We start from the raw sequence: 72,089 nt of genomic DNA, 5'->3' as shown, positions 1-72,089 counted from the left end.
GCCCACAGTATGGCTCTACGAGCGGGCCCGTACGGCCCATCTTCATCAACAAGACATTCAAAACCCTCGCGAGGGGCCAAGCCTCGTGAGGCGGACGACACAAGACCTCCTCAGGAGCGGCCTCACCAGGGTAGCTCGTGAGGGGCGGAGAATTCAAGGCCAGGCAAACCTCACGAGGTTCTAGTGACGTGAGCCATGACGACCAAGGCCAGGCGGGCGCCAGGCCGACGCCAGCACGCGTAGCTTCCTTGTTTCCTATTTGGTGCTAAGGGGCAAGCACAGGCGTGGAGTACCGAGGCATCGAGCAAAGGTTTCCATATCAGTGCAACGAGACCAAGACCAGCATGACGGCAAGACGGAGGTCACCATGGAGCCCAAGGCGGCGTCACCACCAGAGCCTTTTGTAGATGAAGACCACTTTTGTCAGGATAAGTTGTACTAGTTGCCCCCTTTCAAATTTGCCGTTGTTGGCTCCCTTCCTGCTCAATATTTGGGGAGAGGACCAGGGCCACAATAAATAGGACTAGCCACCACCGTAGCTAGGGGGACCGAACGGTAGCTTAGGGGTGAGATCGAGAGAGACCCGGACAACCACAAGCTCACCAAGCACAAGAACACCTCTCCTCAGGAGGTTGTTCTTCCCCCCTGTACTGTTCATCCGCAGCCCGAGAGGCAATCCACCACCACCACAATGGAGTAGGGTATTACACCACAACGGTGGCCTGAACCATTATAAATCTTGTGTCCTTTGTGTTGTGAGTTCGCCGAGTTAGTTCGTAAGATCATAGCTGAGTTAGGACGTGGATCGATAGGGGGAGATCTTCGTGCGCACTCCAGAGTTCGAGCCTTGAGGGTTTTGCCGGAACCCGTGATCCGACAAGGTTGCATCTCCCTACTGCTCCGCTCCGCGTCGCCTTTGTGTTGCTCCGCGGCCGTCATTGTGCTGTGCAGGCCTGAACTCTAAAGTGTTCATGTGCTGCACTAAGTTGGAGCTGCCACCGGCCAGCTGGTATTTCCTTTCTCTCAACAAGGTAGAAGTATTTTCAGTCCAGCAGCTTGTGGTGGATTGGATCTTCTTGCTATGTGGTAACTCGGTGTAGGGAGAATTGAACTGTGTGTGAAGAGTTGGAGTTGTTCAGTGTTTCCAGGAATACACTAATTGTTCAGTGGTCATGGGAGATACCAGTAGGGATTCTGGTATTGAGAAATTGTGTGAAAGTATGCAGCGTATGATTTCACAGCTGATGGAGAAGGCACAAACAAAGACAAGCAGTACTTCTAAAAATTTGAAGACCCTGGAACCCAATCCTGTGAGGTTAACTGGTCCGGGTGAATTTTTTAGCTGGTCTTGGAACGCCATGTTGATTCTAGAGTCACACGGACTTCAGAAATTTTTGAAGGACGATGAGAAAAAGACAACAGATATCACACAAGAGCAGTGGGATCAGAATCAAAAGCGAGTTATGGTATGGCTATTGGGGTCGATGGAGAAGACAGTGAGGGAACAAGTTGGAGGGTTTCAGTCTGTAGCTGAGGTGTGGACAAGCATTGAGAAACAGTTTTCAGGGAAATCGAACAAGATGCAAGTTGGTAGAATTTTCCATGAATTGAGGCAGATCAAGCAAGAGCAGAAGACAGTGACTGAATTTGCGGGAGAAATAAAAAAACTCTATAGGGACCTGGAGTATTTTAGACCATTTAAGGCTCATGATACCAGGGATGTACCCCTCCTCCGAGAGTGGTTTGAACCATTGTTGGTTCAGACTTTTCTTGATGGTCCGAACCCTGAGTTCAATCTCCGTTCCCAGCTCATACAAGCCACACCAGATTGGCCTACATTGGATCAGGCCATCTCCAGTATACTTGAGGAAGAAACACGGTTGGCCAATCAGATCACAACTTCACAAACAAATGTTGATAGCAGAGCTGCACTATCTTCGGTTAAGCAAATTCAGCCTCCTAGTACTTCAAGATACGAGCAAGCAAATGCTACTAGATTTGACTACACGAGGAAGCCTAAGATGGTGTGTTACCACTGTAAAAAAACCAGGCACTTAAAGAAGAGTTGTTTTGATATAGTTGGGTACCCTCCTGGATGGCTACCGAAACAATTTAACAGATTCACTAGTGGCGGTAGTAATGCAATAAGGCCAGATCGAGCTCATCTTGCTTTATTTGGGGGAGAACGGTCCGCTGTAACAACCCAAGCACTTGAAGAATTTAAAGGCAAACTTATGGCGAATACTTCAGAAGGCCCTGCTGAAGCTACATCTGATCCTTATTCTATGAATGGTACAAAGAATTTTTTAACATCTTGGATAATTGATTCAGGGGCCACAAATCACATGACAAGCTCATCTAAGAACTTTTCATCATATACCCCTTGTTCTAGAAGGGATAGGGTACGCATAGCTAATAGATCCTTAGCTCCGATAATGGGTTATGGGAACGTTAATTGTACTCCATCTCTAGCCTTAAGCCCAGTCTTGCATGTCCCTAATTTGTCAGTGGACCTCTTGTCAGTTAGTTCAATTACAAACTCACATAATTGCAAGGCATCCTTCGACCCTCACTCATGTACATTTCAGGATCTGAAGACAAGAAGAAATATTGGGACTGGAATTGAGCACGATGGCCTCTACTACCTTACCAATGCCCCGTCTCCATCTCCATATGCCCTCAGTGTGATGAATAGCTTGACCACTGATGAATTTCTACTAATGCATTATAGACTAGGGCATCTGTCATTCCAAGCCCTTGGTCGTATGTTTCCATCTCAAGTTAAAAATTATTGTAAGGAAAAGCTTTTGTGTGATGTGTGTGAACTGGCTAAACACACTAGTACCAATTATCCCAGCAGGAATGAGAGAAGTAAGATAATTTTGATGTGGTGCATTCGGATGTATGGGGTCCATCAGTTGTAACTTCCCTCATGGGGGATAGATATTATGTGACCTTCATTGATGGTTTTAATAGGTCCACATGGCTGTACCTCCTAAAGCATAAATTTGAAGTTCTGTCTGCATTCAAAGATTTTTTTAATATGGTGCGTAACCAGTTTGGCATGAATGTGCAAATATTATGCTCTGATTATGGTACCGAATATATCTATGGTAAATTTAGTAATTTCTTGTCTTCTTATGGTATTATACATCAAACAACTTGTGTGAATACTGCAGAACAAAATGGGGTGGCCGAGAGAAAGAATAGACATCTATTGGAAGTTGCTTGAGCTCTCATTTTTATGATGAATGTGCCAAAATTCCTTTGGGAAGAAGCGGTCAAAACCGCTGCCTATCTAATAAACCGTATGCCTTCTAGAGTTCTGGACCATAAGACTCCTATTGAATGTTTGCATGGCTCTAACTCATTTATTGTGCCACCAAAATATTTGGATGTACCTGTTTTGTTCATGATTACAGGAGTTCAGCGGGAAAACTTGACCCAGGAGCCGTCAAATGTATCTTTGTGGGCTATTCTCCCACAAAAAAAGGGATATCGGTGTTGGTCGCCTACTGAAAGGAAATTCTTTGTGAGTATGGATGTTACCTTTCACGAAAAAGAACCATTCTATTCCTTAAAAAGGAATGGCAATGATACAGGCAGCAAGGGGGAGAACATCATAGGAGAGAGCAATGATAGGGGAACTGTAATAATACCTATCGGGGATATCATACGCTCAGAAGATGAAATCGAGGGGGACAAAAGTGTGAATACAAATGTGGAAGGTGATAATACATTAATATCTGAAGCGTACGAAAATCTTTCAGGTCATGAGATGGAAACAGAATATGGGGAAGGTGTACCTCAGGAAGTTGATGAAGAAGTTGTGAATCAATCACAAGTACTAGAGGAGGCACCAACGAGTGAAGAAATGGCCCATGATGAGGGTGACGTTGAAGGTATTGAAACCCATATACCATCCTCTAGTACTCAAATAAATGATGAACTGATTACCTTACAAAAGGAAAAAAGAAAAGTAGATGTACCTGCGCGTCTGAAGGACTGTGTTGGATATAAACATGATCTTGCAAAATTTGTTTCGTATGACAGATGTACTTCCTCTTTCAGGAGCTTCATTGCATCCTTGGATTCTACATCAGTACCTAAAGATTGGAAGTATGCAATGAATGATCCTAAATGGAAGGCAAATTTTTTGGAGGAAATGTATGCTCTAGAAAATAATAATACATGGCAATTGGTAGAATGGCCGAAGGGCAAGGAACCAGTTGGATGCAAATGGGTTTATACCATTAAGTGTAACCCTGAAGGTAAAATATAAAGGTATAAAGCTCAGTTGGTGGCCAGAGGCTACACACAGACTCGTGGTGTTGATTATGAGGAAACATTTGCCCCTGTAGAAAAAATGAATACAGTAAGAACTTTGATATCTTGTGCAGCTAATCTTGGATGGAATTTTTTTCAGATGGATGTAACAAATGCATTCTTACATGGAGACTTTCGGGAGGAAATTTATATGCATATACCACCAGGTTTCAAAATGGTACAAACTGAAGGAAAGGTCTTGAAACTCTGTCGTTCACTATATGGCCTAAAACAATCTCCTTGTGCGTGGTTCGGTCGGTTTAGAAAAGCTAGGTTGAAATTGGGTTTCAGCCAGAGCAATGCCGACCATACTTTATTTTATAGAAGATGTGGTGGAAAACTGATGATATTAATTGTCTATATTGATGATATTTTTATTACAGGAGATGATGATCAAGGTATTGAAAAAATGAAGCAACATTTGAGGAACGACTTCGAAGTCAAGGATCTAGGAGAAATGAGGTACTTTCTTGGAATTAAAGTCTCTCGAAGCTCAAGGGGTAACTATCTGTCTCAAAGAAAATATGTGCTAGATCTGTTGTCAAAAACGGGTATGTCTGGGTGTCATCCAGCATTAACACCAATTGAACAAAACCATCGATTGACTAGTGAGTCAGGGGAACCTGTTGACCGGGAGCAATATCATAGACTTGTTGAGCGTTTGATCTATTTATCACATAGTCGTCTTGATATAGCTTTTGTTGTAAGCGTGGTGAGCCAGTTTATGCATAATCCTAAAACTCACCACATCGATGCAGTAAATCGAATCATTCGGTATTTAAAGGGGTGCCCAGGTCGAGGTTTATTGTATAAGTCAAGTGGAAATTTACAAGTAGAATGTTATAACGATGCTGATTGGGCCGGTTCATTAGATGATAGAAGGTCTACATCAGGATAATGTACATTTGTTGGAGGAAACATAGTTACTTGGCGTAGTAAGAAACAAAATGTTGTTGCAAGGTCCACTGCAGAAGCAGAACTCAGAGCTATGGCTCGTGGGGTATGTGAAGTCTTATGGATAAAAATCATACTGATGGAGTTGGGTTAATTCCAGGCAAGACCATTGATGATGTATTGTGATAATAATGTTGCGCTAGATATAGCACATAACCTGGTTCAACATGGTAGAACAAAGCACATAGAAATTGGCCGACACTTTATCAAAGAGAAACTTGACCAAGGGATAATATGTATGCATTATGGGAGCTCTTCAAACCAACTAGCCGATATTCTGACCAAAGGTCTCGCTGAAAAAGTGTTTTCTAGCTTATGTAGCAAGATGGGCTTATATGATGTGTTTGCCCCATCTTGAGGGGGGTGTTGAGTTTAGTTGTAAAATTGTAATTTGTAGGATTATGTACTAACGTGTAAATTATAAATGTCAGGAGGACATGAGTGTAAAGAAGGAAGATAGAGATAAGGAAAGGAATGAATGGAGCTCCAGAAGCAGCTCCATTTTCTCTGTACTAGCCTGATGTGTGAACTCCTCCCACAAATCCTCTCTCAAATCCCTACTTGATTTAGACCAAAATTCATTTCTTTCTTGAGGGATTCAACAACAAACTTCGGGGGAGTTGATTGCGCCGGGAAGTCCCGGGTTGTGGTTGTCGGGTTCGACCTGCGCCTCGAGGTCAACGACGAACGTGGATGGCTCCGGCGGCAGCTTCTCCATACTTGGAGATGATGTGGAACACGGAAGGTGTCGGTTACTCTTTCTTTGGCCGGAGCTCCTCATGTTCTCTTGTCACACGTTGTCCTCTGTCCCGGGCAGTCCTGGCGCCGGTGAAGTAGAGCTAGTATAGCGCGTAGCTAAAGCCCCCGTGATAGCGATTCTTTGCCCTTCTACTTCGGATCAGCGTATAGATGGACTTTGTGGACTGTACCGTGCAAAAAATAGAACCTTTGATCCCATGGAATGGCTTTAAGAGTTTTTCGGTATGGCGTACCAAGACTGGGAACGGCTTTGCATTATGAGCGAACAGTGAGAATTTCATCCCTAAGCATATTCTCGAAGGTGTCATGTGCACCTAGATGTAGTGTGCTTCATAGTGTAGATAGTCCCTTCCAGTGGCAGAGCTAGCATAGAACAGCAGGGGGCAGAGCAGAAATATGATTGTTTGGGGGCCCAAATGACTTTTTTCAATCATAGCCCCTAGAAAAAAATCGGGGGGGGGGGGGCACAGCCCCCCAGAAATGCACATATTCTATAATTTCTACATTGAGGTAGTCTATTTTTCCAGCAACCAGACCTTCCATTGCGCCGTTTTAATTCAACCATCAACAACATTTACAAACCTTCCATTGCACCGTTTTAATTCAACCATCAACAACATTTACAGCTTGGCTATGGACGTATAATTTCCCTCGCTCCTCCCACTCATTCGCTTGTTTCTCCCCTCCTCCTCCACTTTCTTATCCTCCCATAGCCCTCCCTCTCCCACCACTCTTGCCGGATTTGCCACAACTTTGATATAATTTACACTTTTTCTTCGGTACAACCATCCTAAACACATCAATGAAGGAGACTAATACGGAGCATTTATTTATTTTTGAAGATAGGCTGGAGATTGGAACTCTAACCCTCAATTAATTACCCATTAAGAGGCGCTAGAATGATGGCCAACCAGCTACGCCATGTGGTGCATGCTGGTTGATCACGGTGAGAAGGTTTTTTTTTAGAGTTTTTAAAATGATAGGGAGACTTTTTTTGAGAGAAGTTTTTCTAGGCTTTTTTTTCTTTTCTTTTAAGATGGTTGTGATGTCCACGTGACGCGAGAATATTTTTTAAATTTTTTGACATGATGGTGAGGTGCGCATAGGTTCCTCTGAAGCGGCCCGCAATGGCGGGCCCCAATGTATACTACAAGTTCTACTAACCAACCAGCCAGGATAGTTGTTGTGCCCATTTGCATATTTTTCGCTTCTTACGTACAAAATATATTTTGTGTTTTCTTAAAACCGGGTTTTGTTCTGTTTTATTCTGTATTTTTTCTTTTTCCTTATTTTTTCTGTTTTCCCATATGCATGAACTTTTTAAAATAAAAAAAATCCTGAATTTTATCTTAAATTGTGAATCTTTCTTTTTCAAACTTTTTTGCAGCTTGTTTTAGTGAACTTTTGTTTTTGCAAATCTGCGAAAAAAATCAAATTTGTTAACATTTTTTTTCAAAATCAATGACTTTTTTTCAAATCTGCGATAGCGTTTTCTAGTTGTGCCCCGGCCTAAATATTCAGTTTCTACAATTCATTTTTTAAATTTACATTCGAATAACAAAGCTGGAAACTGAAAAATATATCAAATCAAAAAACTCACTAACCGTTAATTCGGTTAACCGGATGATTTGGTTCGGTGTACAATTTGTATCACAAAGCATCTAATCTCTCTTCCCCCCCTCTGATTTTAAGTGGGGGGTGGGGGATGCTTTGAGATTTGTGAATGTCACGTGTCATCCATCAGGATGGGTCTCGCGTGAGACCTGGTCTCATAAAATTCTTTTCCCTGGTCCTTGCATGGTTGTGGTCGGCTTGGCACATGTGAAAAGATTCGCCGCTGTCAAAAAATATTCCAAATTTAAAGTTTCTCTCAACCTCAAAATAGAACAATTTCTGAAAGTGCGCACTTTTTTCAAAAATGGTAACTTTTTCTAAATTGAAAATATTTTTATATACATGAACAGTTTTTGAAATTCCAAATAGTATTACAAAGTGGGAACGTTTTTAAAAATCTGAAGAAAAAAATCAATTTGCGAAACATTTTATGGAAATGCGAACAATTTTTGACATTTGCAACAGTCTGCTAAAAAACTATTTTTAAAATTTTGAACAATACTTGAAAACAAATTCGGAAAAAAGGAGAAGAAAAAAACAGGAAAGAAAATAAAAATCAATAAAGAAACAAACAGGGGAAAATTGCATTTTCAAAATTCTCGTGGGTACTGGTTTTTATCACGCGCATTTTCCTAATACACCAAAGAACGTCATCAGCTTGTCTGGCAAACAGTGGGCAGTAATTTGTGCTAGGTGCCAGGTTTGAACCCTCTTAATTGGGGCCTTTTGGGGATTTTTAATTGTTCGCAACGTGCGGCGTATAGAAACCCACTCCACATAAGTGGGTATGATTTGTAAAAAGTCTATATTACCCTTTATACATTTTATGAGGGGGTTCTACCGAAGCGGGACTCTTTAATGTCATTAGCAAAAGCATTGTCAACAATTATTGTGAAAACTTTATCAAGCCCCCAATCTACCAAGCATCTCTCCAAGTCCTTCCCAATGCCCTCCCCCCTATGGCCGTCTACTAAGGAAAAAACCTATTATCTTCTTGTGTAGCTTCCAATCACTATCAATGAAATGTCCTTCCCAATGCCTTCCCAACTCTTTCACATGATTTCTCAAAAAAAATCAGCTTCTGTTTCTGCACATTGAACATGCTAACAACTTCCCTGGTAGTTGTTCTCAAGGTTGTCAGAATCGCGATTCTATCATACGATTCTACGACTTTACGATCCAAACTAACCTCTCCGATTCTACGATTTTGGTCTCTAGAATCTATGTTTCTATGATCATAGTGAAGATCTATGATTTGCGATCCTACCATCGGAGCTCCGATTGGATTCAGGATCACGATTCTAACAACCTTGGTTGTTCTCCTAGACAGCACATTAAAACGTGGGCATGTCTTGGACATAAACTTTCTAAACCCTTCTTTCTCAGAAAATGCAAAAGGGAGCTCATTTGTAATAATCATTTCAGCAAAAGCATCCCTAAGCATTTCAGGATCAAACCTCCAAACAGTAAGTGTGCACTTGCTACCATCCCCGTTATTTCGTGTAGCTTGCAACGTAGGCTGCTTACCATCTGTGTTACTATTAGGATTCTTCTTGCATATTTTTAAACGAGAATTTAGTGCAGACGTGCCATTGATTTTTTATTCACATTTAAGCTCATGTTTAAAGTAGTTGCACTTGCCCCTCCTCAAAACATTCTTCTTGCAATAAGTATATGAGTTATTTATGACTATTGTGAGTCCATGGATTACACGCACTTTCACCTTTTCGCAATTTGCTAGCCTCTTCAGTACCATGCATTGCCCTCTCACCTTCAGATGTGGTGCAAACTCCGTTGGTGCATCCAAAACCCGTGATATGATACGCTCTATCACACATAAGCCTCCTTATACCTTCCTCAAAACATGCATCATATCTACCTATTATGGCATTTCCATATGTTGGGAAACGTAGCATGCAGTTTCAAAAATTTCCTATGCTCACGCAAGATCTATCTAGGAGATGCATAGCAACGAGAGGGGGAGAGTGTGTCCACGTACCCTCGTAGACTGAAAGCGGAAGCGTTTGATAACGCGGTTGATGTAGTCGAATTTCTTCTAGATCCGACCAATCAAGCACCGAACGTACGGCACCTCCGAGTTCTGCACACGTTCAGCTCGATGACGTCCCTCGTCCTCTTGATCCAGCAAAGGTGTCGAGGAAGAAGATGAGTCCCGTCAGCACGACAACGTGGTGACGGTGATGGTGAAGTGATCCGCGCAGGGCTTTGCCTAAGCACTACGAAGATATGACCGGAGGCGTAAACTGTGGAGGGGGGAGCTGCACACGACTAACAATTGTTGGTGTGTGTTCTAGGCGCCCCCTCCCCACATATGTATAGGTGGGAGGAGGAGGGAACAACATAGGAGGAATACTACTTGGGGGGCTATCCCAATTCGCCCCCCCCCCATATTTGCCGGAAGGGAAAAGGAAGAGAGGGAAGAGGAAAGGAAGGGGAGGCCGACTCCCCCCTTTCCTTCTCCCACTTGGCCAGCGGCCTAGGAGGGGTGTGACAGCCCCTTGTGGGCTAGTGTGCCCCTTCCCCTTTGGCCCATGTGGCACATTAACCTCCCGGGGTGTCCGGTAACCCCTCTGGTACTCCGATAAATACTCGATACACTCCGGAACACTTTCGGTGTCCGAATACTATCGTCCTATATATTAATCTTTACCTCTCGACCATTTCGAGACTCCTCGTCATGTCCATGATCTCATCCGGGACTCTGAACAACATTCGGTCACCAAATCACATAACTCATATAATACTAAATCGTCATCGAACGTTAAGCATGCGGACCCTACGGGTTCGAGAACTATGTAGACATGACCGAGACACCTCTGCGGTCAATAACCAATAGCAGAACCTGGATGCTCATATTGGCTCCTACATATTCTACGAAGATCTTTATCGGCCGAACTGTAATGACAATATACGTTATTCCCTTTGTCATCGGTATGTTACTTGCCTGAGATTCGATCGTCGGTATCTTCATACCTAGTTCAATGTCGTTACCAGCAAGTCTCTTTACTCGTTCTGTAATACACCATCATGTATCTAACTCATTAGTTACTTTGCTTGCAAGGCTTCTTATGATGTGTATTACCGAGAGGGCCCAGAGATACCTCTCCGATACTCAAAGTGACAAATCCTAATCTCGATCTATGCCAACCAAACAAACACATTCGGAGATACCTGTAGAGCATCTTTATAATCACCCAATTACATTGTGACGTTTGATATCACACAAGGTATTCCTCCGGTATCCAGGAGTTGCATAATCTTGTAGTCGAAGGAATATGTATTTGACATGAAGAAAGCAATAGCAATAAAACTGAATGATAAATATGATAAGCTAACGGATGGGTCACGTCCATCACATCATTCTCCTAATGATGTGATCTCGTTATCAAATGACAACTCATGTCCATGGTTAGGAAACCTTAACCATCTTTGATCAACGAGCTAGTCAAGTAGAGGCTCAATAGGGACACAGTGTTTGTCTATGTATTCACACATGTATTTAGGTTTCCAATCAATACAATTCTAGCATGAATAATAAACTTTTATCATGAATAAGGAAATGTAAAATAACAACTTTATTGTTGCCTCTAGGGCATATTTCCTTCACCATAGTCATTCCGAGATATATTGCCATGCAACTTCCACCGTTCCATTTTATTATGACACACATTATCATTGTCATATTGCTTTGCATGATCATATAGCTAACATAGTATTTGTGGCTCAACCACCGTTCATCATTTTTTATACATGTTACGCTAGATCATTGTACATCCCAGTACATCGCCAGAGGCATTCACATAGAGTCATATTTTGTTCTACTATCAAGTTGTAATTTCCTTTCGAGTTGTAAGTAATAGAAGTGTGATGATCATCATATTCATTATTAGAGCATTGTCCCAAGTTAGGATATATATATATATATATATATAAAAGAAAGAGACCAAAAAGAGCCCACAAAAAAAGAGGCCAACAAAAAAATGAGAGAAAAGAGAGAAGGGGCAATGTTACTATCCTTTCCATACTTGTGCTCCAAAGTAGCACCATGTTGTTCATATAGAAAGTATCCCATGCTTTCTTTTTCATATAACTAGTGGGAATATTTTTCATTATAGAACTTGGCTTGTATATTCCAACGATGGGTTTCCTCGAATGTCCTAGGTCTTCATGAGCAAGCAAGTTGGATGCACGCCCACTTAGTTTCATTTTTGAGCTTTTGTACACTTATAGCTCGTAGTGCATCCGTTGCATGACAATCCCTACTCCTTGCATTGACATCAATTGATGGGAATCTCCATAGCCCGTTGATTAGCCTCGTCAATGTGAGATTTTCTTCTTTTTTGTCTTCTCTATATTACCTCCATCACCATACTCTATTCCACCCATAGTGCTATATCCATGGCTTGCGCTCATGTATTGCGTAAGAGTTGAAAAGGCTGAAGTGCGTTAAAAAGTATGAACCAATTGCCTGGCTTGTCATTGGGGTTGTGCATGATAAATAATTTGTGTTAAGAAGATGGAGCATGACAAGACTATATGATTTTGTAGGGATAACTTTCTTTAGCATTGATGTTTCGAAAAAGCATGATTGTTTGTTAGTATGCCTTATTATTATTGTTTTTATGTCAAACTATATACTATTGCTTTGAATCATTTGGATCTTAAATATTCATGCCCCAAAATAGAGATTACATGGTGAACATGATAGGTAGCATTCCACATCAAAAAAAATATGTTTTTATCATTTACCTATTCGAGGACGAGCAAGAATTAAGCTTGGAGATGCTTGATGCGTCTTCAATGTATCTATAATTTTTTATTGTTCCATGCTATTATAGTATCAATCTTGGATGTTTTATATGCAATCATATATCATTTTTTGGGACTAAACTATTAACTCAGTGCCCAGTGCCAATTGCTATTTTTTTGCTTCTTTTTGGTTTTCCAGAATATCAGTACCAAATGAAGTCCAAATGCCACGGAACTTTTTAGAGATATTTTTTTGGACAAAAGAGACATTAGAAGCTTCTGTAGGAAGTCAAAAGGCGAAGGAGGTGGCCATGAGGCACCAGGGTGCGCCCTGGTGCCTCGTGAGCCCATCTTTGCTCCGTTTGACCTAATTCCGCCTGTATAAATTCTCTAATTCCGCCTATATATTTCTGTTATCAAGAGATCCCATCTGGGGCCTTTTCTGGCACTCTGTTGGAGGAGGATTCAACCACGAAGGGGCTCTACATCAACCTTGCCGCCCTTCCAATGGTGTGTGAGTAGTTTACTGCAGACCTACGGGTCCATAGCTAGTAGCTAGATGGATTCTTCTTTCTCTTTGATCTTCAATGCAATGTTCTCCTCAATGTTCTTGGAGATCTATTCGATGTAATCACTTTTTGCGGTGTGTTTGTTGTGATCCGATGAATTGTGAGTTTGTGATCAGATTATCTATGAATATTATTTGAGTCTTATCTGAACTCTTTTATGCATGATTATTATAGCTTCGTATTTCTCTTCGATCTATTGATTTGGTTTGGTCAACTAGATTTTTTTTCTTGCAATGGGAGAGTTGCTTTGTAATGGGTTTGATCTTGCGGTGCTCAATCCCAGTGACAGAAGGGGACATGACACGTATTGTATTGTTGCTATTAAGGATAAAAAGATGGGGTTTATTCATGTGTCAGTGTACTTTGTCTACATCATGTCATCTTGCTTAAGGTGTTACTCCGTTCTTTATGAACTTGATACTCTAGATGCATGCTGGATAGCGGTCGATGTGTGGAGTAATAGTAGTAGATGCAGAATCGTTTCGGTCTACTTGTCTCAGACGTGATGCCTATATACATGATCATTGCCTTAGATATCGTCATGATTATTCGCTTTTCTATCGATTGCCCAACAGTAATTTGTTTACCCACCGTCTGCTATTTTCAAAAGAGAAGCCTCTACTGAAAACTATGCCCCCGGGTCTATTTTCATCATATATCAAAAACCAAAAATTACCTTGCTGCAATTTTCTTTGATTTTTTGCTTTTATTTATCCATCTACCTATACAAGATTTGATCCTTGCAATTAACCGCCAAGGGATTGAAAACCCCTTGTTCGCGTTGGGTGCACGTATTTGCTATTTTGTGTGCAGATGCTGTTTATGAGGTGTTGTGTGGTTCTCCTACTGAATTTATAACCTTGGTTCTTAACTGAGGGAAATACTTATCTCTATTGTACTGCATCATCCTCTCCTCTTCGAGAAAATCCCAACGCAGCTCACAAGTAGCACTTACCACTATACTATCAATGGGCATACATACTATCTGGTTGACGGTATCTATACTCCTTGAGCTACCTTTGTGAACACTATCTTTAACCCAACTGGTCAAAAAAAGTCTCACTATGCCCAACGACAAGAAGCAACTCAGAAGGATGTTGAGACGGCTTTTGGAGTTTTGCAGGCAGGTTTTGCAGTTTTTCGTGGACCTGCTAAACAATGGGATCCGGAGACCTTGTGGGAGGTGATGACATGTTGTCTGATCATGCACAACATGATCGTGGAGGATGAGGGTGATGATGCTACCGTAGGTCTTGAATTTGAGAACACGGGTGATCTTATCAATCTTTCTCATGAAAATCCGGCCACATTTGAAGAGTTTGTTCAAATGCATCAATAATGGGAGATCTTACGGATCTCAGTGGGAACAAGATATCATGAAGAGGCTGAGTGGCGAGTATAGTGTCATCATTGATTGATCCGTGATTGATAAGATTGATGGTCAGGTTTAAACTACGCACATATAGGAGACTCTTCATTCCATCAAAGAAAAATTTATTGATGAGTTGGGTTCAATATTTGCAGGGCAACATCATTGTTATTGTTATTTTATTAATCACCAATTGCAACTAATATTTGATTTTCTGCAAATATGCATTTCATATGCATAAATAGATGAGGCAGTGAAGTTGGATAACCATGTTGCTAGTCAGGCAACAACATTCGATCTTGGTTTTGACAGTGAGCTTCATGGCATCAAAACTGTTAGAGTATCAATGAACACGTAGATGAATTCTTGATTAATGTAGATGAATTCTTGATTGATGTTTGCAGGCGATGTTTGTGATATTTGACCCGACAGAGAAAAATAAGTGATGCCTTTTTTGCCACGATAATATTCCATTTTTCATGAAACAAATGTTTGATAGTTGGTTGTTAGGCAAGATAAAGCCTACTAAGCGTGAGGATCTCTGCGTGCACAACTATGAGATATTTCGAATAGTGATATTTCAGATAGTGATATATGTGATATCCCGAGGGGATATGCCGAGGTAAAATGATTGATTTGTCACTTTAAGATTAGCACATTTGCCTTATTTAGCACTTGTTTGTGAACTACCTCTTCTCCCAAGGAAACAACTTTCTGGGTATTGATCGTAATATGCAGAGGATGCGGTATAGGAAAGGAGTGTATCCAAAGTATGCAGATTCTCCATTTATACATGGCACATGCTCAAGGATTTGATAGATTCTCCAAGCTCAGTATCAACTCTTGGGGTGGAGAGCTATTGGCTTACCATACTTGGGTTAGTTTCATGTTCGGGGTGGCTATAGGAAGAAAGCAATCCCATCTCTACTTATGCTTGATATGTTTCTTTAGCGCCACTTATACTCTTTTTTTTTTGAGGGTACGCCACTTATACTTGATAGGTGGAAGCTTTGAAACAACAGAAATACATGACGTGTTTGATAGGCTGCATTCAGCCCTACCAGACCCTGATAATGCAAATTTGGTCCTTTCAATTGTCTGGGCTGCATTGGGTTTATGATCCGCATGACTGAGCGTCAAAACACCAATACTTGTTTCCCTATTAAAAATTATGATCTATACAGTACACTCTTTCAAAGTTTCTTTCAGAAGTCAAAATTGTTTTTTTATCTCACGAGCTCCTCAAATGTCGAAACACCACACGCCATTACGCACCCAAGCATCATGCATGTCAAAAATGTTTATTTTTATTTTTTGAATTTGTTCACTATATTTTTTTATAATTTACTGTTCCTAGGCGGGCCCAGCTGAGCCTTGGCTCCGAATCGCCCCGTCCGCCCAGACCCCGGAGCTACACAGGCCTGCACGAAAACACGATCGATGGCAGGTCGCGTGCACGCCACCACACACAAACAAACCTGAAGACGCATGAACCCTCCTCGGTGGCGTCGCGTTCCTGCCACTGCAAAGGAACATGGCAAGCACGGCGCGGAGCCAGACGGCGAACTCGATTGCTTCGGACCTACGGCCCGTCGTGGGGCTTCTGCTGCTGTCCCCTCCATGGATGCAAGCATGGACCAGCGACCAGCGGCTACGAGAGGAGGGGGGAGGGAGGCCCATGTCCATGATGTGCCGGCAAATCGAGCACTGTAGATAGGCCTTGGCTGACCAGACTTTTGACCAGCTCCAGCTGCCTGCCGTGCCGTGCCGCCCAAAGTTGTTTCTCCCACTCCGTAGCCTCAATCACAGATTCGGGTTCTTTCTTGCGTCGAAAGGACAGGTTGAGTCGCAGATGCTCTGTTCCCTGCGCCAACCTTCCCTGTTGCAGATGCTTCGTACTTCGTCGGAACTCATAACGGAGCGCTAGAGAAGGCCTCTGTTCACAGTAATCCGTTTAGTATCACGGGGAAAGAAAGAGAAAGGCAGAAATCCGTTTAGACGCATGTTACTGAAATCATGAGCTCCTAATCAGACTGTGCGATCATCCAGTTAACTCAGTGATTGGGCTACCAACAGCTATCCTATCACAGAATTACTTCCTGTAACTGCAGGCAGGCACTCCATCACCATTTGTGCGTAGCTCTTCATACAGGCCGGGCACAAGATCATCACGAGAGCACTGCTGTCTTACGAGGGAACGGACGAGAAACCAATCGAATTATGGAGATATTCTTCAGATCATCGAAAAAGTGAGATTCTGGGTTCAGGGCGCGCTGTCCGGTGGCCTTACCCGGGAAGAACATCGCCGATCGATCGAGCTTCGTTTAGTACCACCCACTTCCTAGCACTTCGCGGTGGCCCACCCGGCATCCGTTCCTCCACGCGGTGCCATCTCACTCTGCTTTTGCGACGTGCATGTCCAGTGACGCGAGGCCGGGCGGCAAGCGGCAAGCCAAGGTCTAAAGCTAAAGCTCGACGAAACCGAATGATGGGGATGGATACGATCCTCCATCTTTAGCGGCGAGGCCAGCCTAACAAGGCGGCATCAAGGTCTGAACGATCATGGCCCCTTTCCCGCCCTCCCTCCCTCCCTCCCTCGCCTTTCCCATGGCCTATGAGCTAGCTTTTGCTCTCTTTTACACCTCCGATCCAACACGGATATCATCATGGCTCCCTCCCCGCGCCGATCCATCAACTGGCCATAAACAAATGCTCAATCAATTATCATAGCTCCAAAAGGCTTGATCAGTTCTCAATTTGGATCATGGAGCATGTATAATGTGGACGTCGTACGTACGTACGTGCTCCACGATGGGAACAGTTGTGCCCTGGCCGCCTGCCCTTTCTACCCCCTCCATGTTCCTGTTCCCCTCTCATCGTCGGCCAAGGGCGGTCCACCAACCTTGTCCTTCCCAACCTAGGCACTAGAGCCTTAACTCTAGAGAGCACATCAAATTAACTTTTGCTAATCAGCTTTTCCATTCCATACCCTCAAGGCTCAAAGGTAGTTGGTCGATCAAAGCAAAGCAAACCTCGACGATCGGCCTTGCGCACCCAACCGTTTCAATTTCAAATCGGTACACAGGAAGAAATTTCATTGCGCAAAGTACATGAGGACATTGAAACGACCTAAACCCCTAATAAATTTTGTACCAGCAATATAAAGTAGCCATAGCATAGGGGTGGTAGAGTAGCATATATCTTAGTACAAGGACTAGAAGAAATCTTTGCTGATGCAGGCTCCAAATGCAGAGACATGTAGTAGTAGTAGACTGTAGCATCGCAGCCTGTGGTACCACGTACTACCAGATGGATTTGGTATTGGCCGACCACGAGAAATTATAGTAGGAGTAGTATGGCTCAAAGCGATGCGGCCTTAACTACCTCCCTAGCCGTGCAGGTGTAGCCCGGTAGCCATTGGTTGCTCGCTAGAACTAGAACTGTTATTGTATGATACCAGTATGATGCAGTCCATGCATGCAAAAAGCCAGCGTTGCGATATTGCTTTGGCCCATCGCCGCTGGGGTTTAAAATTGTTCAGCAGCTCCATTGCATTGCCTGGGAGGAATCATAGCTATAGGAAAAGTGGATGCATGCTAACATGCTATGCATGCAGCGAAGAAAAGGAAGACAGCAGTGTCGATCAAGCTTGTAAAAAGGCTGGTACCTGCATATGTATATCTTTGCTTCTTCTTTGAGATGTAGCGCTGGAATTCCGCGGCGTTGGTTTGGTCTCTCCCGAAATCATGGATGCAGGATAACATATACTAGTAGGACATACGTACGTTCTTGCAATCGCTTGTATTGCACTAGGTATGCGACATAAGAGTACTGCATTTTATAAAAGGCTGATGTATTCTGCTAGGGACACGTTCTAGAAGTGGTGACTAGCCCTTATATTGCGACCCAGTAACATCGTTTTTTGCCAACAACTCCTGCGATCTATTAATAATTTGCAACAGAAGTACAAATATCATGAGAAGTGTTAAAAGTTAGAACCCGGTCCATGGACCACCTAGAAACGACAACTAGCACTGAAATGAACCAAGGACGCGCTGCCATCATCGTTCCTCCTTTATCAGAGCCGGACAAATCTTATTGTAGTAGACACTTGAAAAGACGAGTTGAGACACTAAAATTACCTAAAGCAAGGACGAGCTCCCAGGTCCACCGCACCTCCAAGACCCAAGGGTCACCGGAGGCGGGGCGAACCGGCAGCAACGGCAAGGGGGCAGAAACCCTAATCTTCTTGGGAGGAATTTTAACAACTCCCATTTACTTCATAGAAGGTAAGAGCATAGGTTGATCCTACCATCGATTCCCAAAGGTAATAAAAAACTGTAGCAATCAAAAGAGAAATAAGAAATATTCTTGTCAACTAAAAAACTCTTGTTAGATTTGATGCCCTCTCGTTACAAACAGTAACTTTTATATACACTATGCATGTTGGTTAAATGTAAAATATCCTACGCTGTTGGGAGAAAAATACCATGTGATATATTTAGTCATCTAAGGATTTTGTTTGTGCACTTAAATATGTCCATTGAAATTATTTATATTTCAACTCAAAAAAGGAAATGAAATTATGTACGTGTGGCGTGGTACAATTGGCAGAAGTGAAGTTTGTCTAAATTACTTACATGATTAATAATCCATATATACATTTTTTTTCTCCAGTGATTAATATTTTTTTCAAGAAAAGACACTTGACGACGACGGCATCTTATAACTAAAATTTCTCAATGAAAGCATTAAACATTACAAATAAAATAGACCGAGACACATAACGGCCATAAAAAGAATTTCATTGAAAATCATATTGGACATCTTCTTCTTTCGATTGTTTTCCATGTGTCAAAGCTTCAGAAATGCACTGAACCAGAAGTAAGGGAAAGGGGTACCTGCAAACGCCCCTGTTATACCAGACTTTGAAGACTGCAATAGCCACTGGTTGCTAGTTATACCAGACTTTGAAGACTACAATGGTCACTCATCGCTAGAGGAATATCGGTTGAGCCATCATCCCATGAACTGTAGGTTTGAAATCCTTCACCACTAGTACAGGAGGGTAGAAGAAACGGAGTCATGCTGTAGAACAAACCGAAAGACGAGGTTGACGTCAGCTCACCAAGATCTAGTCAATTGCTTCCCCTTATTGACACACCAAGTGCCAACATAAAAAAGAGCCACAAATCTATCAACGATGATCCTCGCAATCCCTTCGTCGGTGCTATATCAGTCGTCGTCCATGTAGGGCAAGGGCGGAGAGAGCTTATTCCAATGCATCATTGCCGTGCACCTCGTTGATGTCGTCAGAGAAATAAAAATCTAAGGTAAATAAGAAGTAAAAACAAAAAGGATGGGCCCCCACTGCTCTGGCCGGTGGATGAATCGTCGAGAGAGGGAGAAAGAGAGAGGGAAGGGGCCGAAGTGGCGGCGTGGAGGAGACTTGGTTCAATGATTAATATTTGATATTATTTTTTCTACTAAAATGCACATCTTATAGCACAAAAAAAAAGGTAAATGATTTGAGTTGGGCGACCGGCCACAGCTTTCGTACGTCACCTCCTATTGGCACGCGTCCTTGAATGGGTCCGGCAAATCACCTATCCCGCCCTTATCTTTTCACATGCAGCACCAATCTCTCGTTCCTTCAAAATTCTAGCCACCGCCGCACACCCACCCCCAATCTTCTCCTCTTGTGTGTGTGCGCCGATGAGAGAGGCTCCCATCACCCCACCGCGAGGCTCGCCGGTGCTGCGAGACACTGTCACACGCGCACAACAAGGGACGACCTCGGACTGCTCCAAGTAGGAACAACCAGGGCTCATTATAACAGGGACAAACCTCTCTCCTTTTCCCCAGCCATGGTCGTGCCTACCCGTCCCTCTCCCATTTTTTCCCAGCCACAAGTGGAGCTGCAATGGCAACACCCGCGCCAAGGGAGGGGGGAGGGGAGGGGTCGTGTGCTGCTATCGTGACAGCCACATAATGCAACCGGCAAGGAATGGTGATGCAACGTGTGAGACGCGGTGCTAGAAGTCGGTGAGGCACGGTACCGCGGTGGCGACACCCATGCTGCGCAGATGCTACGACGAGTGAGGCATCATGCTGGGACCAATCGTCTTTTTTGTTGCCGGCAAGAGTGGTGTCATGGGGACGAGTGGTGAGGGGGGGGGGGGGGCAGCGGTGCCCGAGATGGATTCAAGTAGCAGTGTGGCGTGCTACAACCGGCGACACAAGATGCTCGAACCAACGGCAAGGAGTGTCGCCAGAGCTGCAACCGGCGGACAAGAAAACTTCAACAGGCGACGCCAAAATCTTCAACCAGAGAGACGGCACCGGGAGACGAAGGAAGCTGGACGGCACACAACCGCGAAGCTGCACCCGGCGATGGAAAAAGCTTCGTCCGGCGATGGAAAAAGCTGATGATGATGGGAGCGGTGGCTCAGTGAGCTGCAATGGCGGCATGGTGGTGTTGTGACGGGCGTGCTACCATGGTGGCAACTAGGTGCTGCAACGACAACCACCAGGAAGTGTGCTACAACGACGCCGCCATGCTGAAACCGGCGCAGATGGGTGTTGCAAGCTCTAGGGGCGTTGTTCTCAAGCACGGGACGCGGTTATGCAAGGGTCGGCGATGAGATGGTGGTGCTTCGTGGTTAGGGCGTATCACGTGTTCTGGGCGGGCAGGGGAGGGGGGGGGGGGACGATGGTGCTCGTTGCTACTCTCCTCTCCCTGTATGAGTTGATGCGACCGACCTGGGTGGCTGGGTTTCGACCGGCGCCTAGCGGTGACCAAAATAAATCAGCGCATCTTGTTGCTTTGTCAAATTGTGATGAAACCAAATCTGGAAGAAATATATAACATCAATCTTTAATAGTTATGTGTTTCCTTAATTCGCCTTTGAGGTTTAAGGGCGCTATAATCTGTTTCCTAAATTGCAGAAGTGAAAGGCACCTTAAAAATAGCCCCTCACCTTAAATATAGGCATCAGCGTATCAGGCACCCTCAGGCATGATGTCCACGACACTGTCAAATCTGAACGTAAGTAACACTCCTACCAGCCATTGGACCTTAAGTTAAAAATTGACGGCTCATGCGGACTTGGTGAACAGGGTACATCACTCGTATGTATGTTTTGCATTGCACACAAACTTTTCAGTGTGACGTTACATAGCACCATCATCAAATCTTCAGTGGTAATTCAGTTCCCTGCCCCACCACAGGCCCAGAGTACATACTGGGTCTTCCTGTTCCGGAGTTAAGTTTTGGTATGGTCACCCTCAAAAAACAAAGTTTTGGAATGGTCCCCTGAAAAAAGCCTTATTCCCTCCAGAGAACTTCGACATGCTCCTGCGGTGTACTGCTCCAAGTGCAGCCCGGAGCAACGAGACCAAACTGCCCCTCGTCTCCAGGCCTTAACTTAACTAACTCCAGCCCCAGTGCTCGCATGACCATGGATCCTCTCACTCGCATCGCATGCCAGTAGGGAATGTGACAGCCTGATGTGACCTCGGTTCAACTCCTCACCGCCTTCTCCCCGCGCGCGCCGGCCCAGATGTTCCTCCACCACCTCTTGCTGCAAAACATGGCCAAGAACACACACCAACCAAGGTACGCACCCCCTCCCATGTCCCATCGATCCTGTGAGCCAGCTCGCGTGTGTGCGCGCGCGCTCATGTTTTGATAATTTTGGAGTTGGTGTCGGCTGACGTGATGGCTTGCATGCAGATCGAAAGACGGCAGAGCGAGAGGCCTGTCCAAGAAGTCGCCGTGGTACCAGCGCGCGGTGGAGCTGCTGCTCCTCATCTGGAAGCAGCCGGCGGGGGCGCCGACGACGACGAAGGCGGCCGCGGCGGCGGGGGTGTCGGCCACCGGCAAGGCTGCGGCGGCGGCGGCGCCGGCCGGGCCGGGGAGGCTGCGCAAGTCGTCGTCGCTGAACGTGGCGGCGTCGTTCACGCGCGTCTGCCTCTGCGCGCCCATCTCCTCCTACAACGAGCCGTCGCTCTACTTCCAGCCGGGCGACGTGGCGCCGCGCCGCAGCTACAGCTACCCGCGCGCGTCGTCGGCGTCGGCGTCCGGGTGCGGCGCGAACGCCAACGCCAGCCCGCTGGTGGCCCCGCCGCCGGGCGCCGAGCCGCACCGCGGGGCGTCGGGTGGCGGGGAGGCCGCGCGGCGGCCGGTGTTCCGCGGCAAGTCGCTGACGGACGACCACCTGATGCGGCGGTTCGTGGTGGACGAGGGCGCCACGCGGCGGCGGAACCAGATGGAGGTGATCCGGCGGCGGCACGCCACGGCGGCCAAGCGCCGGCGCCTGGGCCCCAGCCCGCTCCGCCGGATGGTGCTGGCGGAGTCGGAGTCGGAGGGCGACGACGAGGCGGTGGCGGAGACGCAACAGCGGGAGCGGAAGCGGGCGTCGGTAGCGTAGCACCGGCGTGGCGTGAAGCTTCCTTCCCCTGCTCGCTTCCCGTTCACTCACTCACTCACTCACCCCTCGTCGCTTTCCTTTTGTTCTCTCTCACTCACTTGTGTTGTTGTCGATATCATGTCACGCATGAACAATTTTGAGCAGCGATGTTTTTACTGGTGCACGCGACGTTTGGTGCATTCGTGTCCTTTGCTGTGTGTGTTTCTGCTTCTGATTCTGCATCTCGCTTTTGCTGCGTGCCATTTCGCTCTGGCCCGGCCCGGCCGCCGGCAAAGTGAAAGCGCTGTGGTAGATACCGGACGAACGGCCGAGCAAGAGCAACCGACGCAACGGCTAACGCCCGCGCAGGGCCCCGCGTGACGGCGAGGGAGCCAGGCATTTAATCGGATCGGTTCAGTGGATGGAGGTAAATGCGCGTACGTGTGATCGGCATCAAGTATGAACAACCGGGAGGATACGAACCCTGCCTGCCGTTGGGCGCCGCAGACGTGCTACGAGCAGCCCAATTAAGGACCGAACGTTCAGAACGAGACCGGACAGCGCCCGCCGGCCGGCCGGCGGTCAAAACCCCGACGCGCCGCGCGCGCTCCCGGCGTGCCTTGCCCGGCGAGAGCTCGCGAACTGGCCCGTCATGCAAATGCAGTGCGCGCATCTCGGGAGCGCGCGCGCCACCGTCGAAACGGCCATTTCGAGGAAAGATCAGATCGTGAGCTGGGCCGGCAGCTGAGGCGCTGCCGTGTATCGGCAAGGAAGGAAGGTTCGGCCGACCCGTCGCAATCACCACATTCTCGAGAGCGAGTTATATGCCGGTGTGTGGTACGCTTGGGCAGGCGCGAGGCGGCTACAATATTGGCGTGCAAACAGCTCTACACGCCGCGAATAACATAGCATAATCTGAACCAATCTGCCTCACTAAACAAAAGGATTGTGGTACGAGTAGGCTGTAGGCGTGCATGATTGATGTTCCTTGCCCCTCTTTTCGGCTGGAAAAGCAGACCAAGCTGGTCTCGTCTCTCAGCAGTCAGCAGTTAACGACGAATAGTGTGATTAGTGGTTTTTTTTAGGGGTTAGTGTGATTAGTGGTTTTTTTTTGAGACAAGTGTGATTAGTGGTGGTGCTACTCCTACTAGCATGTAGCGGCGCCGGCAGCGGGCCCACCTGCTTTCACGTCCAGCTTAACCTTTTCGCGCCTATGGTAGAGTGGGCCCTTCCAGCGTTCGCTTTCCGGAATTAGGAGTAGTAGCGAACTAGAGCATGCTCCTACTTTTTTTTTTTTTTGAGAAAAGAGCATGCTCCTACTAGTACTAGTTTTTTAAAGCGTGGGCCATCCTGATTAAACAAAGCCCGTGGGCTTGTTCTGAGCCCGGGAATCGGGGATCCCCCCGCGGCGGCCGTCGCTAACAAATCTCGTTTGGACTCTTCGGTCACGGGCAAACAAGTCCTGAAAAAAAAAAGAATCACGGGCAAACAGCTTGAAAAATCCCAGGACGCCTTTTTTTTCAAACGAGATAATACCGCTCTCATACCGGAGTCGGCCTAACCCTATCGATGACAGTGGGAAAGTTTTCATGTACATGTTCCTAAGAAGCAGCGTCCTATAGTCGTAGCCGCCTTTGTTAAACCCTGGAATCGATCCGAAGAATCTAAACATGCATATCTTCAAGTTGACCATGTTAAACCCGTTGAGGATTATGAGCTCCTTGAGAAAAGCTCTAATCTTGTCAAGGGTGAGCTCATAGCTCTCACCGAGTATTATGTGCACGCTATCGTCTTTAAGTCACTCGGCGCCACTCCTCCCATTAATTAATATAACTATGGTGCCTATACTTCTTCACTCGACAATGCATCACTCCTTGAGGAGAAGGAGAATTCGGAAGCTCAACTCTAGAAGGGCCTTGTGTCTTGTATCCGGGTGAAAAGAGCTTAAATGACTTATCAAGAAATCAAAAGGAATGCTTTGCCAAGGAGGAGACTTGATGATCTCTTGTCCAAGAAGAAGAAGTAGAGCAAGCAGAACAAGAAGAAGGAAAGATGCCCATCCCCAACCTTAAATAATTGCCTTTGTCCAAGAAGGGCACAACCAAAGGGAGAAGATGAAGGATAAGGTTGGGGGAGTAATGACATTAGGGACAATGCTACTCTCAATGACTTGGTCGGAAACAACAATCCATCTTATGTCCTTATGAAAGGAAAGGATGGGTACCCATATGCTAAATTTGTGCGCACTAACTATGATGATTATGCTTGGACTATTTGAGTTCCTAAGAAACTTGTTTCTAACACTCTAGGCCCATTAAGAAATGAGTACATGTAATCAAGGCTTGATTCATGTAGGACTATACATACGGTGGAGCTCAATGTGTGATCGATAGTGGATGCACAAATATGATCTTGGAGAGGGATATGCTCATGGAGTTCCTAGATGCACTCAAGTCCTCCTCGAACATCGAGGTATTGGTTTTGGTAAAGGTGGTAATCTGTAGTGATGCTTCACTTTCGAAAGTCATGCTTGTCCAATCCCTCCACTACAATTTACTTTCCACTATTCAATTGGCATGTGTCGCTTATGATTCTCATTTTGGTGAATTTCATATGACGACCTTTAGAAGAGATAATGTCAAAGTGGTCTTTGTTGGGCATGTTGAAGACAACCTTTATGTGGATGATTTCTCGGAACAGAGCTCACATCTTGTAACATGACTAATGGCCAAGGCCGATGTGGGGTGGCTATTGTGTCATAGGCTAGCCCACGTGGGTATGAGAATTTACAATCTCTTCTAAAGGGCTAGCACATTTTCGAACTAAAGATGTGAATTTTTGCCAAAGTGTGAGTTTGTACTGCTTGTATTGCCAGCAAGCTACATGGAAGAAGGATAAGACAGTGACTATCATAACAATGGCGAGGCCTTTTAAGCTCCTTCATTTGGATCTCTTTGAACCTTCATCTTATGACAGTTTAGGTGTGACAAGGTTTTTGCCTTGTCATTCTTGACAACTATACAAGATATACATGGGTGTTCTTTCCCAAGACTAAGGATGAAAACCATGATACCATCAAATTTGCCGAAGAAACTCAACATCAACACAATCAAGAGATCATGGCAATTCAAAGTGACAATGACAATGAGTTAAAGAATTACATGATGGATGAGTTGTTGAGTGATGAGGTGGGGGGATCAAACACCAATATGCCATGACATACTCCCTCAACAAAATGGTGTGGCAGACAAGAAGAATGATACACATATAGATGGCAAGGACCATGTGTGATGACTATAAATCTCCTTACTAGCTTTGGGCCGAAGCCATCAATACCACGTCATGCATTAAAGCCGCTCTGTCTCCATAATCTCAAAAATAAGACCCCATATCAACTCCCTCATATGAAGGTGGAGTTGTTTTTGAGGTTTGCTTTTATGTAATATTAGGATAGTTGGGTGAAGGTTTTGGCAAACGTTCAGCTCTGTGGTAGTTTAGTGCATGTAGTCAGCTAACTTTAAAAATGAATCATCGGAATCAGATTACACCCCTGTTGTACTATCAGTTTCATTGTTGCAATGAAATTGGTACCAGGAGGCTCCTTAAGTTGGAAAAAAAGTCGTCTGCAATTTTTTTATGGGTAATACAATTTTTTCAGACTCACAATTGACTTGTACTAATTTGAGTAAGTTGATTTTTCTCGGAATCAAAATTGACTTGCACCAATTTGGGTAAGCCGATTCTTTTAGAGGAGCACTCACCATTTTGCAACCACAAAACAAAAGCCCATCAGATACTTAGGCTTGGTTTGAAACATACTAAAAACTACCTGATACATGATAAGACACAAGACAAAAACGAATATAAATGAATAAAGAAAAAAGTTTTCTAAGAAACAATGAATTTAGAATTTTTGCCGGCCATCTTTTTTTCCATTGACAAGAGGGCGCACTAGCCGGCGGCGACCATCGAGAGTGATGCATACTTCAGACATACGTATTCCTTGCCTGAAAACACACGCTAGCTAGTTATACTATTATATTTTGTGTGTAAGTTTTGATCAATCGATCTAATGAAACTTAACTACGGTATGAGGGTTGTTTATATATGCGAAGTTAGAGTTCAATTAATATTCACATGAGGATGATGATCAAACACATAGGCATGTATATAATATGTATAGTTCTCTAAAGGAAGAAGATAAAATAAAAACACAAAATCAAAATAATAAACAATGAATTAGTAGCATCCGTATCACCCTTTAAGAAGAAGAAAAATATGAAAAAAAAGAAACAAATACACATAAACTATTTTTTTCATAATATGCAAGGATAAGCTTATAATAGTGGAATTTTCATAAGAAATAACTTTTCTAGAAGGAATGAATTAGCGGCATTGGTATTTTTTTAGGATAGTGGCATTGGTAATTTTTACACTTAAAGAAGAAATAAAAACTAAAACAAAATCAAAGTAGTAAAAAAAATCTAAGGAAAAATGAATTAGTGGCTTGGCAGTACCCTTTCAGAAGAAAACAATTTAAATAGATAAATAAAAATTGCACACAATTTACACAGAAATTTTGCTTTCTTATCATATGCAAAAACATGCATATACTAGTGATTTTTTCTTGAGAAGAAGTTTTGTAAGATGGTATAAATTAGCGACATTGGTATTACCCTTAAAGAAGAAGAACAATAAAAAAATCAAAATAATGAAGTTTTTAAGAAAAATGAATTAGAGGCCTTAGTATTAAGCTTTAGGAAGAAAGAAAAATAAAAATTTAAAAACAAATAATGATAAAACTTGCACATAATTTACACCGAAATTCTATTTTTTTCTATAATACTATGTAAGAATAAGCCTATAGTACTTTCTATAAAAGAAGTCTCCTAGAAAGGAATGAATTAGCGGCATTGGTATTACCCTCACAGAATAAAGAAAATAAAATGAAAACTTAAAAAATCAAAATAGTGAAGCTATGTAAGATAAGATGAGTTAGTGACATTTGTATTACCCTTTATGAAGAAAGAAAGAGAAAACCTTAAAAAAAACATTCACACAACTTGTGCACCGAAGTTGCACTTTTTAATATGCAAATAATAAGTATATAACAATGTAATTTTCATATTGTAATATAACTTACAAACATACAGTATAGCACTTGCATGTATACATTTTCGCTCATCCAACATGTAAAAATTACCCATGTAGAAAAAAACTAAAATAAATAAATAGAACAAAAAGCAAAAACGCATACAAAAAAATCAGGCAATGTGTAATGGGTTTTAAATGAAAAATCGACTTACCCAAACAAAGACAAGTCAAAATTCAGCCTAAGTAGCAATGAAACAACATACCCTAAATAAGGGCAAGTCAAAATCCAGCCTAAGTAGCAATGAAACAACATAATAAAAAATAGCACAAATCTTAACAAGGAAACCAACAGTCAGATAATCAACTTATCCACAGTGGCGGAACTTCGGCTGGAGCAATGCTACACTTACGTAAACAATGTTACGTGTTTTACGTAAAGTGCAACGTGTGTAATTATTATTGGAGAAGGGGGAGGAAGGGGCCCCACCCACCTGAAAATCAGGGGGGCGAAGTTAATTAGTTTTTTTTTTGAGGGGCAGTTAATTGGAGTAGTTAGGAAGGTTACGTTAGTCTTCGTAGACCTTACGTAGATGTAGGATTATTGCTTCGGCTGGGCCAACCTGGGCCGCCGCCCCCCAGCCAATGCAAAATCTTCTGAATGCTTATAGATAAATGGCCCAAATATCTAGTAAAACTGGCCCATTACTCATATTTGGTTGCCCCCACCACTGCTTAGCACAATTTAAAAATCAGGTGACTTGCAGATAGCTAAAGTGAAAAAGAAATGTCCAAGTATTGGCTTGATCTGCCTCCTGCATAAACTGCATTACTCAGGGGGCACAAACACATCAACATAGCGATCAGTACAACATCGAAACTCTGACCCTTATATTAATCAATGTCAAACGGAATACAGGCGATCTCCCGAGGAGCAAGGAAGCGAACATGATTCCCTACTTCTAGCCAAGGCGGCCCCTGCTATGATATGATCATCCAAATTATTCTCCATCTGGCCAAGAGGGGACGTTGCCGCACACACAGTGCCGGTGTTTCTGCTTGATTTCCCGGAAGATGGCACAATGGCACTACACGGGCTCACATTGTTCTCTACAATCTTGGTGACGGGCTGACGGCTAAGCAATGAGACGCTACTTGAATCCATGCCGTGTTAAGATCCAAAGCAATGGGACGAGCAGAACACCAGCGATTTATCAGCTATTGTACACTTAGGTAGGAGCAGCAGCGAACTAGCAACAACGATGGCTAAACTGAAACGAGATATTTACTCCACCACGGACGTACAGCAAGGCGCCTAGAATTCCAGCAACCATCGACCACGCACGGGACGTACAGACGAACACCATCGGACTCGTGCGATCCTCCGTCTCTCACAGCTTGGAGTAGAGCTGCGGCGTGCGCCACTTGAAGAAGGTGCCGGTGGGGAGCTCGCCGGGCGGGAGCAGCGCGAGCCGGGCGCCGAAGTCGGCCACCTCCTCGGCGGTGCGCTTGCCCCAGCCCTTGGTCATGTCGGTCCGCGTGAACCCGGGGCAGAAGCAGTTCACGCTGACGCGCTCGCCGCCGGACTGCAGCCGCCGCGCCAGGACGCGGGTGTAGGCGTTCAGCGCCAGCTTGGAGACGGCGTAGTCCGTCCACACCTTGGGCCACCCGTGCTCCGCCCACGTCCCGTCCTTGACCTGCGCCAGGAACTGCGACACCATGGCCTCGATCTTGCCCTCCGTCAGGGTCTCCTCGTCCAGCAGCAGCCTCCTCAGCGACGGGTTGCGCACCTTCTGCGCATGAGTAAACGTACAGCACCAAGCATCAAAGATACGGTCGATCGCTTTCTTTTAACACAGTACATACGCTCATACATACGCACGTACACTCACCCATACACGCACGCACACTCTACCTCCATGATCCCTTCTTTCTTGGCATGGTACACTCACCCGTACTTCCAATGTGTGTTTCCCACAATCTTAGGGACGAAATGAGTGCAGGTATAGAAACGGCTGTGCCGAGACTTCCCTTTTTTCCTGTTAGGTGAGCTTACGAGCATGCAGTGGGCGCACTAGCTTCTGTCTCTGCAAAATTAGTCGTCGCAGACAAGCCCTTGTGAATGTTCCCGCCATGTTTCAACAGTCTAATAATGCCCTTGAACCAGATTTGCTCATACCCTATTGACTTCCGACGCTATAGACGGCTTACCCATTACCAGATTGGCCTCTATTGTGGTTCCTCTGACACAGCTCACATAACTGCCAGCTGACACTATATTTGCTCGTCATCCAGCAAAATATTGGAATGGTGATGGACTGATGGTTTAGGTGTACCCACTTTCTAAAGCTTAGCCAAAAAACACATTTCTATGCTTTGGAACTTAAATTGTAGCACTACCATTTTCCTTTTTTTTACCCAGGTCACAAATGGTCATTTGTTATTAAGATATATTATACTCCCTCCGTCTTAAAATAAGTGTCTCACTTCGTACTAACTTTAGTATAAAGTTGTACTAGAGTTGAGACAGTTATTTTGGGACGGAGGGAGTACTGTTTTATGTTTTTGGTAAATTTTATCAAGTGGGTTCCTGTGTATCCAGATCCCAAAAATCCCCTCCCATTCATCCATGCTTGTCCAGATGTGCATGATTGTTTTACAGACTATCATTTTTTATGACATATGTTGCCAATTGCCATGTGATCAAGCTAGGAACCAAAAATTTGGAACTTGTACAATTTATAAGGAAGAAAAAGGCGAGGGTGGTCCCTTTTGAATGATCCACTTTTAACTAAGAATATACTGGTGGGCAGGATTGAACACCTAACTCTGTACTTTTTTTAACTCAGTACTATTGAATGGTATACAGATATAGGTTGAAGAATCTTTAAACAGAAGAGCTAAAGCAAACTTGGAGTTTTGTGGAAAGAAAACGTTGCACCTTCCCCCCTTTGCTCTTTCAACGATAAGGAAAGAAAAGACTAGGTATTTCAAATGGAGTGGCTTAATTTGGACATATATGCATTCTGTGGAGCGTGAGTGGACAATGTACTGGTATTAGGTAGAGCTGCTGGCGTTGCTGATTGCAATATGGTTTGAGATAGAATTGAAAATTATCTGTCTCTATACGTAGCTAGCCACGTGCGTTCACACTTTGATAGTTTCATTGTGTTATCGACTAGTCGAGCCCACAACGGCATGTTTGCAAACTTTGAGATACCATCCATTTGATCTGAAAGAACATGCTTGCACTTACGTTAAGAAGGCCAAGCTGCGAGCTGATGTTGAGGATCCGGCTGGTGGCCGGCGATCGCCGGAAGAGGGGCAGGAGCGCCTCGGTCAGCAGCTTGGTTCCGTAGAAGTTGGTGTTGAGGACCGTCTCCGCGTGCTCCACCGAGTTGGTGTCGATCTCGTTGAAGGACACGGCAGCATTGTTCACCTACATCGACAGACAGGGATGCAACTTCATTAATTCTGGCGTTGGAGGAAGGCCATGCCCTTTTGCTTCTTTACATCTGCGTGGTCATGAAACAACTTCCTTTTTCTCATTGGTTTTGGTGTTGGAGCTAGAAATGGAAACAGCACTAGTGAGTGCTGACTGGTGTATGATGCCTTTCACTCTCTGGTCACAACTATCAAAGTATGCTTTCGAAAAGTTTACCACATCAGACGATGACCTAACGGCATGGATGGACCAACAAAGTTGGAGAGCCATAAGTGGCATGAAAGTGCTAACTCAGGACTCAGCCAGAGTGGGGTAGTTTTTTTTAGAAGAGGAGGAGTACCCCCGGCCTCTGCACATCAGAGTGATGCATGCAGTCCTTTTATTAAGCAAAGTGATCGAAAAGTCTGGGTTCCAGAACAAGCTGCTCAGACCTAAAGAAAAAATAAAAAAGTATAATATGCCAGAGTGGGGTAGTGAACTACTCCCTCCGTCCCATAATATAAGTAGGAGTATATGACAACAGTGTGCTGAAAGTGTCAAAAACGTTCTTATATTATGGGACGGAGGGAGTATGTTAACATTGAATTGAATATACATTCTGTTAGGGGCCACCATTTTGTTTAGAGTCTGCTCGTTTCTTCTCCTAGGAGTATATGACAACAGTGTGCTGAAAAGTATCCTTGGCTTGGCTCGGTCAAAATAAGGAACACGCATGTGCTTTCTCAATAAAGAATGCAAACATAAATCTGAATAGTTCAAAGTTGAAATGTCTGAAACTCTGAATATATGACTACTCAAACATTGACAAAATTGGCATTAAAGAATCTTCCTTAGCTTGGTTTGGGTTATATAACAAAAGTGTGATGAACTGTATCCTTGGCTTGGCTCGCTCAGAAAGCATCCGTTTGCTGCAACTAAGGCTAAGGGCAAGACCCTTGTGCTTTTGTAAATTTTCAATAAAGAATGCAGCCATAAGCTCAAGCAGTTGAAACTAGAAATGTCTGAAACTCTGAATATATAATGATTACGCAAACGTCGACAAAATTCACATGATACTAGAATATTTAGTGCGAAATAATCTGTAGAATTAAGTACAAGAACTCCGGTAAACTCGGTAGATGATGCACCTTATTATCACCTAGACCAAGTCAACGAGGCACACTTGGTAAAAGCAATATCTTTGTGAGTGGTGCGGTTCATGAAAAACCTGACCAGGTTGGGTGCTGGGGTTTGGTCCTCGGACGCAAGCAAGTCCAGCAACCAGGTGTAGGTGCGTACTGTGCCGGCCATCTAACATATTCCACGAGACCACGACACATCGTAGTCAGCTCGGACCTGGTCGCCGGCCGGCCGTCGCTGTCCGGCGGCGCAGACGGCCGGGATGACGAACGGGGAACGGAAGGTCGTCGGACGCACGCCATAACTGCGCTGCGCACACAGCGCCGCCGTACCCCGCCTGCCACTCCGTGCGGCTTTCCTGAGAGTGACGTGACGTTTTTATTCCGTTGGTCGACGCGCTGGCGAGCTCGTGTTGTGTTGCGTGCCCTGTCCGAGACAGAGAGCGCAATAATGCAGTGTGAAACGGGACCGGGCTCGGCCTGATCCGATGCAAAGCGAGAGCGCTACGGATTACGATGCGCGCCTGTGCGCGGAATCGTGGATATTCATGGCTGATCCATCATCCATCCATGGCAAAGGTGGGAATAACTTTGGTGGTGCTCCGAAGATTTGACTTTGTGCGGGGAAGATGCAGACGCCTAGGGCGAGGAGGCGAGGAGGACAAAGGGGAGGTGGTGGCGTGGCGTACCAGGATGTCGAGGCCGCCGACGGTGTCGCGGAGCCAGGCGGCGAAGGCGGCGACGGAGGCGGGGTCGGAGACGTCGAGGCGGCGGAAGACGACGGGGAGCCCGCGGTCGCGGAGCGGCGCGGCGGCGGCCTCCCCGCGCTCGCCGTCCCGCGCGGTGAGCACGACGGTGAGGCCGTGCTCCGCGAGCCGCGCGGCCAGCGAGTGGCCGATGCCCCGGTTGGCGCCAGTCACCACGGCCACCGTGTCCCTCGACCACCACGCCCTGCACGCGCCACCGCCCGCGTCAGCCATCGCCGCCGGTCGCGCAGGCAGAAACAAGAATGCGCGCCGGAGGCGAATCGCGGGGAAGGCGGGAAGGATTGATTACCGCGTGGGAGACGGCTCCTTGGAGTAGTCCATCTGATCTGACGGGCGGCGCGTCGCGCGGGTCAACTGCTGGGGCGGGCGTGCAGGGAAGGTGAGGCGAGAGGGGCGGGTGGTGGAGTCGCCGGGGCGGGACGGAACGGGGACTGGCCGACCGCGGGTGGGACGGCGGGGAGTCCGGGAGAGATATTTATACACGACACGCGCCAGTGGTATCTGTCTGCTCCTGTTCACTACCCGCGGCTGACTGTAATGTAAAGCTGCTGCGGCCACTCGTGTGGGCAGGATTAGGCAACTCCAACGACCCCTAAGGCCTCGTTTGGCGCAGGAGGATTGATTCCCGGGAGGGCCAGAAGCCCCACGAAACCTCGTCGGCCCATTTGATAGGTGAGGTTTGCACAGCCCAACTCGTATGGGCAAGACTAGAGCATCTACAGTTGTGCCCTCTAATCTGACCTTCGAATGTCCGTGGATGAGCCCGGATGCGTCCATGTACAGTGCCTGATCATCTCTTAAATATTTGTGTTCATAGCCGAGCCTTTTATTTGTATATTCTTAAATTCATACAACATTTGAGGATTTTTATCTAAATGCATCATCAAATTCGACATCGATAAACTCATAAGCAACTGCAAAATGATCTTGTTTAGCATTTTTAGGCGTTTCATATGGAAAATTAAAACATGTATGCATCAGGCTAAGATGAATTCAAACTTAAACTATTTTATTTTAGAACTGTACGTTTGAATTATAATATTTTTATTTGAATTATTGTTGCAATGGAATGTTTATCTTTCATTGCTTAAGATTATGTTATTTATCTTTGATTGCTTTGATTCGTCCAGGTATAGCAGATATTTGATGCGTGCGGTTAAATGGTGTCCGCCTCTATCCCTATACGCGAGAGAATGTGTTTGTGGACATTTGATGATGATGATGGTTTTGGTGACCACGCGAATACATTCGAACGTGTACATAAACATTTGATAATGTTGGAACATCTACAGCTGGGTGCGTCAAACCGGCCTCTAACTCCCGGGCGGACGACCCGGCCACTGACTGGTAAAAAAACCCAGCCCAGACGGGCTCCTCATACCGGCCCTGAATGCCCGGGCTGACTGGCACCCCTCATATCTACCCCAAATTTGAGGCGGGTATGAGGAGGCCCGAGCATGTCCGTCACATCGGACCAGACAGCCCGACGCCCACAAATTGCACCAACCCCCCTGGCCTAGCCAATTTCACTTGTTCCTTTCCTCTCTTCTCCCTCCTTCGCGTTGGCCCCTCCTGGCTCCGCCGTCGTTCTGAGCCCTCAGCATCGCCAGCACCGCCACAACAATCCTTCCATCCGTCCTCGCCACAACAGATATCATCGTCGGCCCAGACGCTATCGTGGTACGTCTGAAAACTCTCGTATTACACCTTGCCCTCTATTTGTTCGACACATTGTCTAACCAGTTTTTATTTATTTATTCATAGGCAAAATGATGGATTGGATGGTTCATTGGACGAGGAGTATGAATGACAGAGCTTGATGGAATGATGCAAAATGAGTCATTCGATTCCTCATATTCGGATGGAGAAGCTGAGTTGATGATACCCATGAGCATCCAACGGAAATGGGCCGGGTGGTGGAGCACATTCTCAACTTGAAGGGCTCGATCAAAGGGAGAAGAGTTCTGAACCGACATAGAGTCTCTGGAGCACGGCTACACTACAATGTGTACTTTGCTCTCGACCCAACTGTCGAGGTTCTAAGTCTGACAGTAAAGTAGGGGGGTAGGAATGTAGAGGCAAGATCCTAGCTACGGTGAGATTGTGCACGCAAGATATACGAGTTCATACCCTTCGCGGTGGAAGTAACATCCCTACGTCTCGGTGCCCCGGGGCTCGGTCGATTGGATTATGCATGAAGTTACAGGGGGTGCGAACCCCTATTCCAAAGGAGGGAGTGGCTTATATAGAGTGCGCCAGGACCCCAGCCTTCCCCCGTTACATGGGGTTCAATGTACATAAAGAGGGGACATTACTGGTAACATCAGCATTAGAGTGATATAAATGACCCTTAAGACTACGGAGTGAACGCATGACCGTTGCCATCCTGAGAGGCCTTAGATCTTCTGCGCTGCGAGTGGTTTCTGATGTGGTCGAATGATTATATCATGGTCGAATGGAATTGGGTTATCCGAGTGGAACTCATGGTCGAGTGGGTTGCATCTTGAGGTGATTCCAGTCGATAGAATTTGCTGTCCTTTGAATGTCTTTGACTATAGGGCAATGTCCTTGGGAAGGGTGCTTAGATCAGGTCTATTGCCCTACCCTAGGTACACGGCACCGTCACTAGCCCTCGGATGGTTCTGGGTTCGAGTTGACAATGGTTCCGACCCAACCTTTATGTTGAGGAAGCATATGACTGGATTGGTGAACTGTGCAATACTTCGACTTCGTTTTCAGTCGCCTTGAGCCATTCAGAAGTTGTCGAGTGAAGTTTCTGTTGATGAGTTTCGACTGCTAGTGTTGCATAAAATCCTCGGTATGATTGATTGCCCTGCCGTTTCCGGATCTGGCGGGATTCGAAATTTGGGGAAGTGCACGGGGCGGAGAGGGCCGTGGTAATCGGAGCAGATTAGGCAGGGGCGCCTCGATCCCCGCACCACCTTTTTCGCCACGTACTGCGCTGAAAGCACAAGTGCTCCCCGGGTGTTTTTTGTAATTAATGTCAACATATATCTCTTGTTGGACTAATGTTTCTACCTAGTATATTTCAAACAAGTTCAACAATGGAGTGGCATGGACTAGAGGATGTGGAACCCCTTCAATATGCTAAGGACAAAGGATTGGCTCAAGCTCAAAGCTCGGGACTCTACATTTTCTATTTTAGTGATCCAAGATCACATTGAGTCCATAGGAAAGCCAATACTATTAAGAAGGGATGAGGTGCTGCTTAATGGCTTGCTTGCTCAAAGTGCTTAGTGATATGCTCCAAAGCCCTCAACCACTTTCTCACTTCCAAATTTGTCCCAAACCAATAGTCAAACTCGGCCCCACCGATTCTTTCTATCCGGAGCCACCGAGTTCAGTTGACATAGCCACTGCCAGAAACCCTAATTAGTTCGTTCTCATCGATGGGATCTCGGTCTCACCGAGATGGGCTTGCAAACTCTCTGTTACCTATTGCAATATTTTCGATCCCACCGAGATATGCAATCGGCCCCACCGAGTTTGCTTGGCCAACTCTCTGTTTCGCTTATCACCCAAATCGGCCCCACCGAGTTTGAGTAATCGGTCAAATCGAGTTTGAGTAATTGGTCAAACCGAGTTTTGGATTTACCCTAACCCTAGCACATTGGTCCCACCGAGTTGATCCAGTCGGTCCCACCGAAACACCTAACGATCACATTATGAACCAAATCGGTCTGACCGAGTTCTCTGAATCGGTCCCACCGAGTTTGGTGATTTGTGTGTAATGGTCAGATTTTGTGTGGAGGCTATAAATACCCCTCCACCCACTATTCATTCATGGAGAGAGCCATCAGAACATGCCTACACTTCCAATACATATTTTCTGAGGGAGAACCGCCTACACTTGTGTTGAGGTCAAGATATCCCATTCCAACCACATAAATCTTGATCTCTAGCCTTCCCCAAGTTGCTTTCCACTCAAATCTTCTTTCTACCAAATCCAATCCTATGAGAGAGAGTTGAGTGTTGGGAAGACTATCATTTGAAGCACAAGAGCAAGGAGTTCATCATCAACACACCGTTTGTTACTTCTTGGAGAGTGGTGTCTCCTAGATTGGCTAGGTGTCACTTGGGAGCCTCTGACAAGATTGTGGAGTTGAACCAAGGAGTTTGTAAGGGCAAGGAGATCGCCTACTTCATGAAGATCTACCCTAGTGAGGCAAGTCCTTCGTGGGCGACGGCCATGGTGGGATAGACAAGGTTGCTTCTTCATGGACCCTTCATGGGTGGAGCCCTCCATGGACTCGCGCAACCGTTACCCTTCGTGGGTTGAAGTCTCCATCAATGTGGATGTACGATAGCACCACCTATCGGAACCACGGATAAAAAATCACCGTGTCTCCAAATTGCGTTTGCACACTCCAATCCCTTCTCTTTACATTCTTGCAACTTGCATGCTTTACTTTTCACTGCTCATATACTCTTTGTATGCTTGCATGCTTGCTTGATATGTATTGTGAATGTTTAAACTTGTGCTAATACTCCACATGAACCTAAAGAATTAAAAATTGCAACTTTTCTTGATTAGAGTCTATTCACCCCCCTCTAGACACTTCTTCTCGATCCTTTCAATTGGTATTAGAGCTTTGGTCTCCATTGCCTTGGTTTAAACACCTTTGGAGGAAGATGGATGTGTCTACTTTGGGGAGTCTTAGACGTAGAGTGCCTATTCTTGATGGAGAGTTCTTCTATGTGTGGAAAAATGAAATGCTTGAGATTTTCAATGAATATCATTTGAAAAAGTATATTACTAGTCCTTGTGCACCTCATATTGATCCTTTGCATCCTACACCCGAAGAGGATCTTGACATGATTCGCAATCTTAGAACTATCAATCTTATCATTAGAGGTTTGCCCAAAAATTTGATTGCTAGTTTGCCTACTCTTGATTGTGCCTATACTATATGAAGATTTCTTGAGGAATGATTTCCAAATTATTCCTTGAATAATTTAGACGAAATCCTTCATAAGTCTATTGCCTTGAGTAAGATGAATTCTAGTGATCCTAGCTTTAGTGATTGTCTATTTGAGCTTACCAATCTCATGCGTGCCATAGGAGATGTTGGAATCATTAGCAATATCATTTTCGGAGCTATTAGAATTCATAAATATAACCATAGGAATGATCATTTATCTAATGAACTACCCTCTCTAGGAGTTGATCAATCACAAGATGATGTTGAACATGGATACTATGATGAGGATGATGATAGTGAGTATGATCTTGATGATGTGATGAGACACTTTGGTCTTATGGCAAATCTTGGCGGCTACATGGCCGGAGGAAAGGAATGGGTCCTTGATAGTGGATGTACTGATCATATGACCGGAGATAAAGATATGTTCCGTGAGCTTGCTGAAAATGACGGCCCTCGAAAGTATGTCACCTTTTGTGATAACTCAAAGGGTAAGGTGGTTGGCCTAGGTAAGGTGGCCATCTCACATGATAGCTCCATACAAAATGTCATGCTCATTGAATCTCTTGGGTACAATTTACTTTCAGTATCTAGACTTGCTGATTTCGGTTTCAATGTCCTGTTTACTAAGGTATATTGCCAAGTGTTTCATAGAGACAATCGTAAAATGGTCTCCGATACACGTAGAGGTGATCTTTACATTGTTGATTTCACTAAAAAGGCTCAACCTAGAACTTGCTTAATTGCTAAATCTTCTAAAGGCTGGTTGTGGCATAGAAGACTAGGTCATGTGGGTATGCGAAATCTTGATAAGCTTATTAAAGGTGATCATATCCTTGGAATAAAAGATGTCATATTTGACAAGGATAGACTTTGTAGTGCTTGTCAGACAGGAAAACGGGTTGGAGGAAGTCATCACGCGAAGAACATCATGACCACGAGAAGACCACTCGAGCTACTTCACATGGATCTCTTTGGTCCCAATGCCTACAAGAGTCTCGGTGGTAACTCATTTGGTCTAGTCATAGTTGATGATTTTTCAAGATTTACGTGGGTGTTCTTTCTTTATGACAAATCGCAGGTCCAAAAGATCTTCAAAAACTTCGCTAGGAAGGCCCAAAATCAATTTGACGTGAAAATCAAGAAGGTTCGAAGCGACAATGGAACGGAGTTCAAGAACGCAAATGTGGATACCTTTCTTGACGAAGAGGGGATTTCACATGAGTTCTCAGCTACGTACACACCTCAACAAAATGGATTTGTTGAGAGGAAGAACCAGACTCTTATTGAGATGGCAAGAACGATGCTTGATGAGTACAAGACTCCAAAACACTTTTGGGCGGAAGCGGTTGAGACAGCTTGTCATGCAACAAATCGCTTGTATCTTCACAAGCTACTTGGCAAGACGGCATACGAGCTCCTCACCGATAACAAACCCCAAGTTGGATACTTTCGAGTATTCAGCTCAAAGTGCTACATTCTTGATAAGCATCGTCGTTCTAAATTTGCTCCTAAATCCCATGAAGGTTTCCTACTTGGTTATGGCTCAAACTCTCGCACTTATCGTGTCTACAACAATTTCACCCGAAAGGTTGAAGAGACGGTAGAAGAGAAGTTTGATGAATCTAACGGCTCGCAAGTAGAGAAATTGCCAATTGATGTAGGAGATAAAGACCCTTCGGAAGCAATCCAAGACTTGTCTATTGGCAAGATTTGTCCAACGGAGGTGAAGGAGAGTACCTCGTCCATCCAAGTGGAAGCTTCCACCTCACGATAAGGTGAACCAAGAATTGATACGAAATCATCCACAAGTGGGGCACACCAAGACGAAGAAAACAAGGAAGTACACCAAGATGAACATCAACAACCTCCTTCTCCACCACGACAAGAGAATGACAACGTCAACAATGAAGAATGTAACATCCCAAATTTTCAATTTGGAATGTTATACAATAGATCATCATTGCATATCATTTTATTTCATTTGGTTGATCCTAGAAATTTCACGCAACTTAAGGACCCTCGGAGAGAGTTGGGGATTTCGTTATTTTCATATTTGAGTTTTCTCAAATTTTGAAAATAGGATCATTTGATTTTATTTATTTTATCTTCAATTATTTCTACTATAAAAATCATGAGAGTGGGAATAAAATGACTTTCCCAAAATATAGAAATATTGAGGATTTAATAAAAAAATCAAATAAGATTTTATTTTGGTTTATTTGCTATTTTATTTGAATCTAGGAAAAATTACACGTTTTGAAAAAAATTGCATTTAAGGCCAAGAAAATGTTCATCCTGTTCTAAATATTTTATTTAGACGGTGAAAATTTGTTTTGGCATTTTTAGAATTTTATTTATTTTTCTAGAATTTTTTTAGTCGCAGTGAAATTGTTTTTTTAAAGCGACCCCGCGCCCGACTAGGCCAAGGGACCAGCCGAGCAGGCCGGCCAGCCAGCTGCCGCCACCTCTCGCCGGGTCGGGACAGGAGTCCCGACCAGCGCCGCCGTCGCCCGAGTCCGGGAAGGACTCCGCCTCCCGAGGCCGACCCCTCCCCCAAGTCGCCTCCCCCCTTTATAACCCCGTGCGCCCCCTGCAGCCCACACCCGCCGCCGCCGCCCCACGCCCCCAGCGCCGCCGCCGCACGCCGCCCGCGCCGCAGCCGCCGCCTCGCGCCGCCCGCCGCCCCGCTGTCGCGTCGGAGCCGCCGCCCTGCACCACCCGCCGGAGCCTCGCTGGAGCCCCGAGCCGAGGTAGCCACCGCCCCGGTTTTTGAGAAAAAGTCGTTTCGGTTTTTTTGAAAACCCTAGTTTTTCTTTTTTTAAATAGATCGTTTTTCTCAGGTTTATTTATTTAGCGAGCGTTCGCTCGTCCGTTCGTTTTAACGAACACGTTCTTCGTTTAGTTCCAGTTAACGAATGTTCGTTCGTTAACCTGTTCGTCATTTTTCTCTTTCTCGGATTAAATTCGCGGTTTTTTTGATTGCGATTTCTGATCCGATGTTCGTTTTAGTTTAACTTTTCGCTCGTTTGTCGAAATCAGGCGATTCAAGCGCCTGGAGTTTTGTCTCGAAACCCTCTTTCCGTTTAACCAACTCAAACAAGTTTTTGCCTCAGTAAAAATTGCCCCAGTTTCAGATTAGTAAATGGAGCTTATTTCTTTGCTGTTTGTCTTTCGTTGCTTCGTTTGATTTGGTTCTTTTTGCCAACCGGAGTTCTTAAGTTGAATTTTCTGGTTAGATCTCTTATTCGAGTTTTACCTATGCATTACTTGAGTACTTATTGTATGCTTGTTTGTTTGCGATAGATTACCCGGAGTGCGCTACTTGGTACTTCGAATCGCTAGGTTTCACGGATCATCAGCAAGGCAAGTAACACTTTGATCATACTTCCTATTACCCAGTTTTACTGCATTAAATCAACCCTCACACATTGCATTGTTTAGGATCTAATTAAATTGTGGGTTTGGGAAGTAGATGAGGTAGTACCTATTACCTGTTATTATCAAACCTTTGGGAGTTACTTATACGTTTGCTTCTTATGCCATGCTATGCTAGTAGACGTGGATTGGGTGAGTGAAATCCATGATAGATGTGAGTTTGTTAAATTAATGGTTTATCTAAGGTGGCAACTTAAATACACATCTGGGTGGATTGAGGCACCTGGGTATTCCAGTGATTGCCTGTTTTTCTTCGGACCGCCACCTAGGCTCAAAGGGATCATGAGATTAGTCACGCTAGAAACTTCCATGTGCAGCCACAAGCTACTATGGGCTCTAGCATAGTTGACTAAGTCTTGCGAACTCTTATAGTGGTAGACTAGCAGATGTAGGGGGTGTAGGTGGTACGGTCTATCCATCGTAAGGTGCAAGCGCTTCTGAAAGACTATGTCTCGGTCATCCGTTTCTCAAACACCATGCAGTGCAAGAATTCCAACGGAGGAGATCGAGTCTTGTGGGGAAAAGTGTGCAAACCTCTATAGAGTGTATAAACTAATCATGGTTAGCTGTGTCCCCGGTTATGGACATCTTGAGTATCTAGTACTTGGATTATCATGTGAATCTCATCATGTTATTCTAAATTAATTTTGTTGGGTTTTTAATGATGATGCTTAATTGGGATTGAGAGGGTGTCTACACTCTCAATGTTTAACAACTACCATGATAGTTAAATAAAATTTATTTCTTTGCAGTAGGGAAAAATTGGCTTCACGCAAACTCTAACCATAGAGCTTTCCACCAGCCAAATATACATGTAGTATAGCCTTATTTGTTCATTACTCTCTATGTGTTACATTGCCAGCATATTCCATGTGCTGACCTGTTTCGGGCTGCAACGTTAATGTTGCAGACTTTTCAGACGACGAGTAAGGTGCCTTTAGGTCGTGGTTAGATACTCAGTGATGCCGTTGGAGTTGATGGACTCACTTATCTTCCAAGCCTTCCGCTGTTATTGTTTTAGATGGCCTTAAGCCATTATTATTGCAATAAGTTCTCTTTTGAGACTCTCGATCTAATAAGCGTGTGATTGCTACTCTGTTATAAATCCTTCAAGTACTGTGTGGTGTCAGCATTACTGATCCAGGGATGACACCAGAGCACAGAGATTGGACCGTTTGAGGTCTGGTCGCTACAAGATGGTATCAGAGCACACGCTGACTGTAGGACACGACCACTAAGCTAAAGCCTTAGATCACTACTCACTCTTCTAATTCTGACCTCTCATCTTTTCTACTCTTTTAGGATGGCGGATGCAAGGAACAAGTTAACGCAACCGGATGAAGATACACCCTTTGGACGTCACTTGAAGGAAGTCACTAGATATCTGAACATAGGAGTACCAAGCTTCACCGGGACTTACAATGCCACATTACCTGAAGAAGAGCGCTGGATGATTCAAGTTCAAGTTCCAGGAAGGACGTTCATGCCAGTCACTCAGCCCATAGAGTTTTCCTTTGATGCACCAACCTGGAGTCTAGGAAAGAGCATGGCAGCTCACATCACCATGAGACGCATTGGAGAAGTTTACCGCAATGATCTCAAGGATACTATCTACCAGATTTGTGGGCGCTGAGATGAGCAATGGGAGATGATCAGCACCAAGAAGGATATATCAATTGCAGCTTTTATCCAGGAGTTAAACCAGCACATTCGACGTCAGGAGAACTAGATGTGCGCCGACATGATAAATCTGAAGAAGGTGAAGACAAGAATCAAGGAACTGGAGGACGAACTCAAGGCTACACGTGAAGATTATGAAGAGGAAATCGAAGTATTAGTGGAGAAGAATGACGATCTGATCAAGAAGATTGGAATATTTATGGGAGATCCTACGCCAGTAGATGAAGATGAAGAACCCAAGGAGATTCGCCCGGAAGACTACATCATCATCGACGACACCGACTCAGAACCACATGATAGTGATGATGACTATGTTGATGAAGCTGGAGCAGATATCATGGAGTCTGCAACCGAAGAATATTTCTAGTAGACCACCCCAACAGTAGTAGTAGTCCACCATGTAAATATAGTAGTCCGAGCACTTTTGCGATAGTTAGATTGATTGTATGCCCTTGTTTGAATGAATGAAGTGAATTGTTTGCTTTTGCCTCATATGCATATGGGTAGTGTTTTCTCTCTAGACCCCTTCTACTCTTAATCTCATCTTTTCTAAACCCTTAGATGCCTCCAAGACGTGACCCCGGATTTACCTTTCCACCAGAGCTCACCCAGTTGATCTAGCAGCAGAACACATCGATGTAGTTGCTAGTCCAGAATTAGAACCAGGGGAACAACAACAACAACCCACCACCACCACCACCACCTGTTGATCACTTAACCCGTTTTCTTAGGCTAAATCTGCCGGTGTTTTCCAGTAGCACCGAGCCTATAGTAGCAGATGATGGCTCCGAAAGATAGCAAGGGAGTTGACCACGGTAGGATGCACAGATGTGGAGAAAGTGAAGTTTGCCGCACACCAGCTTGAAGGACCCGCAACATCATGGTGGGAAAATTTCACATCCACCTTCCCTGGCGACACTATCACATGGGACCAGTTCCAGCAGGCTTTCCGTACTGCCCATGTTTCAGCAGGAGCTATGGCCCTAAAGAAGCGAGAGTTTCGCAATTTGCGTCAAGGAGGAAGGATAGTTGGCCAGTATGTGGAGGACTTTAGTAAGCTAGCACGTTATGCCCCAGATGACGTTGGTACGGATGTAGCTAAGCAGGAAAAGTTTCTGGAAGGACTGAATGATGAGTTGAGCATGCAGTTGATGGTAGCCACCTTCAACAACTACCAGGAGTTGGTAGATCGTGCTCTCATGATTGAAGGGAAGCATCAGCAAATTGAGAACCGCAAGAGGAAGTATGGACAAGGGAAGTACAATTCTGGAGCTCAGCAGAAGCCACATTTTACCCCTAGACTGGGAGGACATTTCCAGCATACCCATGGAGGAGGTAGCTCGCATAATCACAATGGCACTAAGAATGGTAATGGGAATGGAGGAAGCAACGGCCAGAGTCGCACCAACCCATCAACCCCAGCCAAGAGAGACCCGAGCCAAGTCACTTGCTTTAAGTGCCAGAAGACCGGACATTATGCCAATGAATGTCCTGAAGCCCAAAATGGAAATGGCAATGGAAGCTCTGGGAAAAAACTGAACCCTTTCAATAGGGGACAGGTGAACCACGTAAATGTGGAGGAAGTTGAAGCCCAGCCCGATGCAGTAATAGGCAAGTTTTTGGTTAAGTCATTTACTACATTCGTTCTTTTTGATACTGGTGCATCGCATTCATACATATCAAGGGGATTTGTGGATAAGTACAAACTGCCAACACAAGCCCTTAGGTCACCCATGTTAGTAACCTCGCCTGGAGCAGAGTATATGGCTAGTCTATGGTGTGATCAGTTACCATTAAGGATTGGTAACTACGTATTTCCCTCAGACCTAATAGTATTGGAATCTCAAGGATTGGATGTGATATTAGGCATGTATTGGTTATCAAAGTATGAACGGAACATTGAATGTGCCAGTAAGTCAATTTTGCTTACCACCCCAGAATGGAGAAGGATCAAGTATGTATCCCGGCATGTGCCGAAAAGGACTCAAGTAAATTGCTTAACAGGAGTTGTGCAGGAGGAAGTACCAGTGGTGAAGGATTTCCCTGATGTATTTCTAGAGGAGTTGCAAGGCATGCCACCGGATAGAGATATTGAGTTTTTGATTGAGCTTTTGCCAGGCACAGGGCCAATATCTAAGAGACCATACAGGATGCCCGCAAAGGACTTGGAGGAGATTAAGAAGCAGATTAAGGAGTTACTGGATAAAGGTTATATTCGCCCAAGTTCTTCGCCTTGGGGATCGCCAGTACTTCTAGTGGAGAAGAAGGATGGATCGTTAAGGATGGTTGTTGATTATCGAGGATTGAATGAAGTAACCATCAAGAACAAGTATCCACTACCGATGATCAATGATCTGTTTGATCGATTGCAAGGAGCTAAGGTATTTTCCAAGATCGATCTGCGATCAGGATACCAGCAGTTGAAGATTCGAGAACATGATATACCTAAGACGACTTTTACCACCAGGTATGGGTTGTACGAGTATACCGTCATGTCATTTGGCCTGACTAACGCCCCTACATATTTTATGAACATGATGAACAAAGTGTTTATGGAGTTTTGGATAAGTTTGTCGTAGTGTTCATTGATGATATCCTAGTCTACTCGAAGGATGAAGAGGAGCATAAGGAGCATTTGCGTTTGGTACTTGGTAAGCTCAGAGAACATCAGTTATATGCCAAGTTTAGCAAATGTGAGTTTTGGTTGAAGGAAGTGGATTTCTCGGACACGTCATATCCGGAGAAGGTATAGCAGTAGATCCCACCAAGGTTGACACTGTGACAAATTGGGAAGCGCCAACAACAGTTGGAGAGATCCGGAGTTTTCTTGGACTCGTAGGATACTACCGGAGATTTATTGAAAATTTCTCGAAGATTGCAAAGCCTATGACAGAATTGTTTAAGAAGGATACCAAGTTCATATGGACTGAGGAATGTGAGGCCAGTTTCCGGGAGTTGAAGAAACGTTTGGTTACATCACCCATGTTGATTTTGCCATATCAGACCAAGGATTATGAGGTGTATTGCGACGCTTCACGTCGAGGACTTGGAGCAGTGCTTATGCAGGAAGGAAGAGTTGTTTCCTATGCCTCACGACAGCTTAAACCTCATGAGTTGAATTATGCTACGCATGATTTGGAGTTAGCAGCCGTAGTGCATGCATTGAAGACTTGGGGACATTTTCTCATTGGAAACCATTGCAAGGTGTAAACAGATCACAAGAGTTTGAAGTATATTTTCACGCAGAAGGAGTTGAATCTCAGACAAAGGAGATGGTTGGAGCTCATCAAGGATTATGATATGAGACTGCATTATCACCCTGGAAAGGCTAACGTAGTAGCTGACGCGTTGAGCCGTAAAAGCCATGTCAACACCTTAAGGACGGGAGATTTACCAAGGGAGTTAGCCAAAAATCTTTGTGAGCTATGTTTGGGAATAGTTCCGAGAGGCTATGTGGCCGCATTGGAGATTCAGTCTACGTTGATGGATAAGATCAGGGAAGCCCAAAAGACTGACAAGGAGATTGCCTCTATTAAGGAGAAAATGAGCAAAGGAAAAGCTAAAGGATTTCATGAGGATGAGCACGATACCTTATGGTTTGAAGACCGTATTTATGTGCCTAATGATTCGGAGATCGGGAAGTTAATTCTGCAAGAGGCCCATGATTCACCCTATTCGATTCATGCAAGAAATACCAAGATGTATTTGGACTTGAAGGATATTTTCTGGTGGACCGGAATGAAGAAGGATATTGCGGAGTATGTAGCAGTTTGTGATGTATCTCGGAGAGTAAAGGCAGAGCATCAGAAGCCAGTAGGATGGCTACAGCCATTGCCAATACCCGAATGGAAGTGGGATAAGCTAGGCATGGATTTTATTACAGGTTTGCCCAGAACTCGTTCAGGCTATGACTCGATTTGGGTTGTAGTCGATCGTTTGACAAGGGTAGCTCATTTCATTCCAGTGAAGACTACCTATACCAGTGCAAAGTTGGCAAAGATATACATGACCAGAATCGTATGTCTGCATGGAGTTCCAAGGAGCATTGTATCAGATAGAGGAACCCAGTTTACCTCAAAGTTCTGGAATCAGTTGCATGAAACTTTGGGTACCAGGCTAGAATTCAGTACAGCTTTCCATCCGCAGACAGATGGACAGATCGAGAGAGTCAATCAGATTTTGGAGGATATGCTGAGAGCTTGTGCGCTAGATTACGGATCTAGCTGGGACGAGAATTTGCCATACGCAGAGTTATCCTATAACAACAGTTATCAATCCAGTTTGAAGATGGCCCCTTTCGAAGCTTTGTACGGAAGGAGGTGCGGGACCCCGTTGTCATGGGATGAAGTTGGAGACCGTCAGTTGTTTTGACCAGATCTGATTAAGGAGTCTGGACAAAAAGTAAAATTGATTCGCGATAGGCTCAAGGTAGCCCAGTCCAGGCAGAAGAGCTACACAGATTCAAAATGCAAGGAGACAGTTTACAAAGTCAGAGACCGAGTTTATCTTCGAGTATCTCCACTTCGAGGAGTTAAGCACTTTGGTGTTAAGGGAAAGTTAGCGCCACGTTTAGTAGGACCATACAAAGTTTTGGAGCGTATGGGAGAAGTAGCCTACAAGTTGGAATTGCCCGAAGGATTGTCAGGAGTTCACGACGTGTTCCACATTTCCTAGTTGAAAAAGTGCCACGCAGAGATGGCTGATATACCGCTGAGAGATACAGTGCCGCTGGAAGCGATTCAGTTGGACAGTGATTTGACCTACGAGGAGAAACCAGTCAAGATTCTTGAGTATGCCAGCCGAGTCACCCGCAGCAAGGTTATCAAGTATTGCAAAGTTCAGTGGAGCCACCACACGGAGGATGAAGCCACCTGGGAACGAGAAGAAGATCTGTTGAAGGACCACCCTCACCTATTTTCTAGCCAACCCGAATCTCGAGGACGTGATTCATCTTAAGGGGGGTAGGTTTGTAACATCCCAAATTTTCAATTTGGAATGTTATACAATAGATCATCATTGCATATCATTTTATTTCACTTGGTTGATCCTAGAAATTTCACGTAACTCAAGGACCCTTGGAGAGAGTTGGGGATTTCGTTATTTTCATATTAGAGTTTTCTCAAACTTTGAAAATAGGATCATTTGATTTTATTTATTTTATCTTCAATTATTTCTACTATAAAAATCATGAGAGTAGGAATAAAATGACTTTCCCAAAATATAGAAATATTGAGGATTTAATAAAAAAATCAAATAAGATTTTATTTTGGTTTATTTGCTATTTTATTTGAATCTAGGAAAAATTGCACGTTTTCAAAAAAATTGCATTTAGGGCCAAGAAAATGTTCCTCCTGTTCTAAATATTTTATTTAGATGGTGAAAATTTGTTTTGACATTTTTAGAATTTTATTTATTTTTCTAGAATTTTTTTAGTCGCAGCGAAATTGTTTTTTTTATAAAAGAGACCCGCGCCCGACTAGGCCAAGGGCCCAGCCGAGCAGGCCGGCCCAGCCAGCCGCCGCCTCCTCTCGCCGGGTCGAGACAGGAGTCCCGACCAGCGCCGCCGTCGCCCGAGTCCGGGGAGGACTCCGCCTCCCGAGGCCGACCCCTCCCCCAAGTCGCCTCCCCCTTTATAACCCCGCCGCCCCCTGCAGCCCACACCCGCCGCCGCCGCCTCACGCCTCCAGCGCCACCGCCGCACGCCGCCCGCGCTGCCCGCCGCCCTGCCGCCTCACACCACCCGCCGAAGCTTCATCGGAGCCCCGAGCCGAGGTAGCCGCCGCCCCGGTTTTTGAGAAAAAGCTGTTTCGTTTTTTTGAAAACCCTAGTTTTTCATTTTTTAAATAGATCGGTTTTTCTCCGGTTTATTTATTTAGCGAGCGTTCGCTCGTCCGTTCGTTTTAGCGAACACGTTCTTCATTTAGTTCCAGTTAACGAACGTTCGTTCGTTAAGCTGTTCGTCGTTTTTCCTTTTCTCGGATTAAATCCGCGGTTTTTCTGATCGCGATTTCTGATCCGATGTTTGTTTTAGTTTAACTTTTCGCTCGTTTGTCGGAATCAGGCGATTCAAGCGCCTGGAGTTTCGTCTCGAAACCCTCTTTACATTTAACCAACTCAAACAAGTTTTTGCCTCAGTAAAAATTGCCCTAGTTTCAGATTAGTAAATGGAGCTTATTTCTTTGCCGTTTGTCTTTCATTGCTTCGTTCGATTTGGTTCTTTTTGCCAACCGGAGTTCTTAAGTTGAATTTTCTGGTTAGATCTCTTATTCGAGTTTTACCTGTGCATTAGTTGAGTACTTATTGTATGCTTGTTTGTTTGTGATAGAGTACCCGTAGTGTGCCGCTTGCTACTTCGAATCGCTAGGTTTCACGGATCATCAGCAAGGCAAGTAACACTTTGATCATACTTCCTATTACCCAGTTTTACTGCATTAGATCAACCCTCACACATTGCATTGTTTAGGATCTAATTAAATTGTGGGTTTGGGAAGTAGATGAGGTAGTACCTATTGCCTGTTATTATCAAACCTTTGGGAGTTACTTATACATTTGCTTCTTATGCCATGCTATGCTAGTAGACGTGGATTGGGTGAGTGAAATCCATGACAGATGTGAGTTTTTTAAATTAATGGTTTATCTAAGGTGGCAAATTAAATACACATATGGGTGGATTGAGGCATCTGGGTATTCCAGCGATTGCCTGTTTTTCTTCGGACCGCCACCCAGGCTCAAAGGGATCATGAGATTATTCATGCTAGAAACTTCCATGTGCAGCCACAAGCTACTATGGGCTCTAGCATAGTTGACTAAGTCGTGCGAACTCTTATAGTGGTAGACTAGCAAATGTAGGGGATGTAGGTGGTACGGTCTACCCATCGTAAGGTGCAAGCGCTTCTGAAAGACTATGTCTCGGTCATCCGTTTCTCAAACACCATGCAGTGTGAGAATTCCAACGGAGGAGATCGAGTCTTGTGGGGAAAAGTGCGCAAACCTCTGCATAGTGTATAAACTAATCATGGTTAGCCGTGTCCCCGGTTATGGACATCTTGAGTATCTAGTACTTGGATTATCATGTGAATCTCATCATGTTACTCTAAATTAATTTTGTTGGGTTTTTAATGATGATGCTTAATTGGGATTGAGAGGGTGTCTACACTCTCAATGTTTAACAACTACCATGATAGTTAAATAAAATTTATTCCTTTGCAGTAGGGAAAAATTGGCTTCACGCAAACTCTAACCATAGAGCTTTCCACCAGCCAAATATGCATGTAGTATAGCCTTATTTGTTCATTACTCTCTATGTGTTACATTGCCAGCATATTCCATGTGCTGACCAGTTTTGGGCTGCAACGTTAATGTTGCAGACTTTTCAGACGACGAGTAAGGTGCCTTTAGGTCGTGGTTAGATACTCAGTGATGCCGTTGGAGTTGATGGACTCACTTATATTCCAAGCCTTCCGCTGTTATCGTTTTAGATGGCCTTAAGCCATTATTATTGCAATAAGTTCTCTTTTGAGACTCTCGATCTAATAAGCGGGTGATTGCTACTCTGTTATAAATCCTTCAAGTACTGTGTGGTGTCAGCATTACTGATCTAGGGATGACACCGGAGCACAGAGATTGAACCGTTTGAGGTCTGGTCGCTACAAAGAAGGCCAAGAAGAAGATCAAGATGAAGAGGATGTTCCACCCTGAGCCAAGCCAAATCTTCCACGAGTTCGAGCAAGAATCGCATCATCCCGTCGAGCAAATCTACAATGATATCCAAACCGGGAGAATCACTCGCTCTAAAACTCGTTTGGCTAACTTTTGTGAACATTACTCATTCATCTCTAGCATTGAACCTATGAAGGTTGAAGAAGCATTGGAAGATCCGGATTGGATTAACGCTATGCATGAAGAGCTACACAACTTTGAGAGAAATTAAGTGTGGACATTGGTCGAGAAGCCCGACAATAACCACAACATCATTGGTACCAAATGGGTGTTTCGCAACAAGCAAGATGAAGATGGTCAAGTCGTCCGCAACAAAGCTCGCCTAGTCGCCCAAGGCTACACTCAAGTCGAAGGTATGGACTATGGTGAGACATATGCTCCCGTTGCTAGACTTGAGTCCATTCGCATCTGACTTGCTTATGCTAATCACCATGATATCACCTTGTACCAAATGGACATTAAAAGTGCTTTTTCTAAATGGTGAATTTTAGGAGGAAGTTTACGTTAAGCAACCTCCCGGCTTTGTCAATCCTAAGAAACCTAATCATGTTTACAAACTTCACAAAGCCCTTTATGGTCTTAAACAAGCCCCTAGAGCGTGGTATAAATGCTTGACCAAGTTTCTTATTGAAAAAGGCTTTGAAATTGGTAAAATTGATTCTACTCTTTTTACTAAAAGGGTTAATGGAGAACTATTTGTGTGCCAAATTTATGTTGATGATATTATATTTGGTTCAACTAACCCTCATTTTAGTGAGAAGTTTGGAAAGCTAATGTCGGAGAAGTTTGAGATGTCTATGATGAGTGAACTCAAATTCTTTCTTGGTTTGCAAATCAAGTAAACTAAGGAAGGTACCTTTGTCTCTCAAACAAAGTACACCAAGGACTTATTCAAGAAGTTCAATATGCAAGAATGCAAAGGTATGTCTACACCCATGCCTACTAGTGGACATCTTGATTTGACCAAAGATGGTGAACCGGTTGATCAAAAAGTTTACCACTCTATGATTGGTTCATTACTATATATATGTGCCTCTCGTCCTGATATTATGCTAAGTGTGTGCATGCGTGCACGATATCAAGCGGCCCCTAAAGAGTGTCATCTTAAGGCCGTGAAAAGGATAGTGAGATACTTAATACACACACCAAATTTTGGCATTTGGTATCCTAAGAGGTCTTCTTTCGATCTTGTTGGTTACTCCGATTCGGACTATGCCGGAGAAAAGGTTGATAGAAAGTCCACTTCGGGTACTTGTCAATTTCTTGGTAGATCTCTTGTGTCTTGGTCCTCAAAGAAACAAAACTCAGTATCCCTATCCACCGCCGAAGCGGAATACATTGCTGTTGGATCATGTTGTGCTCAATTACTTTGGATGACCCAAACTCTTAAAGATTATGGGATATATGTGAAACATGTCCCATTGCTTTGTGACAATGAAAGTTCTATTAAGATTGCTCACAATCCCATGCAACATTCTTGAAATAAGCATATTGAAGTTCGTCATCATTTCATTCGAGATCATGTTGCTAAAGGGGACATTGATCTTAAGCATGTTCGCACCGATAAGCAATTAGCGGATATATTTACCAAACCGCTTGATGAGAGAGTCTTTTGCCGTTTGAGAGGTGAATTGAACATCATTGATGCTTCAAACTTGGAGTAGGAACTCCATTTGGATACATGCAAGGCATGAGCCTTTGACTAATCCTTGATATTTCTTTCATGATGCTATCTATATGTCTTGGATATTTTTGCACCCTTGCATGCTATCTAACCCTTGTAGGTACTTGGATGAATCTAAATCCATGAGATTGCAACTCACTCACATCTTGAGCAATCTCTACATCATCAAGTCTCTACATAATGGTGGTTGAAGACAAGGAAGCACAAAACTCTTCAAACATATCCTTTGACACATTCTACATTAAGATTTATGATTGTCATTTTGGATACACAAGTGCTCTTCCTTGCAAAGCTAACCCATGTAGGAAGATGAACTCAAAATTCCAAGGTGGTGCTCCCAACTCTTGATGAGCTACATCAACCTTGAGCAACCCACACAAGTTCAACTACATGATCAAGATCAACACCACCACCCAAGGTATGTTATTCCATCTTAGAGAAGCTTTACTCCAAGTCATGGGTTAAAGAAACTCAACAAGATGTGAATATATCAAGATGCTTAAACGGAAAAATGGTAACCCCATTTTTGAGCTTAAACGATGAGTATGACCAAAGATCAAGTGACCTCACTTGACTCCTAAGTCAATATACTCTAACATAGGTGACTTTGTCACCGTCCAATTCTAGATGAAGTTCTCTTGTGTTTCCTCTTGCATTTGTCTCATGCATATGTGTTTTCCCCTTTCAAAAAAACTTCATCTAGATCTTTTTATTTCTTTTCTTTCTTGTTATTCTTCATTTTTTGCATCCAATTCATTGCAAATATTTCAGCAAATTCCTTGAAAATCCTTGTGAGATCTTAAGTGCCTAGTGAGCTGAGGAAAGAAGTGTTTTCTCTGTGATGGACTTGGTCACACCGGTTTGTTTCCTTCGGCCCAACCGAATTCGCTCGGTGCCACCGAAGCAAATAACTTGGTGCTACCGATTTCACTACAGGAAAGACAACTTGCTACTTATTCCTGCATTCATTTTTTTGCTCTAGATCCACTCAATGACTCTTGTCCTCTACCAGCATCACATTCGACCCACTTTGTGACTCAAGGACCAAACCCTTCTGCAGTAAAACAAAAATCCAGAAGAGCCCTTCTTGGAAATTGATGTCAAAGGGGGAGAGAGAGATCACATCAAAGCTCTATGCTTAATCATTTCTATAGGGGGAGATAACACTCAAGGGGAAGAGAGTAAGAAAACCCCAGATGCTTGGTGTTCAAGAGGAGAGAAGTTACATGTCTTTAAGAGGGGAAAGACATGTTCATATTTGATCATATTTGATTGCTTGCATTAGCTCTGTTGTCTTTTCTTTTGCTCTGATTTTCTGTTCCCTATCTTCTCCCAATATCCCATTCAAGATTCAGGGGGAGCAAGACATCTAAGGGGAGGAAATCTCTGATTCTATTGCACATCTTTACCTTTGGGGACATGTCTATATCCAATAAAGTACTCAGAACTCACATTCTACATGTCATCCCAGTCTTGGTACCTTTGTGGTTCTTTTGTTTGCTCTGGCTAGTAGATGTATCTGTGTTATCTAACCTTGTTTACTTAGGTCCATTCCCTTCTAAGCCAACTCAAGACCACAAGGTAAGTATATGCATCACAGTCATGTGCATGAGGATTTCTTGCTAATGTACATATTGTTTGTAAGAAGGACTCATGAGCATGAAGGCACATTTCCTATATTTACATCTTTCACTCTAATGCATATAGCCAAGATACATGCAACACATGGCTTACTCTGTCATGCTTATGCATTCACATGCTCCTATGTTTCATATTTATATGATTGCATACATATAGGGGGAGCGTTTGCATGTTACATGTCTTTCCAAAGCTTTACTTGTTGTTCTCTATATCCTTATCTAAAGCTTTGATGTATGTTGTCATCAATTACCAAAAAGGGGGAGATTGAAAGCACAAGTGCTCCCTGGGTGTTTTGGGTAATTAATGTCAACATATCTCTTGTTGGACTAACGTTTCTACCTAGTATGTTTCAGACAAGTTCAACGATGGAGTGGCATGGATTAGAGGATATGGAACCCCTTCAATATGCTAAGGACAAAGGATTGGTTCGAGCTCAAAGCTCAGGACTCTACATTTTATATTTTAGTGATCCAAGATCACATTGAGTCCATAGGAAAGCCAATACTATTAAGAAGGGATGAGGTGTTGCTTAATGGCTTGCTTGCTCAAAGTGCTTAGTGATATGCTCCAAAGCCCTCAACCACTTTCTCACTTCCAAATTTGTCCCAAACCAAAGGTCAAACTCGGCCCCACCGATTCTTTCTATCCGGAGCCACTGATTCTTTCTATCCGGAGCCACCGAGTTCAGTTGACATAGCCACTGCCAGAAACCCGAATCAGTTTGGTCTCACCGATGGGATCTCGGTCTCACCGAGATGGGCTTGCAAACTCTCTGTTACCTATTGCAATATTTTTGGTCCCACCGAGATATGCAATCGGCCCCACCGAGTTTGCTTGGCCAACTCTCTGTTTCGCTTATTACCCAAATTGGTCCCACCAAGTTTGAGTAATCGGTCAAACCGAGTTTTGGATTTACCCTAACCCTAGCACATCGGTCCCACCAAGTTGATCCAGTCGGTCCCACCGAAACACCTAACGGTCACATTATGAACCAAATCGGTCTGACCGAGTTCTCTGAATCGGTACCACCGAGTTTGGTGATTTGTGTGTAATGGTCAGATTTTGTGTGGAGGCTATAAATACCCCTCCACCCACTCTTCATTCGTGGAGAGAGCCATCAGAACATGCCTACACTTCCAATACATATTTTCTGAGAGAGAACCACCTACACTTGTGTTGAGGTCAAGATATTCCATTCCAACCACATAAATCTTGATCTCTAGCCTTCCCCAAGTTGCTTTCCACTCAAATCTTCTTTCTAACAAATCCAATCCTATGAGAGAGAGAGAGTTGAGTGTTGGGGAGACTATCATTTGAAGCACAAGAGCAAGGAGTTCATCATCAACACACCATTTATTACTTCTTGGAGAGTGGTGTCTCCTAGATTGGTTAGGTGTCACTTGGGAGCCTCCACAAGATTGTGGAGTTGAGCCAAGGAGTTTGTAAGGGCAAGGAGATCACCTACTTCGTCAAGATCTACCCTAGTGAGGCAAGTCCTTCGTGGGCGACGACCATGGTGGGATAGACAAGGTTGCTTCTTCGTGGACCTTTCGTGGGTGGAGCCCTCCGTGGACTCGCGCAACCATTACCCTTTGTGGGTTGAAGTCTCCATCAACGTGGATGTATGATGGCACCACCTATCGGAACCACGGATAAAAAATCACTGTGTCTCCAAATTGCGTTTGCACTCTCCAATCCCTTCTCTTTACATTCTTGCAACTTGCATGCTTTACTTTCCGCTGCTCATATACTCTGTGTATGCTTGCATGCCTGCTTGATATGTATTGTGAATGTTTAAACTTGTGCTAATACTCCACATGAACCTAAAGAATTAAAAACTGCAACTTTTCTTGATTAGAGTCTATTCACCCCCCTGATACGTCTCCAACGTATCTATAATTTTTGATTGTTCCATGTTATTATATTATCAACCTTGGATGTTTTATATGCATTGTATGCTATTTTATATGATTTTTGGGACTAACCTATTAACTTAGAGCCCAGAGCCAGTTTCTGTTTTTTCCTTGTCTTAGAGTATCGCAGAAAAGGAAAATCAAATGGAGTCCAATTGATCTGAAACTTCACGCAACTTATTTTTGGACCAGAAGAAGCCCACGGAGTATCGGAGATGGACCAAGAGAGTCCCGGGCTACCCACGAGGGTGGGGGGCACGCCCACCCCCCTGGGCATGCCCCCTGCCTCGTGGACAGCCCGAAGATCCACCGACGTACTTCTTCCTCCTATATATACCCATATACCCTAAAAACTTTGAAGAGCACAATAGATCGGGAGTTCCGCCCCCAAAAGCCTTCATAGCCACCGAAAACCAATCTATACCCATTCCGGCACCCTGCCGGAGGGGGGAATCCCTCTCTGGTGGCCATCTTCATCATCTCGGTGCTCTCCATGACGAGGAGGGAGTAGTTCTCCCTCGGGGCTGAGGGTATGTACCAGTAGCTATGTGTTTGATCTCTCTCTCTCGTGTTCTCGAGGTGATACGATCTTGATGTATCGTGAGCTTTGCTATTATAGTTGGATCTTATGATGTTTCTCCCCCTCTACTCTCTTGTAATGGATTGAGTTTTCCCTTTGAAGTTATCTTATCGGATTGAGTCTTTAAGGATTTGAGAACACTTGATGTATGTCTTGCGTGGGATACCCGTGGTGACAATGGGGTATTCTATTGATCCACTTGATGTATGTGTTGGTGATCAACTTGCGGGTTCCGCCCATGAACCTATGCATAGGGGTTGGCACACGTTTTCGTCTTGACTCTTCGGTAGAAACTTTGGGCACTCTTTGAAGTACTTTGTGTTAGTTTGAATAGATGAATCTGAGATTGTGTGATGCATATCGTATAATCATACCCACGGATACTTGAGGTGACATTGGAGTATCTAGGTGACATTAGGGTTTTGGTTGATTTGTGTCTTAAGGTGTTATTCTAGTACGAACTCTATGATAGATTGAACGGAAAGAATAGCTTCATGTTATTTTACTACGGACTCTTGAATAGATCGATCAGAAACGATAACTTTGAGGTGGTTTCATACCCTACAATAATCTCTTCATTTGTTCTCCGCTATTAGTGACTTTGGAGTGACTCTTTGTTGCATGTTGAGGGATAGTTATGTGATCCAATTATGTTATTATTGTTGAGAGAACTTGCACTAGTGAAAGTATGAACCCTAGGCCTTGTTTCAACGCATTGCAATACCGTTTGTGCTCACTTTTATCATTAGTTACCTTGCTGTTTTTATATTTTCAGATTACAAAAACCTTTATCTACCATCCATATACCACTTGTATCACCATCTCTTCGCCAAACTAATGCACCTATACAATTTACCATTGTATTGGGTGTGTTGGGGTCACAAGAGACTCTTTGTTATTTGGTTGCAGGGTTGCTTGAGAGAAACCATCTTCATCCTACGCCTCCTACGGATTGATAAACCTTAGGTCATCCACTTGAGGGAAATTTGCTATTGTCCTACAAACATCTGCACTTGGAGGCCCAACAACGTCTACAAGAAGAAGGTTGTGTAGTAGACATCAAGCTCTTTTCTGGCGCCGTTGCCGGGGAGGTTAGTGCTTGAAGGTATATCTTTAGATCTTGCAATCGAATCTTTTTGTTTCTTGTTTTAGCACTAGTTTAGGTTATAAAAGAAAACTACAAAAAATATGGAATTGAGTTTGCCTCATATGCTTCATCTTTTTAATATTTTTCGTGAGAATAAGGATTCCGATAATTGTGCTCAAGTGCTAGAAGAAGAAGTCTATAAAATGTTTGGCACTAAATCTTTGAATGACGATCATGATTGCAATGCTGTTAGTATGAACTCCTTGAATATCCATAGTACTAATGATGATTTCACTAGTTATGATGAAAATGTCTCCTATAAACATGTCAATTTTTGTGGAGTGCATTGGGTTTGCAAGTACACACCAAATATGGAAGATAGATATTGCAAGAGGCATAAGCATTTAGAAACTAAATGGTTGCAAGAAAGGCTAAATGTTAGTGTTGAAAATTTAAAATTTCTTAGCCATACTTGTGAACTTTGCAATGAACATGGTCATTTAAATATCAAATGCAAATTGTTTCATGATCGAATCGTGTCCAAAAATTGTGATGACTTGATTTCCCTTGCACATTATAATGAACTTAGTTTGCTTTTGGGTTATGAAGAAATGAAACATCAAACTAAGATTATTCCAGAATATAACCTCAAGAAATTCCTCGATATTGATCTAGAAGAAATTTATATGTATTGTGCGGTGAATTGCATTGAAAATCCTTATATTGACAATTACATAAAGAAAAGAAAACTAATAGAAGATGAAGAGAATACTAATGAAAGGGAAGAGACTTCCCAATATCCTCCTATTATTTCTTATGATGAATCAGGTAACGGGGAGGAGCCTTCTATTCAACCAATCTCATTAATAAGGAGCTCCAAAAAGAGGATTGAACCCACGCATGATGTGGTCAAGAAGAAGAAAAGAAAAAGGAAGAGAGGTAAAAAGATATCTCTCCCAAATAATGTTGCTCCTATTACTGTTGTGCCTCATGAAAATATAATTGTGGAAGATGATGCACTTGATGATGATCTCGTTATGCCTATTGCTTATTGTGATGATTATGATTGGGAAGATAATGATACTTCTTATGATCTTGAAAATCTTTTTGGCACTTGCTTGGAAGAATATGATAATTGCTATACTATTGGTGCTATCCATACTATTGATGATGAGAGTGATTATGCTTATGATATGAAAAGGCCCAAGCTTGGGGATGCTATGTTTGAAGAAGATGATGTTTTTGAGAATATATTTGCTGTAATTAATGTTTTTCCTAAGCTTGGGGATGCTACGTTTAATGAAGATGATATTTTTAGCCTCCCAAGTTTTGATATGCAACTTTATAATGATGATAGCATGCCTCCTACTTATGATGATTATATTGATGAAAGTGGGTTTGGAAGAGTGTCAACTTTAGGAAGTAGTAATCCCACTATTTTGGAGGATGTTGAATCTTATTTTGATAATTATGAAAGTGGATTTGGAGAGGTCATGACTTTATTTAGTGATGATTCCACTATCTTGGAAGAGGTTTCAATTGATTATGATGAGAACAAAGTTGCTACTTATGATAATTATTGTGATGATACATATGCTATAAAAGGTAGTGATGATTATATTTATAAAACTTGTCATTATTATGATTACCCTTTTTCTGAACATTACTCTTTTAATGTGGAAACAATTTATAGCATTCGAGTCTCTTATTATACTCCCACTATTCCGATTGAGAAGAATTTTGCTTATGTGGAGAGTAGTAAATTTTCTATGCTTGTAGATCATTAAAAGAATGATTTATGTGATAGTTATATTGTTGAATTCATTCATTATGCTACTGAAAATTATTATGAGTGAGGAACATATGCTTGTAGGAATTGCAATAATATCAAGTTTCCTCTCTATGTGCTTAAAGTTTTGAAGTTATGCTTGTTTTACCTTCCTATGCTAGTTGATTATTGTTCCCACAAGTTGTTTGCTCACAAAATCCCTATGCATAGGAAGTGGGTTAGACTTAAATGTGCTAGTCATATTCTTCATGATGATCTCTTTATGTTACAATTCTTATCTTTTATGTGAGCATCGTTGAAATCATCATGCCTAGCTAGGGGCGTTAAACGATAGCGCTTGTTGGGAGGCAACCGAATTTTATTTATGTTCCTTGCTTTTTGCTCCTGTTTATAAATAAATAATTTATCTATCCTCTTTTATGATTGAGTTTTTATGTTTTAATTAGTGTTTGTGCCAAGTAGAACCATTGGGAAGACTTGGGGAAAGTCTTGTTGATCTTGCTGTAAAAAACAGAAACTTTAGCGCTCACGAGAATTGCTGCCATTTTTTATTGAAGAGTGGTATTTAGTTAATTATTTTTTAATATGATTAATAGATAAATTACTCACGTCCAGAAATTTATTTTATAATTTTTGGGGTTCCAGAAGTTTGCGTTAGTTACAGATTACTACAGACTGTTCTGTTTTTGACAGATTCTGTTTTTCATGTGTTGTTTGCTTATTTTGATGAATCTATGGCTAGTAAAAGAGTTTATAAACCATAGAGAAGTTGTAATACAGTAGGTTTAACACCAATATAAATAAATAATTAGTTCATTACAGTACCTTGAAGTGGTGTTTTGTTTTCCTTCGCTAACGGAGCTCATGAGATTTTCTGTTTAAGTTTTGTGTTGTGAAGTTTTCAAGTTTTGGGTAAATATTTGATGGAGTATGGAACAAGGAGTGGCAAGAGACTAAGCTTGGGGATGCCCATGGCACCCCAAGATAACATAAGGACACCAAAAAGCCAAAGCATGGGGATGCCCCGGAAGGCATGCCCTCTTTCGTCCTCATCCATCGGTAACTTTACTTGGAGCTATATTTTTATTCACCACATGATATGTGTTTTGCTTGGAGCGTCCTTTTTTTTTGTTTGCTGTTTGAATAAAATACCAAGATCTTAAATTCTTAAATGTTAGAGAGTCTTCACATAGTTGCATAATTATTCGACTACTCATCGAGCTTCACTTATATCTTTTGGAGTAGTTGGTCATTTGCTCTAGTGCTTCACTTATATCCTTTTAGAACACGGTGGTTGTCGGTGTCAAAACCGTCGGATCTTGGGTAGGGGGTCCCAAACTGTGCGTCTAGGCCGGATGGTAACAGGAGGAAAGGGACACGAAGTTTTACCCAGGTTCGGGCCCTCTTGATGGAGGTAAAACCCTACGTCCTGCTTGATTAATATTGATGATATGGGTAGTTCAAGAGTAGATCTACCACGAGATCGGAGAGGCTAAACCCTAGAAGCTAGCCTATGGTATGATTGTTGTTCTGTATGTTGTCCTACAGACTAAAACCCTCCGGTTTATACAGACACCGGAGAGGGTTAGGGTTACACAAAGTCGGTTACAATGGTAGGAGGTCTATATATCTGTATCGCTAAGCTTGCCTTCCACGCCAAGGAAAGTCCCTTCCGGACACGAGACAAAGTCTTCAATCTTGTATCTCCATAGTCCAGGAGTCTGGCTGAAGGTATAGTCCGGCCATCCGGACACCCCCTAATCCAGGACTCCCTCAGTAGCCCCTAAACCAGGCTTCAATGACGACGAGTCCGGCGCGCAGATTGTCTTCGGCATTGCAAGGCGGGTTCCTCCTCCAAGTACTTCATAGAAGATTTTGAACACAAAGATAGTGTCCGGCTCTGCAAAATAAGTTTCCACATATTTCCATAGAGAGAATAATATTTACACAAATCTAATCTGCTGACGTATTCCGTAGTGCGACGCACCACGACCAAGCCTTTATTTGAATCGTTTTATTATCCCACCTCAGCGTGTCACGTGAGGCGGTCTCCTTGGCACGTCTTATTAAAGCAGAGATCGTGTCCCCTTATTCCGGGATTCTCATCAATACGGGCGTGGGTAACTCAACCGCGCCATTGATTACGGCGCTTGGAGATAAGCGAGTTTTACCAGGCTGGTGGGGACACCTAGTTGCGTCCACCCATATAAGGGGATAAGGATCCACCTTTTCACCTACGCCTTCTTCCTCCTTTGCCTATCCATTTTCGCGCACTCGAGCTCCAGCACCCAAATCCGCACTCCCCACCTCAACCTTCTCCAGCCATGTCCGGAGCGGGAGGCAAGTGGATGGTCTCCTCACATCAAAAAACTGAGGAAGGCCGGATACTTGTCTAACGACATCGCGCACCGGCTTCTCGAAGAGGGGCAGCTCCTCCCGACCCCAAGGCCCCATGAGAGGGTAGTGTTCCTTCCCCACTTCCTCCGCGGACTGGGCTTTCCTATCCACCCATTCGTCCGGGGACTCATGTTCTACTACGGCCTAGATTTCCATGATCTGGCCCCGAACTTTATCCTCAACATCTCGGCGTTTATCGTTGTGTGCGAGGCTTTCCTCTGCATCCGTCCCTATTTCGGCCTATGGCTCAAGACTTTTAATGTCAAGCCGAAGGTGGTGTGCGGCAACCAGGCGGAGTGCGGAGGCGCCATGGTGGGCAAGATGCCCAACGTCTTATGGCTCGAGGGCTCCTTTGTGGAGACCCTGAAGGGGTGGCAATCGGGGTGGTTTTACATCACCGAGCCGCGCGACCCTGAGTGGGTCGCAGCCCCTGAGTTCTGGTCCAGACCCCCAACGCGGCTCACGTCCTGGAAAGATACGGGCCTGTCGTGGGGCAGCAAAGGAGAGGTGACTAGACTGCAAACATGCATCCAAACCCTGGTGGACAAGCAGCTCAAGCTTGTCAACATAGTCCAGGTCATGCTCATCCGCCGAATCCTCCTGTGTCAACAACGGGCCTTCAATCTATGGGAGTTCAACCCGACGCAGTACCGAACTCTGAGCAGGCTCTTCGACACGACGTACGAAGATGTCTGGAAGGTGCTTTTCAAGGGCGCCGAGGCTCCCGCATCTGCTACCAAGGATCGCAGATTCAGCGTGCAGCGTCACGCCAGCGCGGTAAGTTGTTTGTGCCTTTTATAGGGTATTAGTTTTTCATAGTTTAACTCTATGCGGGATCTAAGCTCCCTTACCTCTGATAGGTTTGGCAGGTGAAGTCCGGACAGATCGACTGTCCGGCTCCTTTGCCCGAAGACCCAGCCGATGCCCGCTTGGCAAAGTTGCTGGTTCCGGCACCCTATGTGGTGCCGGAGAAGAAGGCCACGAAGAGGGCCACGGGGACTCGAAAAAGTGCCCAGCGCCAGGAGGTGTCGGGTTCATCATCCGACGGCTCCAAGGCGCAGTCCTCCCGTGAAGATGAGGAGGAGGAAGAAGAGACCTCTCCCCCTCCAGCGAGGGGAGAGAAGGAAAGGAAGGCCGCCCTTACTGAGGAGGTCGAAGGGTCCAAGAAGGGGAAAACCCTTCCTCTGGACTACTCCACCGACGCCGACGACGGCTGAGAGGAGTGGCCGCTCAGGGCCAAGCCCCTGGCGAAATCGTAAGTATCCGGATACCATAGTAATTCATAGCATTCCTTTATTGCACAGCTTTCCCTTATGTCGAATATGTTTATGCAACCTACCCAAAGACCGGCTCGACGCGTCGTCGAGCGGTTCACTGGACTCGTCGGATGTGACTTCGCTTCCGATGGCTTCCTCCCCCCGCCCTACGGATGACGCCGAAGTGTTGTCCCAACAGGTTCCAAGCCAGGAGGAGGTGGTCTTGGAGGCGCCGCAAGGCGACCTCCCGGACTCCAGGAGTAAAGGGGATAAAACCCCCCAGGGCTCCAAGTCCGGCTCTAGGCCGGACACCGCTCCGGAACCTTCAAAGGTTCCAGAGTCCGGCAGGCAACCTCCTTCCAAGAGGAGCAAGCCCATCGTGCCGGTGACCCCCGTCCAACCGGAGGTGCCGAAGAATCTGTTGGAGGTGCTCAAAGGCGCCTCCATCAATGAGGAGCACCGCACTATTATGAGTGCGGTGGTCCAGAAGGTTCAGTCCGCCAAGAGCGGACTGACTGAAGCTTGTGCTAGCCTTTTAACAGGCTTTGAGGTAAGTAAAGAATGTGTAAATAATATTGCCGCATAGACAGTAGCCCCTGATGCTCTGTTTGGCGTTTGAGAAGAAAAGCCGAATAGAGGATCAAATTAAATTCGCAGGAGTCTAACAAAAAAGAGTCAATATGAGTATGCAGGCTTCTCTGCTGGCGTCCGCCGTACTGACTGCGGAAGTGGACACGCTAAAGCAGAACCTCGAGCAGTCCGAGCAAGAGCTCGGGCGTGCCAAGAAGCAGCTCGAGGACAAGGAAGGTAAGAAATACCTTGTTTAAATGTATATAATAAAAAAAGGTGCAATTGCAAAAAATGACAGGATTATCGTGGCTATTGTAGGGGCCACGTCTGAGGTGGCGACCCTTAAGCAAGCGCTGGTCGAGGCCGAGAAGAGGGCGGCCACGGAGCGCACCGAGCGGGAGAAGTATGAGGCCCAGGTTGGCAAGGTGCAGCAAGAGCTCCAGGTTCTCATGAAAAAACATGAGTTTGGAGCTTGACTCAAAGACGCGAGCGTCCGAGCTCGCGACGGCTATTGAAAATGCCAAGTCTGCCAAGGCTGAATCCCAGAAGACCCTCCAGGAGTTAGATGCGGTGAAAAAGATAGCGGCGAGTAAGGCATTCTTTATGCAAAGCAAACACATAAACGTGAGTTACTTGTTACTTACCCGAATCCGGAGCTCTCCAGGAGCATTCACAGATCCTCCCCGTAGCGTGTCCGATGCTGCCGCATTCTATCGAGCCGAGGAGGGCAGCTCGATAGAGAAGGTGTTCTGGTCTCAGTATGCTGAGGCCAGACACCCCGTGCCCCTGAGCAACCAGCTGAAGCAACTGGTCGAGCTCCACAAGGCGGCCGAACAGGCCATGAAGCGCCTCATAGTTCGGCTGTGGCCTGGAGAGGCTTTGCCTGGGAGCTATTTTGGGCTGGTGCGGCGGCTGGTGGGGGCCTGTCCAAGGCTCGAAGTCATCAAGCGCTCCGTCTGCATTGAAGGTGCCCGTAGGGCCCTTGCCCGTGCTAAGGTGCACTGGGGCAAGTTGGATGCTGAGAAGCTTGTGAGGGACGGGCCACCGTCGGGGAAAGAGCATCGCAAGCCCGAGAATTATTATACGGATGTTCTGAAGGGTGCCCGCCTTGTGGCGGATGAATGTTCCAGGGATGTAATTTTTGAGTAAAACTCACTCGTTTTGTCTTGTGCACTGAAAACTTGTTCATATGCGCTAAGCAATGCTATTGGAATTTAAAATATTACCTTCTGTGCGGCTGTTTATCAATTCTAAGAGATGGCGAGTCGTCGGCTTCTGCCCCCGTGCCGCTAGTGCTGGGGTGTTCGGGGATAAACCTGAGCGCTCTTTTTCCCATGTTTGGGTCCTTCGAGGGAGGCGCTCAGCACAACGAACAAGGCAATCAGACTATAATGCGTGAACACTCTCACTTAGCCATAGAATTCTATAATTTTAAATTTCGGCGAAGCCCCTGGTATTCGGAAGACCGAGTTCGGGGCGCTATCCACGCCTTGGCCGGACAGAGCCGACTCCTCGCTCTAAGCGGCATAAGTCTTTAGGGACTCGAAAAACCTCTCGAACAGCGACCGGCTCTCGCTTCATCATGACAGTCAGTTTTAGCTTTCTCTACTGAGGTGCTCGACCCAGCTCAACTGGGGCACAATCGCAGTAGTTATCCTAGTGCTACCTTAGCCGATATAGCGGAACGTAAGGCACCAAACATAGGAGCCGGGCAAACCCAACTATTGACCCAAGACATGATTCAGAGCCGATGCATATAATGCTATAAGTTCGGGGTGCCACACTTGTTAAAGTGTTCAGACTTCTCACACCATATTGAGGGGTACTAAAGCCCCTGGCGCATTTTGGCCGTACCAAAGAGTACGGGTGCAGCATGTCGTTAAGGAACATATATTTGTAAAAAAAGAGTAATGCAAAAATAGACAAAAGCTATGCATTGTTTATTAAAAAGGGATGCGATCAAAGCAGAACGATACAAAATAATGCGATAAGCAAAAGGTTGGACTATTTAACATGTCCGTTCCAGGGGCAGGCTGCGGAATGGTATGCGAAACAGGTATACTGCTCGTGATAGAGACCACCTGGGAGTTCCATAATGTGGCATGGCTTGTCTGCTTCCCTGGTTCTTGCATCGTTTGTGCGGCAATTGAACTACAGAACAGGCCTTCCGAAGAATGGAGTCCTGAAAGTAAGGGAAAATTAAAAAATCGGCAGCCCCTAGTGCGGTTTAAGCCGTGTTTTGGGCGTGCCATGATGGTGCCCCTCCCCCTGTACCCATGGTATTTCTAGAGCGTAGTTATGTACGCGAAGCACTGACGTCGCATTTTTGCGAGGGCTGGGGTTGGGGCCGCATTGCTACACCCGCTCGGAACGTGCCAGGCGGTCTTGTTGTAGGTTACTCCGAGCGCGCTTGATGGTGTCCGGACGTTTAATGGCCGGACTGGAGAAATGTCTGGAGAGGCTGCTTTGTACTTCCGCTGCAAGGGCCGCCGTGTGCTCCTCCGTTCGGAGAGAGCGTTCGGTGTTTCCATTGACCGTAATTACTCCTCGAGGGCCTGACATCTTGAGCTTAAGGTATGCGTAGTGCGGTACCGCGTTGAACTTGGCGAATGCGGTTCACCCGAGCAGTGTGTGATAGCCACTGCGGAATGGGACTATGTCGAAGATTAACTCCTCGCTTTGGAAATTATCCGGAGATCCGAAGACCACTTCAAGTGTGACTGAGCCTATACAGTTGGCCTCTACACCTGGTATTACGCCTTTAAAGGTCGTTTTGGTGGGCTTAATCCTCGAGGGATCTATGCCCATTTTCCGCACTGTATCCTGGTAAAGCAGGTTCAGGCTGCTGCCGCCATCCATAAGGACTCTAGTGAGATGAAATCCATCAATAATTGGGTCTAGAACCAATGCGGTGAATCCGCCATGACGGGTGCTAGTGGGATGGTCCCTTCGATCAAAGGTGATCGGGCAGGAGGACCATGGGTTGAACTTTGGGGCGACTGGCTCTACCGCGTATACGTCCCTTAACGCGCGCTTCCGCTCCCTCTTGGGGATGTGGGTTGCGTATATCATGTTCACCGTCTGCACTTGTGGGGGAAAACCCTTCTGTCCACTGTTGTTCGGTGGCCGGGGCTCTTTATCGTCATCGCTATGCAGCCCCTTGTCAGTATTTTTGGCATTTAACATTCCTGCCTGCTTGAACACCCAACAATCCCTGTTGGTGTGATTGGCCGGCTTTTCGGGGGTGCCATGTATCTGGCACAAGCGGTCGAGTATTCGGTCCAAACTGGACGGGCCCCTAGGATTTCTTTTGAATGGCCTTTTCCGCTGACCGGATTTATAGCCTATGAATCCGGCATTAATTGCCGTATCCTCAGTATTGTCGCCGTTAATGCGGCGCTTCTGCTTGTTGCGACGCGACCTGCCACTACTGTCCCTGGTATCCGAATTACCAGGGTTCTTGGTCATATTGTTGCTACAAGCAAGCCAGCTGTCTTCTCCCGCGCAAAAGCGGGTCATGAGTGTTGTGAATGCTGCCATAGATTTCGGCTTTTCCTGTCCAAGGTGCCGGGAAAGCCACTCGTCACGGATATTGTGCTTGAAGGCTGCTAGGGCCTCTGCGTCCGGACAGTCGACTATTTGATTTTTCTTTGTTAGGAACCGTGTCCAGAATTGCCTGGCCGATTCCTCTGGCTGCTGAATTACGTGGCTTAGGTCATCGACGTCTGGTGGTCGCACATAGATGCCCTGGAAATTGTCGAGGAATGCGGCTTCCGGGTCCTCCCAACAACCGATTGATCCTGCTGGCAAGCTGTTAAGCCAATGCCGAGCTGGTCCTTTAAGCTTGAGTGGGAGGTATTTGATGGCGTGGAGATCATCGCCGCGGGCCATGTGGATATGAAGGAGATAATCCTCGATCCATACCGCAGGATCTGTTGTGCAATCATATGATTCGATGTTTACGGGTTTGAAACCCTCGGGGATTTGATGATCCATTACTTGGTCTGTGAAGCATAGTGGGTGTGCGGCGCCTCTGTACTGGGCTATATCCTGACGTAGCTCCAATGAGCTTTGTCTACTGTGTTCGGCCCTACCGGATTTGTGTCTGGCGTGACAGTTACCGTCTCGAGTCATGGGGCGCCCACGCGATTCGTAGATCGATCTTGTTTGCCTTGCCTTGTCCTCCAACATATCTCGCAGGTCTGGCGCATTTTCCCGTGCCTTGATACGAGGTGCGGCTTGAGTGGAGGGCCAAGAGGCCTCTCTGTCGCGGCCACGAGGTGGCCGGTCGGCCGTATCAAGTGCTGGTGATGTAGGTTTAAGTGCTTCCTCCTCTAATCGGGGTAGCACCCTGCGCTTTGGGTAGCTCTTGGAGGGGCGTTCGAGTTTATGCTCTTCGGCCGCAAGGACTTCAGTCCATCTGTCGACTAGCAAATCTTGATCAGCTCTAAGCTGTTGTTGTTTTTTCTTGAGGCTTCTTGCCCTCGCCATAAGCCTGCGTTGAAAACGCTCTTGCTCGACGGGATCCTCTGGCACGACGAATTCGTCGTCGTCGAGGCTTGCCTCGTCTTCGGAGGGAGGCATACAATTATCGTCCTCGACCTCTCTGTCTGCCACTCTCTCATGAGGGCTGGCTTCTCCATCCTCCTGTGCTGAATCTTGTTGGAGGTGGTTTTCTTCGGCACTCTTCGGAGTATTATTATCTCCCGTGCTGGAATCACCGTATTTGCTTTGGCGGGATTTTGAGCGGTGCCGCTGACGTCGGCGCTTAGACTGTTTCTTGGAGGGGTCATCCTCCGCTGTTCCATCGCCATCTCCTTCTTTTGGGGTGTCCACCATGTATATGTCATATGACGAGGTGGCTTTCCAGGGCCCAATAGGCGCTGGTTCTTCATCGTCTCCTGCATCGGCGTCCATACCGTCGATGTCTTCAGAGTCGAAGTCGAGCATGTCGCTTAAATCATCGACAGTGGCTACAAAGTGGGTGGTGGGTGGGCTTTGAATTTCTTCATCGTCTGTATCCCAACCTTGCTGACCGTAGTCCGGCCAGGGCTCTCTTGATAAACAGAGAGACTTTAGTGTTTTCAAAATATCGCCGAAAGGCGAGTGCTGAAAGATGTCCGCGGCAATAAACTCCATGATCGGCGCCCAATCGGATTCGATCGGCAGGGGCGCGGAGGGTTCGGAGTCCGGCTCCTTGGAGTCACGAGTGTCGCGGAGTGTGGGGCTGGTGTTCGGCTCGATCGCCGTTGGGATCGCAGCCCCCGAGGCGGCGTCCAACCACCCATCCTCGATCGGCGCAGTTGGCTCCGAATTAGGGGTCGGAGCCGATGCGGGTGCGGCCTCTAGGGCACTGTTCGGCGGCAGAGCTAGATCATGCTCATCGTGACAGTGCGGCGCGCTCGGGAGTGGCTCGAATCCGTCGAAGATCAAGTCCCCGCAGATGTCAGCCGTGTAGTTTAAACTTCCAAATCTGACCTGACGGCCAGGGGCATAGCTTTCGATCTGCTCCAGATGGCCAAGTGAATTGGCCCGCAGTGCGAAGCCGCCGAAGACGAAGATCTGTCCGGGGAGGAAGGTCTCACCCTGGACTGCATCGCTATTGATGATCGTAGGAGCCATCAAGCCTAACGGCGACGACACAGAGGAACTCTCAATGAAAGCACCAATGTTGGTGTCAAAACCGGCGGATCTCGGGTACGGTGTCCCGAACTGTGCGTCTAGGACGGATGGTAACAGGAGGCAAGGGACATGAAGTTTTACCCAGGTTCGGGCCCTCTTGATGGAGGTAAAACCCTACGTCCTGCTTGATTAATATTGATGATATGGGTAGTACAAGAGTATATCTACCACGAGATCGGAGAGGCTAAACCCTAGAAGCTATCCTATGGTATGATTGTTGTTCTGTATGTTGTCCTACGGACTAAAACCCTCCGGTTTATATAGACACCGGAGAGGGTTAGGGTTACACAAAGTCGGTTAGAATGGTAGGAGATCTATATATTCGTATCGCCAAGCTTGCCTTCCACGCCAAGGAAAGTCCCTTCCGGACACGGGACAAAGTCTTCAATCTTGTATCTTCATAGTCCAGGAGTCCAGCTGAAGGTATAGTCCGGCCATCCGGACACCCCCTAATCCAGGACTCCCTCAGTGGTGGTTTTATTTTGAAGAAATAGATGAACTCTCATGCTTCACTTATATCATTTTGAGAGTCTCTAAACAGCATGGTAATTTGCTTTGGTTATGAATTTAGTCCTAATATGATGGGAATCCAAGAGGGATATAATAAAAACTTTCATATGAAGTGCATTGAATACTAAGAGAAGTTTGATACTTGATAATTGTTTTGAGATATGGAGATGGTGATATTAGAGTCATGCTAGTTGAGTAGTTGTGAATTTGAGAAATACTTGTGTTGAAGTTTGTGATTCCCGTAACATGCACGTATGGTGAACCGTTATGTGACGAAGTTGGAGCATGATTTATTTATTGATTGTCTTCCTTATGAGTGGTGGTCGGGGACAAGCGATGGTCTTTTCCTACCAATCTATCCCCCTAGGAGCATGCGCGTAGTACTTTGTTTCAATAACTAATACATTTTTGCAATAAGTATGTGAGTTCTTTATGACTAATGTTGAGTCCATGGATTATACGCACTCTCACCCTTCCACCATTGCTAGCCTCTCTAATACCGCGCACCTTTCGCCGGTATCATACACCCACCATATACCTTCCTCAAAACAGCCACCATACCTACCTATCATGGCATTTTCATAGCCATTCCGAGATATATTGCCATGCAACTTTCCACTGTTCCATTTACTATGACACGCTCCATCATTGTCATATTGCTTTGCATGATCATGTAGTTGACATCGTATTTGTGGCAAAGCCACCGTTCATAATTCTTCCATACATGTCACTCTTGATTCATTGCACATCCCGGTACACCGCCGGAGGCATTCACATAGATTCATATTTTGTTCTAAGTATTGAATTGTAATCATTGAGTTGTAAATAAATAGAAGTGTGATGATCATCAATAATAGAGCATTGTCCCAAAAAAGAAAAAAAAAGAAAAAAAGAGAAAGGCCAAAAAAGGGAAGGCCCAAAAAAGAAGAAAAAAGGGCAATGCTACTATCCTTTTTCCACACTTGTGCTTCAAAGTAGCACCATGATCTTCATGATAGAGAGTCTCCTATGATATCACTTTCATATACTAGTGGGAATTTTTCATTATAGGACTTGGCTTGTATATTCCAATGACGGGCTTCCTCAAAATGCCCTAGGTCTTCGTGAGCAAGCAAGTTGGATGCACACCCACTAGTTTCTTTTGTTGAGCTTTCATACACTTATAGCTCTAGTGCATCCGTTGCATGGCAACCCCTACTCACTCACATTGATATCTATTGATGGGCATCTCCATAGCCCGTTGATACGCCTAGTTGATGTGAGACTATCTTCTCCCTTTTTGTCTTCTCCACAACCACCCTTCTATTCCACATATAGTTCTAGTCCATGGCTCACGCTCATGTATTGCGTGAAGATTGAAAAAGTTTGAGAACACCAAAAGTATGAAACAATTGCTTGGCTTGTCATCGGGGTTGTGCATGATTTAAATACTTTGTGTGGTGAAGATGGAGCATAGCCAGACTAGTGTAGGGATAACTTTCTTTGGCCATGTTATTTTGAGAAGACACGATTACTTTGTTAGTATGCTTGAAGTATTATTATTTTATGTCAATATTAAACTTTTGTCTTGAATCTTATGGATCTATATATTCTTGCCACAATAAAGAGAATTACATGGATAAATATGTTAGGTAGCATTCCAAATCAAAAATTCTGTTTTTATCATTTACCTACTCAAGGATGAGCAGGAATTAAGCGTGGGGATGCTGATACGTCTCCAACATATCTATAATTTTTGATTGTTCCATGCTATTATATTATCAACCTTGGATGTTTTATATGCATTTATATGCTATTTTATATGATTTTTTGGACTAACCTATTAACCTAGAGCCCAGTGCCAGTTTCTGTTTTTTCCTTGTTTTAGAGTATTGCAGAAAAGGAAAATCGAACGGAGTCCAATTGACTTGAAACTTCACGGAACTTATTTTTGGACCAGAAGAAGCCCACGGAGTATCGGAGATGGACCAGGAGAGTCCCGGGCTGCCCACGAGGGTGGGGGGCACG

The 72,089-nt window shown here is 44.8% G+C and overlaps 2 protein-coding genes across 3 annotated transcripts; one reads left to right on the top strand and one right to left on the bottom strand.

Moving 5' to 3' along the window:
* Positions 1-21,552: 21,552 nt before the first annotated feature.
* On the top strand, positions 21,553-22,940 carry LOC123185663 (uncharacterized). Its single transcript, XM_044597510.1, has 2 exons — positions 21,553-21,979; positions 22,097-22,940. Exons 1-2 carry the CDS (start codon positions 21,924-21,926, stop codon positions 22,791-22,793), a joined length of 753 nt encoding a protein of 250 aa, XP_044453445.1. The 5' UTR covers positions 21,553-21,923; the 3' UTR covers positions 22,794-22,940.
* Positions 22,941-28,734: 5,794 nt separating this feature from the next.
* LOC123189658 ((+)-neomenthol dehydrogenase) lies at positions 28,735-33,734 on the bottom strand. Of its 2 annotated transcripts, XM_044602121.1 has the most exons (4): positions 33,483-33,734; positions 33,116-33,377; positions 31,120-31,302; positions 28,735-29,656 (listed from the first exon to the last, which is right to left on the bottom strand). In XM_044602121.1, the coding sequence occupies exons 1-4, from the start codon at positions 33,512-33,514 to the stop codon at positions 29,255-29,257; spliced, it is 879 nt and encodes a 292-aa protein (XP_044458056.1). In that variant the 5' UTR covers positions 33,515-33,734; the 3' UTR covers positions 28,735-29,254. The 2 variants fall into 2 exon arrangements, with proteins under 2 accessions (XP_044458056.1, XP_044458057.1); XM_044602122.1 differs by having other exon boundaries at positions 33,116-33,694.
* Between the last annotated feature and the right edge of the window lie 38,355 nt (positions 33,735-72,089).

The sequence above is a fragment of the Triticum aestivum genome, chromosome 2A (genome assembly GCF_018294505.1).
Source record: "Triticum aestivum cultivar Chinese Spring chromosome 2A, IWGSC CS RefSeq v2.1, whole genome shotgun sequence".
In the NCBI taxonomy this organism is placed as follows: domain Eukaryota; kingdom Viridiplantae; phylum Streptophyta; class Magnoliopsida; order Poales; family Poaceae; genus Triticum; species Triticum aestivum.
The sequence above is the reverse complement of the archived record's forward strand: the minus strand, read 5'-3'. Positions and strand labels throughout refer to the sequence as shown.

What these genes read in the sequence shown, in the direction of transcription:
- LOC123185663 (XM_044597510.1), top strand. Translation starts at nt 21,924, where the DNA reads ATGTTCCTCCACCACCTCTTGCTGCAAAACATGGCCAAGAACACACAC. An exon ending in AAGAACACACACCAACCAAG is followed by an intron (nt 21,980 to 22,096) that starts GTACGCACCCCC and finishes GCTTGCATGCAG; the next exon opens with ATCGAAAGACGGCAGAGCGA.
- LOC123189658 (XM_044602121.1), bottom strand. Translation starts at nt 33,514, where the DNA reads ATGGACTACTCCAAGGAGCCGTCTCCCACGCG. An exon ending in TCGGCGGCCTCGACATCCTG is followed by an intron (nt 31,303 to 33,115) that starts GTACGCCACGCC and finishes CTGTCGATGTAG; the next exon opens with GTGAACAATGCTGCCGTGTC. An exon ending in CGCAGCTTGGCCTTCTTAAC is followed by an intron (nt 29,657 to 31,119) that starts GTAAGTGCAAGC and finishes ACTCATGCGCAG; the next exon opens with AAGGTGCGCAACCCGTCGCT.